Source organism: Ischnura elegans, chromosome 2 (assembly GCF_921293095.1).
Source record: "Ischnura elegans chromosome 2, ioIscEleg1.1, whole genome shotgun sequence".
Lineage (NCBI taxonomy): Eukaryota > Metazoa > Arthropoda > Insecta > Odonata > Coenagrionidae > Ischnura > Ischnura elegans.
In genome coordinates, this window is record NC_060247.1 from 32,212,294 (window position 1) to 32,284,382 (window position 72,089).

At 39.9% G+C, this 72,089-nt stretch overlaps 1 protein-coding gene and 1 non-coding gene across 2 annotated transcripts; one reads left to right on the plus strand and one right to left on the minus strand.

The window, feature by feature from the left end:
* Positions 1-15,363: 15,363 nt before the first annotated feature.
* LOC124174200 (loricrin-like) lies at positions 15,364-38,175 on the minus strand. The gene is made up of 2 exons (XM_046553298.1): positions 38,090-38,175; positions 15,364-15,775 (listed from the first exon to the last, which is right to left on the minus strand). The coding sequence occupies exons 1-2, from the start codon at positions 38,173-38,175 to the stop codon at positions 15,364-15,366; spliced, it is 498 nt and encodes a 165-aa protein (XP_046409254.1).
* A 698-nt stretch (positions 38,176-38,873) lies between these two features.
* On the plus strand, positions 38,874-38,945 carry Trnaa-ugc. The gene has a single exon. It is a non-coding gene; the product is annotated as a tRNA-Ala (tRNA).
* The last annotated feature ends 33,144 nt before the right edge of the window (positions 38,946-72,089 follow it).

Genomic DNA, 72,089 nt, shown 5'->3' on the forward strand with positions numbered 1-72,089 from the left:
TTTCTCATTTAATGCCCCAACAGCATACCTTTAATAAGACTAGCCTCCAAATAATATTCCTAGCTCACACAAAATTATCTGTGAAAAACCAATTTCACATAATTTCCTAATGGCTATCTTTCTAAAACATGGTGCATCCTTACAAAAAAGGATTGCCTAGTAATCACATAACAATCTTTTGGTGTATTTTCAAAGTTTTGGTGAGAATCAAGAATATCCTGCCTGGCCAATGTTTCGGAATATTATTAAGGCTCTATCAGGTCACATTATGAGTATAGACAAAATGAATAATTTAAGGAATTTGCTGATAGGAGGAGTTAAAAATATCAACAAAATTTACTGTGTTCATAATATATCTACACCATGAAAAAGCTTTTAGAACTAAGCGAAATTTGGAAATATTTTTGAAAATGTCTATTACATTATTTTTTGAGAGGTAAATTTATTAATAAAGTGTATTGTAGAACTTGCTGAGTACAAAGGGCTTTTTGTATCTACATTGTCCAAAATTTACGTAAAAGTTTAGTTTTTAGCGAGTAACATGCATAAAAAAATTGTAGTTTGCACTAATTCCATCTTTAACTCCTCAAGTTATCCCAACTTTGGGATAAACCAAAGCTTCGAAAATGTTACTTTTTTCTTGTTCCGTACTTCAGTTTTAGAAAGAAGCAACAAGTAAGTTTAATCCTATCCTAATATGTTTACTGGGCAAGTTTTTCGAAATTTTAATAAAAAACTTCAGGGAAGGATTCGGAATAAAGTTGTGGTAAACAAAAACGGAAACAAATAAATAACTATACCGATGTATTCTGCGGTTGTGCAGAGGCATTGAGCTGAGAGATGGAGACTGAGGGAGGGGGGGGGGGGGAGTGAGAGAGCGGGGAGGGGCATCTATCGCCTCCGCCGCTAGAGATGGGCCGCACGAGATCCTTGTGCGAGACCCCGGCCATAAAACATCTCAAGCGCCGAGTTCTCTTGCCCCTCATTTCAGTCCACTTTCCCACCTCTCCCTCTCACAGAACCGCCCTGCTCACATCTAATCTCGATTTACGACGGCCTAGGATAGTTTTATTTTCGTTTTTATCTCCTCGCGGTTTTTTCCTCCTCCCTCTCCCTCTCTTCCCGAGTCCTATTCTCCCGCCCGAGACCTCCCCCGCTTCCCTCCGAAAGGATCTCATATCCCCGGACGACTGCGATCCATCTCCAGACTCCTCGCGTCGCCTGCATGAGCTTGCTTGCAAGTGTGCATTTGCGTACGATCTGCCCTTGAACAGGGAACGAGAGCTTGGGGGGAATTCAACCTCGCTCGCCAGTGGCTTGCACGTTGCTCACAACAACTTAACTTGAGTTACCTTAAGCATGCGTTTGAAATATCTAACAGATAGTCTGGTTTTTCACAATTTAAAACAGCGTAACTCAACTTGAAACGGTCAATGATTGGGAAAAAACTCCTCGTCGAAAAAAAAAGTTCGCTAGAAATTTACCTGCAGCAAGCAAGACTGTTTTGCCTATCGAGAGAAATATAAAGTATCCGAGGTCCTATATAATTGATTTCAAGAATGCTTGATTATTGCTGTGGTTGAGGGAGTATGTCGTTAATTGGTTTTTAAAGGCAAATATGTACTCATGAAAAACCGGCCGATATCCAGGGATGCCAATGACTATTATTGTATTTAAAATGTTTTAGTTTTATATTTCAATTATTATGCAATCTATTTCCATTAAATTATGTAATTAGATTGTAAAAATGCTTTGATGCTGTTGACAAGTCTATTGTAAGACTTAGCTGGTGCATTGGGTGGTTTTTCGACTCATGAACCAGTAAGCCAAGTTACGTTTCTGTGGACGGAATTTTCCTCAATTCCCCATGGCACAACGAAAAAACAGTACTTAAGCCATGTAATCCTCCCCGACTAGACTACTCGTAACGCCTACTCCCCTGCGGCGATAGAGCCAGGATTCATTCGCCCGCGCATAACCGACCCTTATCCTCACGCCCCCGGACAAGGCGGTGTTGGTACAGGAGCGACACTGCGGCGAGAGATATTCGATTGCGATGCATACCTTTGCTAACATCGTGGTCGTCCCGGCGCTACAAGACTCCGTCCCGCGGCGCAACCGAGACTCGGGGGGAAAAATTCGGTTTGCTTCAGAGCAATCCATCAAAGCGCGCATGGGAACGCCGCGGTGGGATTGATTTCCTCGAATTAATTTGCCTCCGCTACCAAGGAATCGGCTTTAAGAGCTCGTGACGCTTAAGACTCTGACGGTAGACATGAAAGTTCCAGGCAATTCGTTCAGCGTACGTCGAGCCGGCAAAATATTAGGATAGATCTTGAGATTAAGCAATAATATATAGTGATGTCTGTCGTTTTTATAGGCACCACGGTGTCTTCATTTAAACTCTCAGCGGTGAATCATCGTCGCCTGAACATTCCAGGAAGGGTGAAGGGAAAAAAGGCTCGAGCACTCAAGGTTCTGATGGCTCTTAAGGAGTATGTCATGTATTTTACCTTTCGTTGACCCTTGTGGTCAGAGTGACGACTTGCTCTCGTCGTAGGTCATATCTGCCAAGGTGCTGTTGACGCGTTTAGGCTCGTCATCCATGTTGCACGTTCTTCCTCTCTACCCTGCTCTTTCTCCAATCTTCTGCCATTCATTCACACCTAAAGAGAATGAAATATAGTAAATTTTTGGAAAAGCATGCGTAAAATATTATAAAAAAGAGAGAAATTTATTACCCAGTTTTCATTGCTTAAACAAATTAAAAAGATGTACGTAAAAATGATCATTCCTTAGAAAATTGAATATCACTTTTGAAATGCCTTCGTCTACCTTTAAATTTTGAAATTATTAAAATTAAATTAGTTTTCGTTGAAATGTGACGGAGGTTTGTACAGAAATTTAATGAGTTCAAGAATAAAACTCATGAGCAGTGATATATCCCAATGAGCATAACATATCTTCAGAAATTATTCGTATATTATTTCAATTTTAAGGTAATGCACACATCACTTTGTATTAATATAAGAAATATTGTTCAAATTTTCGAACGCTGGTAAGTTGTTAACAAATAAGTACAAACTCAACATTCTGAACTGCGAAAAGTTGTCTGCAATATACCTTTTTAAGTCTTAGACTTTTTAAGACTTCGTAATTTAACCCGAAGGTTGATTTTGACAAGCTCACCCCGGACCAAGGCAAAGAATAGTGAGTATTATACACATTCGTGGTAGGAAGACGATTTATTTGCACTGAGCTTCCTCACACTTTTAAGATTTGGTTGATATGTCCAAAGGCTTCAACAGCGATTTGGACCGGAGTCGCAGGGGGGAGAGAGGCTACGGTTAAATGCAATAGGCTACCACACTCCCCGCATGAGACTTTGGGAGCACTAATTTCCTGAAAATTACAAGAGAGGGGTCGATGAACTTTCTCCATCAACACCTCTGCTACTAGAAACGATTAACAAAGCGGCAAAAGGAAAAGAGCCGGAAGATACAAGCAGCGAACCAATTCCTAAAGCCACCGATTGTTTCGTGAAGGACCTATCGAACGCATGGACCCTTTTTTTCCACGCGGAAGAGAGTAACGAACTTCCCCGCACCCTTCCTCTCCTCTTTAGTTTCCCACGCTCCTCATTTTTTTCATCATCCTATCTCCAACCCTACCGAATCCCTCCCTTCCCGCACTGCACGTCCCGATTTGGATACACATCAGCCCATCCCATCGGGCCTCCCACCTCAACGGGCCTCCGCTGAGTGATTCGTTCCCGGGGCCGCGACCGGACCCCCGGTGGACCACACACGGGGCCCGGCCCCCCGACTCCCACCTCTTACCACCCTCGGAAGCCTCGGAAAAAAAGTCACCACCACCTCCCGCTTGACAGAGAGAGCCCAACACTTCTCAACCCTTTCCTCTTGCGGGTGCTTTTAAAACGCTAACGAAGGTGGTGTGGATGGAAGGTGACCGTCTCTCCCTTCGACAAGCCTTTTGCATTCTTCCCCTATATCTCCCCGCTGGCCGCCACATCTCATCTGCCTCCTGCCCCACCCTCGTCCCTACCTCCTCATTACGTGCGCGCCGTGCCTTTGGCTTCGTCATCCCCCGCGCGCCCATGCGATGCAGCCGCCGACGACGCCGCCGGGGGAATATTTACCCGCAGATGTCTTCTTCTGCAGCTCCTTTGAGGCCCCGACGCGGTGGGGAGGAGGTTTCCTTGGGGCTGGGTGGGAACAACGGGGGTGGATTCAAGGAAACCTTCCGAGGGTAAGATGGTTCATCAAGGACATTACGCCCCCACACTACGATGTCCTCGCAATCACCCATATATTTTTTGCACAAACGTTTTGCAAGTACAAAGGATGTGAAAGAATAGAAACTTATACACGCAAGAGAAGATGGTTGTACATTCTTTGAGGCTCTATACGGCGGAAATTGTAAATTTTGTTTGAATATTTAGTATTTCTTCCATATTTTATCGCAATTTACCCATACCACTTTTTCTTAGTACCTATTATGTGGAAGAATAGAAATATACGCACGGATGAAATGATTATCATATATAATTTGAGGAATAATATGTTGGAAATTCTAAATGTCGCGTGAATATTTAGTCTAAGCTCCATATTTCATCACAATTCGCAATTGGCGCATATGTCTCTTTTTTTTAAGAACCGATGATGTGGAATAAAGAAATGTACGCGAGCGTGAAAATATTTTCTCTCGTTGTTTTGCGGCACAATATGGAAGAAATTCTAAATTTTACTTGAATAAGTGGTTGCAAATTTCTTTAGGTGCTAAAATTTCTTCTTTTTAATTTATTTCTACTGATTCAATTCCATGAATAATCCAAATTAGAATATTGAATTCAGGAAATAAAGGAATTACTTGGAAATTTTTAAATATTATGGTTGAATAATATGCAAATATTGGCTGCTAACAGAATTATCTACAACTTGCCCCTTCGCATCGTAACATCTTCCGAAAGCCTCAAATTTAGTAAAAGGGGGAATGTTGTTATTCACAAACGACACATAACGAATAAATGATAGAATCAAACTTTGGCAATAGTGGGCAATTCAACGTTGGCCTAAAACAATAAATTTTAAGCGTACCTAAAAGGTTTGTAATGTAGGTGGAAGGCACATAGGCATTGATGTTCTCGCAATTCACTCCGTATAATTTTTCCTAAAAACGTTATTCACTCCCAAGGATAAGGAGGAAAATAAAAGCATGCATCCAAAATGTGGCTGTATTCAAAGTGTGGCTGATTGAATCAGATTTATCTTTCAGCTTCTTCACATCAAGAGGTTTTGCGAAATCCTAATATATTCCGTCTATTTCAGTCTTCCTCAGCGGCGACACATATGGAGCCGAAAATTTGGCAAGAGCAGGTACTCAATATTGAGCTAATACTAATATTTTAAAAATCCAATTTATTCTTGCACTTATAGTTAATGAACGGACTTTGTTATTTAAAAAGTTAAATAATTAAGGTAAATACTTTATGTAACGAGTAACAATGTATGCAGACATCCACACAGGTGCAAAGATACGATTTTAAGTGATATTAGGCGAGTTAATGTTATAAATTTGCTGCCATATTAGGTGAACTATTAGTTCACTATTAATGAAGTCAGTGGCTATCGAAGAAAATATGTTATGACAATAGCAAAAATTTCTTACTGCACCACAAAAAGCTATTCTCTGGCACGGTTTAATTCTTCAAAACTGACTGTGAGAATTTAGCAGAGCTGGTTGGTGTTGATTTAAATACCGTGGCAGTTTTAAATCTTTAAAATGCAAATAAACAAAATTGTGATAAATATAATTATTCATTCATAAAGGACCGCACCAGCACGATATAAATTTAATAGTAAGGGCAATACGGGAAGAAAATCAATATTTTCCGTGCATTAATCAAATATCCTTAAATTGCTGAAAAATATATTTCATGGTCCTCAGAATGCTGTAGGAAAAATTATCAAAAATATTTATTTTATTCTTTAACAAATCCAAACTTCTATTTATCTATTGGTTGGACAAATAAAACCATTAAAATATAGCAATGCTATTTTCAGGACCAATTATTTTCGATGATACCGTAAGAAAGGGTCTATCAAAATATTACGCAAAACATACAATCAAAGTCGGATGTAATCCTATATATGATTCATTTTCCGAAATCACTTTCACTCACGCTCCAAACAGTAAAGTGTACTGAGCGAAAAGAAGAATAGAGTCGCAAAGAATTGCATGGACAAGAAAAGAAGAGGATATTTGGATAAGGATATTTGTGCGTATGAGGGCATAAATGTTTTCCTGGATGTAATAGTTGAATATGCGTGTGAGGGGACGCATCCCCATATGCTAGTGAGAGTAAGACTTGGATGTGCCATAATGTCGGATAAATGAAACGGGAACGCAGCGCTCGAGATGTGTTGCACGGTAGGGGTGGAAGGGATCAGGTGAGGAATGACTTCGTCAAGAAAGAATGTGGAGTGCAAGTTCTAGTAATGGGGAGGTATGCAAGAAATGTGCTTTGTCGGTTTGGACACGTTGCGAAAACGGAAAAGAGTAAAAGGAAATAGATTCATCAACCTGAAGCCATTCCAAATGGCATGGAGTGCAAAACCTCTGGGGAAATTGCTTCCGTAGGAAATTGTTCAAAGCTTCAATGCACGTTTAACTACGTATAGTATGAATTTTAGCTTTGCTGGGTTATTTAATGCAATTGCAGCCACTGACTATATGAGTTGTGAGATATTGCCTGCCCTTTCTACAATATATAAACAGTCGAGTCTATGTGTCAGAGAAAAACGACATTCATTAATAAGTTTATACATATGAGTTGACTTTCTGTCTATAATGCTAAAAAATGGCGAGTAAAAAATTGAACTTCATTCATATTATTTATGGCTCGTACTTTCCATGCTTAGAACACCAGCAGTAAAAAAAACGCGAAATAGTGGAGTGTCGTGGAGGAAATCAGATGATTAATACAATTCATAACAAGAATGTCGATCCTTAAACTCAATTAACTCAATTGATTTCAATCAGAATAGCAGACGACAAAAAGAGGTTAGTAAAAATAATAAACTAGTTACCTAAGAACCAGTACTTTCATCCTTGCATATTGACTGAATTACTGAATAAAAATACAAGCATAATGGAAAACTCATTTAAAATTCACGAATACTATTATCCACGAAAGATGGACATCCTGCCACCACTAAAATTGACTTTGTATCTGTTCACTTGCTCAATAAAATTTGATTTTATGACGACGAGGGGACCAATGTCTTCAAGCCGCCAAGTACGCATTAAATATTTGGTTTATCATTCTATTCTATTCTTTGAATTATTTTTTTTCATTTTCAACCGTTTTCAATTCCAGGGTAACAGTATAAATTCCTTTCCTTGGCCCTCCTCGCTCCATTACGAGAATAAAGGCTTGGATTGGATTCACTCCAATTTGAGAAAAAGACCCTCCGATCGTTTTCATAGTCTTGTTGCTTAATTTTTCAGAACCTAATTTTTTTAAACTTTCCGTCATTGAACACAATTTATGGAACAATTTGAAAAGAAACACACCCGCTATTTCATGCGATGCTCACGACAATCATTGTCCTACTTTAATAAAAAAACGGACAACGCTACAAACTCAGGAGATATTTTTGAAACTGAATTATACTAAAAGTTCATTCAAAATGTTTGCTTCATTATTACCAGAGTACCTCAATTCTCTTTAAGTAATCCTCTTTACAACAATATTTCTGGAACGTATTCATATGGAACAATGTTCCATTATCTTTGATACTTAAATATCTAATGTGGCGGTGTAATAGCGTCTGTGAAGGAAACTCAAAGGCCGCGGGTTCGTATTCAACATGGGTAGAATTTCCATCCACTAGGACTTCTACATAAATTACATAAATAAATATTTGATAGATAAATAAGGATTATAGCGGCTTGTCAGAAAGACAACTTTTTTATTCAATCTACATAGGGTAGGCCGGGGCACGTTTATATACGCGAATTTTTTACAATGAATTTTCTAATTTTTATAGTTTAATTTCGGAAATTTTAGGCACAGTGGTTTTATATAACAGTTAATAAATTTAAAGGTTTCATTATTCAGTTATTGGCCAATTTGTATTTTTAGCCGTAAAAAAAAGTTTTTAGGCCCAAATCTACCGCGAGAACTTACCCCGTTCCCGGAATTTTACACAACGCTAGACCGATGCTTGACTGACTCTCAAAATCTCGGGAGAATGGTCCCTAGGGTGCAGCATTAATATGTCATGACTTATGACGCGCCGACTATTACTTAGCTCTGAAAAAATTCACTGCCTAAGCGTGCGTTATGCATAAATGTGCCTCGTTCTACTCTACACATTCGGGTTTATTCTCTTGATTCAAGCACCTTGTGAAATACAACATTTTTTTTATCAGGCGCAAAAACAAATAAATCGGATGGTTTACCATCTCGCCAACATACCACTTATTCACCGAGGGAAAAACATTCAAGAGCACGTAAGCACATAAAACACAAACACTCAACTTGACCTTGTGATTTGTTAATCGTCATCGCGAATGCAACACGTACCTACTAGAAATTGAATTCGTTTAAACTCACTTGGGATCATGGGAATCCTCGGAATGGGAAATTCCTTTACCTTAATAGCCAAACCTTCAGCCCTAAATTGTGTAAAGGTAAGCCAGGTACATCCTAGAAGTTTAAAAATCCAAATGGACTTTGTCTTCGTTTGCTACACAGTCAATAGATTGGAGTGAATGCCCAGTACCAACGATTTGGTTCTGAATTAAGAAGTTTAGGTCATCCACATCTTCGTTCTTAGCCGCAGAAATTGCTCGCTCACACATTTGTGATTTTTGTGGCTATCAGTCATGTTCGTGGACACTTTGTTGATGAGATCTTCTTTCAATTAAACGAAATTGGAAAAGTCTGAGGAAAAAAATCAATTCATCGATAGGATCACGGCCATTACCGAGTCCACAATTGCTTGGAGATTTGTTTGCACACACGGTAGTGACGCGTTTATTGATGACTCAACTCGAGCTGGTATTAGCTTGAACTGAATGATTTTCACCTTATTTTAATATTCTTAATATGCGTTAACAATTAATAAGCTCTTACTATTTTTACGATGCTCAGTCGTTAAATTGGTAAAAACAAAACAAATGATATTGTTTTGACCGATTTGACAGCTTATGTAGCGTTAAAAACTCCTAAAAATTTAACCCTAAGATCGATATTATTTTTTCCGTGAATTTTTACTATTTATTAATGTTTATTCTGTTATCCGGGGCTGAGATGAATCCAAAAAACAAAATATCAATACATTCCGTACAGCCGTTCTCGAGTTATGTGCCGTGGTAAGCCAGGCACATCCAAGTTCTTTAAAAAATTCAGATGGATAGTTGGTGACTTTTTTGCTACACAGTAAATAGATTTGAATGAATGCAATGTACCAACTATTTGATTCTGATTTACCTATGCTGCTGGTGGTTCTCAGGTATTGCTGTGTAGGAACCCGAGAACCACCACCAACATTGATAAAAGAAGCTGTGAAAATCTTCAGACGAAAATCTGATTTACCTAGTTTGAGTCATCCACATCTTCGTCCTTAGCCGCTCGCTCGCTCGCTCAATCAACCATTTGTGATTTTTGTGGTGATTAATCATGTTCGGGAACACTTTGTTGATGATCTCACCTTCCGATGAAACGAATTTGCAATAATTCCGATGAAATGAAATCAAACTGCTCGATTCGTCGACAGGAACATGGATATTACCGATAGCGATAGTCAAAAATTGCTTGGAGACTTGTTTACAAGCATGGTAGAGACGTGTCAAAACGAGCTGGGCTTACAATTAGCTCTAATTATTTAAAAAAAATATAATTACAATGTTTTTAAAATGTTTAACTATTAAAATGTTTTAAATACTTTTACGGAGCTCAGTCATTTATTGGTAAAAACAAAACAAGTTTTCTATTTTTGATCGACTTGACAGCTAATGCAGTGGTACCAACTCCTAAAAACATACCTCTAAGATGAAGATTCTTTTTTCCTTGAAATTTGGCTATTTTTTAATGCCTATTTTGTTATCCGGGGCCGAGATGAATCCAGAAAACTAAATATCATTAAAATCGGTACAGCCGTTTGCGAGTTATAAATGGTGTATAAACTAACACGATTTTTGACCTTATTTTACGCATATAGATTTCAAAACTACCTTCGTGGCGAAATGCATATTAATTGCCTTTAAAAATATCTCCTGGACCAGGAAAGGTAGCACGGACCTTCGACCGCCAAGATAACATCATAATTCTTAAATTTGGATCAGGGAAGGATTGAGGTATTGTTCATCACTTTTCCCCGGAGCCTTGGTAAAGAAATATTTTCGACGATAATTCTCAGTTCTAATGCACGTAGGTAGGCACCTGAATCATATATATATATATTTCAGTAACTAAATTTTTTTAAGGCACTGAAATAATAACTTCCATTAGATAGCCAATTTAAAACCTACCATCGTTTAAATTTTTTCACAAGTTACGGGGGATGTCCGCCCACTTCTCCAATCCATCACTGATTAACATGCCAATTTTACTGAGGCTCGTGGTAATAGATGCTAGGCTATAGGTCCAAGGTAGGTAACAAATGGCGCAACGGACTTTCAAGAAATCACAATCACTTGAGCAACTCATAAATTGCGCTAAAGCAACGAATTTTCTTTCCATGGAAATAAATGTGAATTTAACTGTCGCTCACTTGCCATGTCTGAACCATGCCATATTTACACGCGGATCCTGGTCCTCGGTACGGTTCCCGACCCGAAACCAACGGAGATGTGTGCGTTTGACCAACAAGTAAATTGTGCAAGAGGCACGGGTAATCGTAAATTAGCTAGTGAAAAATACGCCATTATTATTTATAAAAACACAACTAATGATCTACCGTCACGGCAAAGCAAATGAACCTCTTGCACTTACTACGCGAATCCTGTGCACCGACTCGCTGGTGACGCCCGCGCCGTGTCACGGCCCCTTACGAGTAAAAAAAATTGTTTCCTATTTTTATCCTTCTTTCTCTTCTTTCTAAGTCTATCCCCTCCACAGCCTGCTTGCACGAGGAACATTAATGGCGAAGCAAAGACGTGAGGAAGATATGTTGAGCAGCGAGGCTGTGGGACACTTTTATTGCGGCAACCAGCCTTGCTCGCGAGCGCGCCGTCGTCCGCTAATCCCGGCCAATGAATGCATCCCCATGCGTCGGACATAATTCCCTAAAAAAAAACCTTCCCTTCCACACCCTCGTCGACAAAACCTTCGCGTTGCCTTCCCTCGGATTCTCCGCTCTGCGCTTTACAAGTGCATCTCTTCCCGAACCACGCACGCCCCAGAGATCTCAGCTCGTGTCCGTTTTCTTCTCACCTCTGTTCACCATTTTCGAGTAAATAATGTTCCCTCGGTGTTCTCGTAATGCTCCGAGAGCTTTTTGCTGCACGTGTCTCTCACTCCATCTCGTGGGTAGAAAAGTGCAGTCTTGCATTATAACCCAATACTCCCATGCCCAAGACCGCTGACTATCGATTTCAATATATTTGAAAAAAAAACAGACATCTTGTAACTTCTCTTGAAAAATTTTATTTACCGGTGGGAGACCGGGGACAGCATCAGAGAAGTCATGATTGTAAGCTTTCGAAATGTGGTGTTACCGGATAATGATGAAGATAAAATAGATCGATCGAATAAGTATTGAGGAAGTGCTGAGAAGAGTGGGAGAAAAGAGAAGCCTTCTAAAAAAGTTACCGTTAAAGTTAGGGACAACTTAGTTGGCCACATTATGTGGCATGATAGCCTCATGAAAACAATCGTAGAGGGACATGCGGAAGGGTAAGAAGGGCAAGGGACGGCCCCGAATGAGTTGCATTGGGCACATAATAAAGGATGAAAAATAAATGACATACGTCGATAAGGAAAGGCTAGCAGATAGGAGAGAGGAATGGCGAGCTGCGTCAAACCAATCTTAGGATTCTTTTAAGTTCCTTACGGGCAACGCTGCGTTGAAAACATTCAGCCAAAAGATGAAAGAAGCTGCGAAAATCTTCAAACAGTCCTGAGATATTTGACTTTTGATCATGACTAGTGATGATGACTTACGGGAATGATTACTTATTTCGACGTTTTCATTTACGATTGAAAATGATGTAGAGGTCTCGAAGAGCGTAGTGTTATAAAATAAAGATTTTTCATGGGAACTTTTCTACAACATGGGAACAACATGGGAACTACAAGATTTCTTTTATTTATGATGAATCGGTTCCACCATTTATCACTATAAAATATCAGTTTCATATCTATTTTTGATTTGCGAAAATTTTAGTCTCAGGCAGATTGACAGGACGTCCTTTGCGATAGCTATTTCTATGCATGTAAACTCATCTCTGGTACCATGCTTCTCCGACGGTTCTCCGTGATTAACGGTTCCATAAGCCGCAAAATGTTTCATGAATCACTATCTTCGCCGGTGTAGAGCTGTGGCGAGATCCGTGGGCGGGCAACCGATACATTTCTATTCCTCAGCTCTCCGCGCCATTTGAACCTCGCGATCCGATGATCTACGCGCGCAAGATGTCTTTTTTTAAATTCCTGCGCGCAGAATGCTGTACCATTGGTAGGAAATTTACGCGAGTGGCGAGTTAGCATGCGTACTCATCCGTTATAATTGAAGAAGTTTTGAAGTCCAGTTCATTGCGCAATACTGTGTAAACATGGCAGTAAATTAATTAAAATTAATGGAGTGCGCGCACACAGTCAGGCTTACAGGTGCTGGCAACTGGTGAAACTAGAATAAAAAAATAGAAAAGGTATGTATCCAGATATTCAGTTCGAATATCAAATATGGGAAACTAAATATTGCAAATAAAATTTTAGCTGCAACATCCTACATATTTCCAATGACAATGCTAATCAATTATAAGACTATGAAGTTCAACCGATTCAGTCGTGATGCAGTGGAAGTTCGAGAGGCATCAGTTTTGTAACAGATGGAGGCTCTGTGAGCCGAAACGCATCTTACGCGTTACGTAATTGTGGAAAAAAACAACTACCGTTTAGGTCAAGCTATCTGCAATGACCAAAACTAATGACTGCAATATAATATTCAACAAATAGGTTGTAAATATTATGTCATCCTACCTATGTGGTGAGATAAGCATTCTATGCATAATATATTTGGAAAATGTCGTTTTTTGTGAGATAGAAACTTGACTACCAACAATTCCATTCACTAATGACGTCAACCTTTGTCATTAAAAACTATTTGTAATGAATTTTATCAAGCATCTATCGTCTGATTCCCGTTTTGTTATCCGTATTTTAACGCGAATTGTAGGAAGAGATTCACACTATGTAAAACTTCGAGTGACAATTATTATTATGCTCACACGGCAGGTCTGCTAATAATTTCACCACTTGAAATAAACTTACAGCTACACACAGCAAGTATTTCATTCTAGGAATACATACTTTACCAAGCGTAGTCAATAAAGTTTGTAAGTTTGATGCCGTGCATTTTGTTCAGAGAAAAAGCCTTAGTCTTCAAATACGAAATTTATATATATGTTGAGTTTTTGTGTCAGCTTTAAGAACGCGCCTTTGCCTCGTATCTAATCCGCTGTTCACACCTGTATGCTCCGTTAAAGCACATTACGTGCCGAAAGGAATGAAACGGTACGCTGGTCATGAAGGTCCAACAAATTTTATTTCTTTCTTTTTGGCTTGAGCGGCGACATTGTTTTGTACTCAGAAAAAAAACTTACGACCTCTTCGCCCTAAAGCCATTAGCCGGAGCAGTAAAAAGGCGGAAGCTTAGCATTCAAAGTTTCATTATATTTTACTCCTCATAGAAGCAAAGGCGGCCGAATGGTGGCTTTTTGATCCTAAAATAACTCTTCTGCACCGAAGAAAATGCAATGAGGCACGGATAATTATCCAATTAAGAAAAGGTCTTGGTAACCTCAAGGCCATAACGTCAATGGTATGTCCACTTCCTTCCCAAGTTCAACGCCACACGAAGCATGTCACGCAAGAGTGTAGCTTAAGTCTTGATTTCTCCTAATATTCTTTTGTTCCCTGTGCCTGGTTAGATTTTGTGCAGAAAAAGAGATTCAACCATGAAATTATTAAAATAAAAATAATATTCAGGAGCTAATCTAAAAAAAGCAGAAGCTAATCTCTTATTAAGTCTTGAAAATTATTTTTTAAGCATTCAAATACAGCATCAACAAAAATAAATCCGATGGAGAAAATTCAGTAACTGTAAACTATTGGCTATATGAAGTAATTTAGCATTTATATTTTAACGAAATTAGTCTGTTCAATTCCTCTTCAGTTCATCAGTTGATTTAATTAAATTTCTCTTGATGCCATCATATTGTAAAATTCTGTTGGTAGTTTTTTTAAATTTTGGTTGTTTGATTGCTAGAGTTAAAGTTGGTAGTTTGATTGATAGAGAAACGTTTTGATGTTTCAATCATCCAAGCGCTCTGTGAATTTTCCCCTAAATTACAACTTTGCTCATGTTGGTATGCGCTGGAGGATTTTCCTATTTTGTACGGGTAGGTATATCATTTTAGTCCAGCTGTGTTTCGACATTATGCCAAATGCTCAATTAAAAGTTCCATCGTTGCCAACGTTTCGTCGAGCGCGTTGCTCATCGTCTTCAGTCTATACTGATGCAGGGATAGAGCAACCAGGCTTTTCCGTATACGACTGCTAAGGGGTCAAGCCTGATGTGTTTGGTGGATGCGCCAAGTGATTGGGTTCCATGATTGGCAGAAGTGGAACACTTGGTCTCAGTAAAATATTTTATATTTGTCAGCCAGGTAATTATTCACCTATCTCGAAAATTCCAAAATATACATTGAATTAGTCGGCTGGATGTTTCAAACCTCCAAAGAGCCTAATGAAGTAAATAATCAAAAGTTTTAACCTAAATAATGACGTAAGTAAGATGTTCTGGCCTTAAAAATCCTAATTTTAACATTTCCAAAATTGTTCCGGAAATTGTCCACTGAAAATATACAAAAGGGAGTCATACTTGCTTCAAGTTTCCAAGCACCGCCATCTAATGGTCTGACAAAATGATGTTTGAGATCAGTTCAATGGGATTTCGCAGAGGTTCATTTTCCCGCGGGAGAGGCTAGCACAGGAATTTTCCAGTTGAGCCGAATGTACGGCGGGATCCATCTCCAAAGCTCTAAATATTATCTGACCACGAAGCAATAAATTCTTACGGGAACCATTCCCCGAAAGGCTTCGAAGGAACATCAGTCCCGCGAGAGACGAGCGGGGGAGCACGTTGAGGCATCAATGCCTGGAGGAGTTAAACAGTTATCACCTCCACCCCCGAGACCATTTCGTCGAAAATAATCTAAGCCCGTCTCAGTGATAGCCTTCCCTCCCCTCTTCAACCATCCGCACTTCTCCTCCTCACCTCGTTTCCCCCCTCCCCACCCACCCCCGCCGCCGCTTCGAGAGATGATGCGACCGAATTCCACCGGACCATCGGCCGTGGAAAGGAGTCCGTCCGACGCCCCCCCGTTCTCTCCCCCTCCCGCCCCCTCGAGTCCACCCACGCCGGACCCCTCTTCGACTCCCCCTCGCTCCCGTCTTTCATCCAGGTACCACAGCGCAAAGCTTCGATCACAATAACTTCTTGACTTGGCGATACTTGACTCACTGTGACCAAGACAAACACGGCAAATAAATATCCCAACTATGACAGCTCAGAAAGCTCATTAGCCCCTTCCATTTAGATTAATTTTCTGAATATCGTACTCCTATTCTCCGTTTACTTATTCTGTGGTACTCTTTTAAATGGTAGGTACTGAAATGATATTTTGTAATTTGTAATCAACGTATAACCGTGAAATAAAATGTGATTATTAAGCACGGAGAACATAGCTATCGCGACTCGCATAAATTCATTTTAATCCTTTCAAAGCATCATGTTTCATAAAATAAGAATTATTAATTTATTCTATGTATGTTTTAACATCGTTAAGCTTTCAAAATAATTATATTTTTCCTCTAGATAGAGCTAAAATTATGGAAATCCGATGACGAGATACACTCGTCATTGCGCGGTTTGACATCGAAAGTTCGCGACGAGCTAGACTCGTGCTTACAGCGCAAGGGGTTAATTACCAAAAAAATACTTCCTACGACTTTCTGTAAGCATTGCTACTTTCACTGATATAGTCGTTAAGCAAAAAGTAGATATTTTGTCAAATAAAGCCCCGATAACGATAATTTAGCTTTGCGGTAATCCAACATTCATCGCTCACACTGCCCATTACGAATTTTAAAGAACTTCTAAACCTTTTTTTAATGCATACCCCAAGTGATTACGGAATAAAATTCTCTTTTCAATAAAAAAAAAACAAGCATGCCATTGACTAAAACGTCATCCATTACCGTTCTCTTCTCTGCATCGGGGGTATTTGAGTTATTAGTTTTTTACTTGGCATGAACGGCAGTACCCTTATTTCATCTCAAATAAAGCGGTATCGCCAATCGTTACTAAAGCATACCAATACCAACTATGCAAGTGGACAAGTACGCATAACTAGAGCCATAGAGTAAGTATATCCTTACTCTATGCTAGAACTTAAGAATCAACAATATTACCTTAAATGGAAATATGAAAGTGTTGTTTTAATGGATGGAGAACTTGCAATATGAAGATGGTACTGAAAGAGGATTGAAATGGCTGGGACGTAAAATAGGATGAGAAGGGATAAAAAAATAAATATTCATTAAAAGAGGTAATTTTAAGCCTAAATAGATGTAGTGTAAAAGGTAGTAGAGGAGTGAAAAAAGAATAGGTGGATATAAACTTTTATTAATCACAGGAATTGTCAAAATCTACGCCAACAATCATTGGTTGTGACTTGGAGGCTTTAGCATACTGATAATATTTCCCATTGGGTATCGTTATTTGTGCTCAGTGGAATAAAACATGAATAAAAATTAGGAACTTTACAGAAAATGTAAAATTTTTCCTCTAATTGCATGAAAATAAAAAAACGGAAAATTAGGGATGATTGAGTGCTCACTTACTAGTTAAAATGTGTAACAATTCAAATATGGAAAAATCTCACAAATACGGTGGGTATTAGTAGGTATTGAACTAAACTTAAAAAAGGGTAACAAATTTAAGAGGATAAATGGTAAAAAAATATCATTTAATTCCCTCTGAATATCCTAACTACATCCCTCTTGTCTTTTCTCCTGCCTCCGTCTACGTCTTGCCCACGTCTTTCGCAACTCTAGCGTATCCACAAATACTCCGCTTACCCTTTCATCCCCATGATTGAAATTTCCGTTCATCACCTGTTCTAGACGCGAGGGTTTTTTCCTCTTCGTCTCAACCATCTCTCCCTCCCACTTCCATCGGTCACACACGAGCGAGTCAATCAGAATCGAGGGAAATTAGTCGTGAGAGTAATAGTGGGGATTAGAGTCGGTTTCCGATTTCTAATCGCTGGAAAATTTAGCGGAATTCTTCAGAATTTCAAAAGCAATCTATTATATAGTCTAGCCAATAAATGAAACGATACGATTATTGAGTGAATAACAGACTAATTGGAGCATATATATATTACTCGAATGAATAATAAATAATGACGAGGTATAATCGAGGGATTATACCCATAGAATCAGAGAATGAAAAAATAATTACTAACTAAACCTTCATCTTCGGCCTATTTACGCGTTAAATTATTGATCACGAATAGAAAAAAAAGTATTTCTACCTCTTCCAGGAAAACGCTTTTTCCTGAATGCATGAGAGCTGAAATCCACCCAACTTGCCTCTAAGGCCGCTATACACGGTTAATGATCTTGCGAATGATCATGCTCAATGATCATGGGAATGAAATCATTCGCCGTGTATAGCAGCCTTAAGGCTACTTCTACATCTCCCATTGACATGCCAGCATAATAGAGGAAATACACACCTCGTAAGCATTAATTCGCTCCCCTAATCGCACCTCACTGGTTTTTCATCCTATTTTTAAAATAATTGATACAAATTTTACAAATTTCATTAAAAAAACGCAGAAAAAATCTACCTATAGAATTAGCAGTAGGTACATTAATGTGGTCCTGCTAAGCGGAATTTATCTGTAGGTTCCATGTTTGCACGTTGAAATTCACGAGTCTCAAACTTTCCAATTTTTAAAAGATATTCTCCCAAACAATTTGTCAGAAATATTCATATTGCGAAACATAAATTATCATTTATTAATTCATGGATTTTCTCCCAATTTATATTCGTATAGGAAAGTAAATGAAAAGAGACACATAATATGTAATAATATTTTAGGAAAAGCGCCAAAATACTTATTCAATGCCGCATACAAGCAACCCCTATTAAATTAGATTAAAAAGCGAAATTAATCTATCGCATTACTTGGGTAAGAATATTGAATGAGGTGTAAACTATACAAAAAAAGAAAAATTATATAAAGGTATCATATTTTTGTGAAACCTAATGAGGAGAAACTCTAATGAGGTGGTGAAACTAATTAATTAATCGGCCATATCTTATGGCACGATGGTCGTATGAGGACAACTGTCAAGGGCAGGGGCGCAGCTAAGAATTACGCCTAGGAGGGTTTAGGTGCAACTAATATGTGGGCTGTGGGGGTATTGCATACCCGCCAGGGTAAGCGAGAGGTGCGGGGCCCCTCCTTCAGAAAAAGTTTAAGATAAATTGTTCAAACTGGCGAGTTTTACGGCTTTCAGAGGGATATTTGATTAATTCTAACACTATTGTAAAAGTAATACTAATTAAATTAAGCAAAACAATTAAAATTAAAAATTTCTCAGAGCTCTGGAAGGGGGGGGGTTTATCCCCAAAACTGCCCTCTCACTGCGCCACTTGTCAAGGGACAAGTGGATGGCAAGAACGAAAAAGGCAAATCTCGGATAAAATGAACGGAACAGGGAATGAAAAATCTGAATGAGAAGAAATACCAGGATATGAATAGATAATGCTGTTAGGAGAACTGAGCGGAGAGTTGTCAAACCAATCTAGGGATCGTTGACAGTTGATGATGATGATAATGTGAATATCATCCCATTGTGCCCCTCAACATTTTTAAAAAATACTATCTAAATTAAAACTTATATTTTTGCGTTATTAGTATTGAATATTTTACATCTTTTGTATAAATATCTACTACTTGCTAGCCTAACAATAATCTCCATAATGCCTTATTTTTGTCAAAATGCCTTTTATTAAGAGTAGAGCATTTCCTGTATTTTCTATTTTTTGCTCTCACAGGTTTTCCCTAGATCATAATAAAATATTCTATTCTATATGCTATACTTTCAATTTGAAAATCATGCACCGTCCTCGCGTAGTTTGCGGGACACAGTTCCTTGGGATCAACTCGGAGCGACCGTGCTTTCAGCGATGTGCAAGAGAGGGCGTGCGGGTGGTTATTGGTGTCGACGGATGTTCCGGGACCCGTTGAATGCTGCGGAGAGGAAGAGACGCATGCAGAGATGAAGCGGCCACTCTCGGCCGAACGAGTCTCCGTGGTTCCACAACCCCTTTGTGACTCCCACCACCACCATATCTCCACGGTCTTTCTTCTTCCTAGCATCGAAAATTTAGCGGATCTTCTCCGAACTTCGAAACGACCCAAGTCATCGGATGGGTTTAACGAATTGCCGGAATGCTTGTTCTAGGAAACGGTGCGTTCTAATGAAGAGAGGGGCTTGGCGGCTTGCAATAGTGGAGGGGATAGGAAAGTGGACGCCCAAATAACGATGAGAGGTCATTAACTTCATCAGCCCTATTATGCGCGGGTGGAAAACTGAGCGGTTAGGACATGGAGTGTGTATGCGGTTTACCTGAGGCTTAGGGGCAAACGAGTGACGTCAATATAATGAGTGAGAGGTTTGAAAACTTTATGGAACAGAAGTCAGCGATTTGTTGACTGCGACGAAATTTTATGTGGTAATGACAGAAAGGCGTGCGTTACTTCAGTGCTCAATATTTAGGGAATGCTGATTGAAAGAGAGAGTTGATTAAATTTAGAGTAAGTAGGTAATAATAATTCATTGATAAAATAGCCTGTGAAAACACTGTTCATTGTGTCTTTTAAGTAATCTCATTTACTGGAACGATAACTCTTTGGTGTCCATAGATTTCCGAAATTGTTCTAGAAATTATGGCGCTGGAAAAAATGCGTATCATTTCTTATTTTAGAACATTCACGAGGAGACGATTTAATTGTGGTTTCTGCAAATGATAGAAGAATTTGTTAACTCAACGCATTTAGATTGTGAAGTAATTTCATTTACAATTATTACTACGAAAATACAGGAGCATTCAGGATTCATGAAACCTCCGAAAAAAATGTACAGAACTCACTTGAAACAAAAATTAGCTACTATTAGCCAAAATCATTCACAGGATTGTGTTATTATCATGACATTTTTATACCTATTAGAAATGGCATTTCAAAATCATAAGCATTAATATATCAAATTTATTTTTTGATGAGAATAAATCAACCGATCCAAATATTTGAGTCTCGTGCATATAAGTAAGCACAGCAGGAGATATCAAACAGCAGATGCTATTCTCCTCACTCATATCAGCCTCAAATCTTCGAGTGAGAGCAGGTGGCGGCTCGTAAGCTCATACCTTTCTAGTTCCGCCCATCGCTTAGCACTGGATTTTAGCGGCTTACACCAGCAATACTTGCATGGCGTAAGGCTTGAAAGAGGCACTGGCTTGGCACCGACAAATCATCGCATGGGCATATTAGTGATATTTGCATTAGTAATATAATCATGCAAACTTCTAACTTCATCGTAGAACCTCAAATGAAACTTTAAATTACGACAGATGACAAAACTTTTCACGAAATTTCTAGGCTGCAAGCCGATATGCTATGCCAAATAACTGTCAGTAAACCAAAACAAATTACGCTGCTCATAAAGACATGCTTCCAGTAAAAATAACGAAACAAGTTGACCTCACTCTGTACTTACGTGTTCACCAACAGTATATACACTATCATTGCTTCATCACTTTCACATTGTAAGATACCTAATATCGCTGCCTACGCAAGAAACAAGAAAAAAATTAGGCTTAAATCGCATTACTGTAGGTCATATTATTTTATTTATATCAAACCTGCCCCACAAATGATTTGGATTATATAACCAATTTTGTATCATGCACCATCGATTCTAAAGATTCACAGTTAGCTGATAGGCCAAATACTTTACTGCATGAAAATCTCATAGTAGAGCTGATATTTTAACTTGAAAACACAAACTGATACAACCACTGTGAAAATTTGGAATTTAAACATGTCCATGCAAATTAAAACGTTTGTACTCTAACATCAACTGTTTCGAACACAACTCGGTTACACCGGTTACATATGTTAAGGTGAACACCAGGATTAGATATACTCGTAAATGCCAGGTAACGCATCGCCTCTTCAGCAATACAAATTTCCCCATGGGTTGAAGGATTTTACATTTACACGCTTGCGCTTGCCAGTTGAATAAAGCAACGTGTTTAGAGCAAAATAATGGTGAGTGTTTCCACAGAAATTGAGTCGTCCAATGTTATAAAATTCACTTTAATTCAAAAGTCGATGTGACTATGAGAACAGATATCATCGAAGGAAAAATATAGATTATTTTTTAGTGCTTTTCCTCTGTACTTATTAAAAACTCAAACCGTGAACCATGATAGAATATATGATTAAATGATATATAGTCAAATAATATTATATAAATCAACAACGGAAAAGGCATCTAAAGGCATCATGGTAACTAAGGAGAACTCAACGTAATTTTAATATAGTGTCCCAGTGAGAGCTTGCTGTTAGTTTTCACTGTCAAAGGAGGAATACATGACGTCCAGTGAGCGTTATTTTTTTATAAACATCTCAGCAGCTTGTTTTTCGTTAAGTATGTAATTTAATGTTTGATTATTTTTTTCGCATACGGTGAATCTCCGATTTTTGATGGGCTCGACCTACGATGGATTCGAACTGAGCCAATTTTGTGCGCTCTTTTTGAATTTTCAAATTTCGCCGATTTTACTTTATCTCAAGGAATATTTAATCAATAATGCTGTAATTCTACGCCTAATTGCTAAAGAAATCAATTTTTTATCATAGAAAAATTAACGTGCGCTGATGCTCTTTAAGCAGATTCCTCGTCCATAAATAATGCCGATTCAGCTTACGACGGAATTCGCTTTGCCATCGGACCTTCGAAACAGATTAATATCGCAAAGTAAGGGTCTACTGTATCGGCATTGGCACATCCTTGACCGGGAGCTTGGGACCTCACCGAAGTCTGATCCGGACCCCTGACTTCCCTTCACCAAACGCATGCGCAGAGCTCCCTTCAACTCTTTATCCCTGACGTTCACGTGTGTGAGTGTGCCGACGTGAATGCCCGCCTTCACGTCGGCGCGGTCTTGCCTCGTATCTCGGATAAAGATCGGCAGCTCCCCCTCCCCTCTCTTTACCGATCGTCCTTTGCGTGGCGCCGTCTTCCATCCACCCTCCTTCAAAACCATTTCCCCACCTTCATCACGCTGTTCCTCCGCAGAAGAGCGTTCCTACTGCAGTGTACACTACGAACCCTCCTCCATATTTATCTCTCGAGGGAGGAGGATGCAGCATACTCACGTAAGAATATGATTGTTGAGAGCAAATTAATGAAAAGACTTAAAGTAAGAAGTTACTTATGAAGTAGACTACTTAATTTGGGCTACCAAAGTTTTAACCTACTTCCTTCGGAGGAACCTTCTCTGAACTATTCTCACGAATAAACAATAAAATTTCTGTAGGCAGGAAAAGAATAGGATTTCTATATAGATTGAAAGGGATTAGGCCTTACAGTGAATTAAAGAAGGCAGTGCTGGAAGGAAAACGAGGCTTCCAGATCACTTCTTGAACACTCCATGGAATCCTACCTTAATCGGTAGAATACTATAATAAGGCCGCTTTACACGGTGAATTTTCATTCGAACGATGTGAGATTGTAACCTCCTAGGAGGGTCAATATAATGTCACGGCTTCGTTTGCGTTGGAATGTGTTCACCGAAGAAACAGAGATTTTGTCATTAATTGGGACCCTCACCCCAAACTTTTGCGTTCATTTCATTGAATATAGTTTAATAATTGTAAATTTAAAAGGGCACAGACGCAATCGAGGAGAAAAACGACGTTTTTTGATCTTTAGAAATCCGGAATGTTTTTTTTCCGAATGGCCTCTTTAGATAATTGATGTTTGTGAATTTACTTTATTTCAAAGAATACATTAATTATATAAGCTATCGCATGGGTTACGAATTTATCGGCATTACGAATGTCGAGTCGAGTCGAGTAGTTCGCGAAATTAATCGCGAAAGACAAAAGTTGTTCTTGCTAACATTAGTTCTAAGGTTGCACATTTTACACCTCCCACATTAAATTTGCATTGAAATAAATCAGTAGTTTGGTGGATACGCACGCCGAAAAAATCCATTTGCAGATAATTTATAAATTGAAAAATGGGAAAGTTGCCGCTCATTTTTTGTAAGTTGGTGAAATCATTAGAATTTTGGCCCCTGTACTTGATCAGGAAGAGCCATTCACCAAGAGGAGGAATTGCGCACAGGGATGTTAATAAAAAGGAACCACATGTAGACCGATGAGTATTTGGAGCCCGTGACAGGATAAACATGACTTCGTGACGTCATCAACACGCGAAAGGTTTATGCATGGTCAAAATATAGGCCGTCGATTTTTCGCAGCCTATAGCTCGAATGGCATGGAACGGATCGATAAACGGGAAAATGATGGTCTCTGTATTTTCCAAACTCTCTCAAACTTAACACAAATAAAATTTAAATAAAGATAAACGAGACTATTGCCATGGGAAACAACAATTTCTCTCACAATGTGCAGGGATTCGAGCCATGGATCTCAGAATTACCAGGCCACTGTGCTGGCCACAATGCTACCCAGGTACTTTCATTCACAAGGTAATTAAAGTGTTTTGGATAGCGTTTGCAAAAAATTAAGTATTAGCACGGAGGTAACTAAGGTCCTTGGTTCGATTCCGGGCCAGGAAATCACCCCCGGGGCATCCTTTATCTGGAAAAATATAACTACCGCGCAGCTAGGCCCATCACCCGATACATAAGTGTTCACATCCACATAATCAGCATCCCGTTCCTCATCTATCTTTCCGGAAGAATGAGCTCGCTTTAAGCCTTATTTTCCAACACATGGAGGCTTCCCTAGCTCGAATTGCTTTCATGGAATCTCTGGGCAAAGCATATCGAGTACGTCCACCTGTTATCCAAGGTGAGAACAGAGTCATCTACATATCGCCCTAACAACTACAGATGATTCTATAAAAATACGCAATAAAGTAAGCAGAATATCGTTGCAATTTCTGGATATGGTGTACTAGATTGCCGCACTCGTGGACAGAGCAAACTTCAGCAGAACCACGAGATTAGGAGAGACGGAAAAGTATTTCCACCATCGTTCTCATTGTAGGACACCGTATTTTCAACTTTATTTTTTATCGCAGATGGACTTCCATCACTAAAACAATATGAAAAAAACTGTACTAAGCTTATGCAACCGATTTTCGCCAACACGTACTAGAATTCATTCTGCCTCTATTCGCAACTCTCAAATTTTATCGAGTAAAATTTACAGAATGAACTACTGATCAGGGGCGCAGCTAGGAATCAAGGCTGGGGGGGGGGGGGGGGGGCGGTTTAGGCGCAAGTAAAGCTTACGGGTGTGGGGGTATTGCATACCCACCAGGGTAAGTGGAAGTTGCGGGGGCCGTCCTCCAGAAAATTTAAAGATTAATGGTTCAAAATGACTAGTTTTACCGCTTTATGAGAGATGTTTGATTAATACTAACACTATTATATAAGCAATACTAATCCATTAAGTAAAATGGATTAAACTTAAAAAATTCTCTGAGCTCTGGGGGGGGGTTTTTATCCCCCAAACCCCCCCCCCCCCCCTCGCTGCGCCACTGCTACTGATAGAGTTAAAAAAGTGATAAGAAACAATTGGGATATGTACGTAATGTAGACCCCATATCAAGCTCTTTTTGCCCCTTGAGCTGTGGTGGGGAAACGATGAAACTTGAAAATTCGATGCATGTGATCATCACCTCCGTACACTTTACAATATTTTTACTGACTTAAAGCTTTATGAATTTGCTCTTTTGGAAAATCTATAAATAATCAAATAATGTAGTATGGAATATAACGCCAAATAGATACTACCTTAAAGCTAAAATAATTGAATAAACTATTTGCCTATCTAACTACTGATATCAAAAATGAATTTTTTCCTATCTATTACGTTGAATTATAATGTTTCTACTTATTCTGTGTTATGTACTTGGGTAATAACAGAGTACCAAAATTCACTAAAAATGTGTTAGCATACATTTTTACACTCTAGCAGATGTAGGAATGTCGCAATTTCTCATCATATTACATGACAATGACAACTGCATGGTACATTAAAATGGTAGCAACTTTGCTTCACAGACGGGTTTAGCAATCTTTTTATCCGTACGAGGTGTATGCTGAAAATGCCGACGCAAATCGCTAATGCCTGCATTTTCACGAGATACTCTTATCAAATGAATAATATATTCAGCAGGCATAGGCAAAGTCGATTAAAAGATCGTGCACATACTTAAGCGAGTAAAAATGAGTAGTACACTTCTCCATTGTTACTCTCACCATCTAATTTTAAAATAATTAATCAAGGGCAAGTAGTTATAAGAGGCATCCATGCTGCATAAGGCCCGAAGAACAGGAGAAGGTTCGCCGATTTTTCATGAATTTTCCATTTTGTTGATTTATCTTACGTCTTCCCATCCTCCATTTTTCCTGTACAAGTACCACCCACCGCACCAAAATACGCCCGCTTTCAGGTGTATACTGTATGTAGATGCAGGAATGTCGGCCCGAAATCCCAATTTCCCTTGGACTGCGCCTTCCATTCGTTTGGCCTTCCTCACCGATACCGGAGCAATCTTTGAGCCTTCCACCGTCGCAGGCCGATTCGTCCCGTCACATTCGCCTTGCCTGTCTTCAGCATTCTCCCCCAACCCCCGACTCCCTTCCCTTTGTATTCCACCCCCACCTCTGCTCACATTTCCTCCTCCCCAACCCCTTCTCTCCAATTCCACCCCTTCCCCCCTCTTCCTTTCTCTCCCCCGACAAACTCCCCTTTTCACACTTTCCTTGATCCCTGGCCGCTGACCGATTCTATACGTATATGCTGCTCTTCCTTTCGGGCGTCCCTTTGAGGGGGCCGTGCCTCCTTCTTCGCCCCCCATCTCTCTGTCAGCCCTTTCGTTAATTCCGATTGGACGTAGGGCCGTGTTCCGGCCTTGTCCTCACCTTTTGTACGCGCTTTACTCACCTTGAAGTCTTTCGCCTCAGCGAGCAACACGCGTCTCACACCGAGCGGGAGTCTAAAAATACTTGGGATCGATTTTGGAAGCGTACCGCAAATCTTCGTCGAAGATGGTAATCTGATAATCGCATACAATAATATACAGAAATTAGAGCGAAGACATGCTCTTTCATTTATATTTAATCACCTATCAGCAAAGATTTTTTTTTAATTTTACGAAGTATGAAAACTATAGTTCGAATTTATTGCTCACAGTTTTTACTCCAATGTGTAATGTAGGATATTCTTCATAGCGAATGCACTCCATATTTTATGCTTTTTATCCCACGAAAAATATATTTACTGTGAAAAAGGAATACATTCTAGAGTAACCAAAAATAAGAACAAATGGCAGAGACTACATTATAATTACTTCGTTTGTAAATGTAGTGCAAGCAACCAATGTGTATTTACGTTACCATTGGATTGGAGGGAGGATGATACACCTCTTCGTACTCCACACTTATTGACACCCACTAGGGGTTTTTCCTGAGCAAGATGTCATTTTTATCTTCTTATACATGTAGTAATATTAACGCAGCGAGGTATGGAGATATTCTAAAATCAAACATAACCTTGCATGTCGAATTTCTACTACAAAAATACATCGAGAAATACCGTAATTAGAAGAGAAAACTAGAGATTTAATACTTTGATTTTTAAACTAATTTATTATTATTACACTTAAGATTATCGTCGGGGGATTAGTGGATGGCAAGAACGGCAAGGGAAGACCTCGAATAAAATATACGGAGCGGGTAAAGAAGGATGTGAATAGACAAGATGACAGGAGAATTGAGTGGATAGCTGCGTCATACCAATCTCAGTATTGCTGACCTGTGATAATAATGAAGAATTATTCTTCAAGAGTAAGAATACTTATAGTCTTTAATGTTTTTGGCAACTAACAATAAGTGGCAATTGTCCCAATTGGTGGATAAAATGGTTTAAATGATTGGGATCAATGAAAGAAATACACCATATGACCTACAGTTTAGATAAAATATAGCATCAGCACACTTAATATGTAAGTATGGAGAGTAGACGGTAAAAAAAAATACACCTTCTGCCCTGAGATATAACGAAAATGGCCATTGTGATATGAAAAGTAAGGCACGTTGGACGATGATGATGCAGCAACGGCTCCACACTGCGGGCTCTTGGAAGTAGCTCGCCGGAGGAAGGTTTCCTTATACACCAACACGGCATTAGTCACAACATTCGTGATGGGCCAGGAACCATCGATGAGACTGTGACTTAAAAAGAAGCCTTCCGACGGTAGCCACTAAAAAGAAGTGAGCGGTAAGCGCTCAAGAAAGGATCGAAATCGTTCTCTGCGGGGAAAGAGAAGGAAAACCCTTCCAATGCACTCAAATGCAAAGCGGGCGAGAGAGAGAGAAGAAAAAAAGTGACCGGCCTTCGGCCCGCGGATTGATCGGTCGACCGCTTTTCAATCGCAATCCCCTTTTCCCTCACTGTCTCTCTCGGAATGGGAATCCTTTTCTATCACCGGAGAGGCATCCGTCGCCTCGCTCGGAGCCAAGCCGGCGCTGGGGTGGCTCCGCCGCGGAGGAGCTACGCAAAGCGACGGCGCGGCGTGGGGGGGCTTCGCACAACCCCCGCATCCCGTGCGGCACTGAGCCGTCCGTCTGCGGACATCAGTCCGTCAGTCCTCCTCCCCATTTCATCCCCCTCTCAGACTCCCTATCGCAGTGCGGGAGGAGAGAAAGAGAGAGAGAGGAAAGGAGGGCGGAGAATGCATAGTCATTCCACGTTGGGCTTTTGCATCGCAATGGGGACCCTGGCCGCCGATCCACGGTATTTCTATGCAAGGTTGCCTACTGGAGCATAGAGCCTCCTTTAATTTCCTGCCACGCTACTTTCCATTATCTCGCCGTGGGCGATTTAATGCATCCGGTCGGGACCTCCTCGAGCCTTAATCCACCTCCTCCTCCTCACATGTCTCCTATCCCCTCTTTCTCCTAAAACCACCTTCTATTCCTTTTGACTCACAATCGCTCCCACGCCTCTACGGACCTCTGTCGATCAATGGGATCCCTGGCCGTGAATTTCTTCATTGGCACGGCGATTTCATTAATGTGGTCAGTACGAATTTTAAGTATGAAGAATGTTTCACTCATTGTTTTTTTTCTAAGAGAGGGAAGAAAATATTTACTAACCGTAGAGAAAAGGTCCCTTATAAATCATTTCATCTCAGAGAACGTCATATTTTTCAGTATTAGTTTTTTTCGGCGCGCAAATGAATGAAGGTATTCTGGTCCATAAGGCTTTCACCCACTCCCCTCTATTTTAATCTGACTACCGCATTACTATATTCAATCATTTTTATCAATAGAAACCAATATGTTTCACAAGATGGCCAAAAACGTCAACATACCCAAGCTTTAGCCATGAATTGCGACAGTATGAGTGAGATCATTCATGGATAGACTCGTAAATACAACAAAGGCGGATAAGTAATGATTACAGCTTTAATGGCTTGATTATTCCAAGCCATGTAAGTGTGACACAATGTCACCAATATTATTCTTGAATATATGAATAAATTATGCACCTATGTGATATTTTCGGCGTTATTGTTCACTTTCTCCATGGTCTTAGGGATTTTGGCAGGTTTCCGCGTGAAACCAAATGATCGGTTTAAAAAATTGCCCTTTACGCTAATTTAGACAGTTCTCTAAATCAATTCCCACCTGCAAAATAAGTCATATACTAATTTTGATGCTCCAAATTCAGAATAAAAGAGTAACTAACAGTGGGAGAAATTACACACTGCCTATTAGTGAAATGCTATTATGCCCAATTTTTTTAGTGTGCACTATTAAACACTACGAGCATCTTTAAAATAGACATTTCGGGTGAATACCACAAGGAAAAACACGCCCTCTACCACAATAAACGAAATAATGACCTTGGCGAGGTGGCTTAATGGACTTGAGTTGAAAGGGGAAGGTGAAAAAGGATTAAGGAGGACGCGGAGGAGAGAGTGTGATTGGGGAGTGGGTGCAGCTGTTGGAGGGACAGGCGGGAAGTAGTGGCTGTTGGGGGACAAATGAAGGCCCCCGATCTGAGCGACAGGGCGACAGACGCACAAAGGGATCAATTTCGGACCAAATTGAGAGAAGAGCGGGCCTTCGCCGCCTCTTATCTCACGGCCCTGAGTCGATGGGTGCATCGGGGAGGGGGAGGGAAGGGTGTTTGGTGACTGATCTGAAAATACCGAGAGAGAGAGAGAGGAGGAATTTCGACGAGGTCCCGAAAAGCTGGGAGGCTTGAAGGTGGCGAGGGAATCGATGTCTGCGGGAAATCCTCCTCAATAGAGTAGGGGCATTGAAACGCTTTCGATTGCGATGGGAGTGAAGGACGCGTAATCCCTGCGTTGTAAGTCAATCTCAAAATATATATGGCTGAAGTTCGCTTCATTTGTCACGCTGATAAAAATTTAAAGTAAAAAAATAGAGGGATAATTAAACACCATATTTCAGGGCTGCCCTGTATCTGCGTCACCATACAAATAATGATCCAAAGGGCTTGCAAGGAAGTAATTCTCTCTATTTATTACTCTGCCAGCAATGCTGCTAATTATCGTTAAAAACTCTTTAAGATATCTCTTTGTCTTTGATATAGATTTTTATTTATTCTGTAGACTTATATTTTTTATCCATATACGCATAGATTTCGGCAGGTGTAATTATTTGCGAATGAATGAAAATTTTTCCATCTCTAATAAAGATTATACATCTAACGGATAACCTGTGATAGGGTAGTGAGGTGCAAGAGCCCGCATGGAGCAAGATTTCTTTCCCAAAATATTCCTTTTAATACCGCAGTGATGCCAGTTGTCGCCAGTTAGTTTCATTTATGTGTACGAATGTAGCACATGGGTGCATTCATTGGAAGAATGCGAACGACAGAACGATAGTTGTTATTATTTTTCATTTTTACGCAACGTTTACCTAAATTGAAGAACCACATACTTTTTATCTGTGATTTGGGCGTTTATTTATCTTCTATGTTTGTTCAGCGTTCCTTTGCATGCATTCTTTGCTTCGAAAATTCGTGCAGCTCATCATTTGGTTTAGTCATGGCGTATTAGGTGTAGAAAGTGCCATTGGGGCAAGAGCCCTGGGGCAAGAGTTCGCATAGCACTCCTGCCCCACTACATATTGATTGAGCACCTCCAGAAACACTTTTTCTAACAAGTGATTCGGGATTCATCAATTCAAAAATTTGTTTTGACTGGCTGAAACTTAGGAAAATGCAAAACCCTCTGCTGATGATCCAGTCTTGCTCATTTTAGACAGACATACCTCCCATGTTCCCCTGCCTGCAATAAAATTATATAAGATTCACTTCATTCACGTAATTTCTTTACTTTCCCATTGCTCAAACAAAGTTCAGCTAGCAGATAAAATTATCTTTGGCCCTCTGAAATGATTTTACACGTCTGAGAGTGTTAAATGGATGACATCTAACCCCGGAGAGAAATCACCCGGTTCCAATTAGCAATGTTGTTTGGAAGGGCCTATGAGAAAGCAGTAACTGTCGGGAATGCAGCAAAGGAATTCTAGACTTATGGTATTTGCTTGATCCAGACGTGTTTAGTGAAGTTGATTTCCTACCTTCATTCGTCTCAGACAGGTTGGATCCGAATTATGGAGGAGATGAAATGGAAAAGGGACCTCCGGGGGGGTGAAGGAACATAGAAGGCGGAGAAGCTTTATTACCTTTAAATATTTCTCCCTTAACTCCTTTACCACCTTTATGTCCATTCAACCCTCTTCAACCTTCCAACTTGAGAATACTTTGCATCGCACTCATCGGGAGGCACATGACTCTCTTGAGAGCATCAAACTATATCTAAAAGAATTGCAAGCGCAAAAGCGACCTAAAAAATCAAAGTGGTCTGAAATTTTAACGAGTTCCTCCGATACGCAGAAACTAAATGTGAAGAAGTTTAAGAACAAGATTAAGCGTTGTGGTGCTAAGTGGCGGTTTGTGGACATCGTCTCACTTCACTGAAAAAACTATCACTGTGGAGATAGTGGAAAATTGTACTCAGGTCCACCAATTGCAGATTAGATACTGAGTTATGAATGTAAAACATGGAAGAAAGAACCTTGCACCACATATTCTGGAAAGGGAAAGTTCGCATGCGAAAATTATAATTAGGACTCTTGCCCCATGGGGGGAGGACACTTACCCCACGTGAGGGGCAAGATTCCTATTTGTTTTTCTCATACATTTTGATGAATATGTAAGAATTCTGTTTATTTTTGAGTCATTGATGGAGAAGTCGTTAAGAAAGATGGGTTAGTGGTTAGCCTAGTTCGCCTAAATCTAAACAAAAGTTGAACACCACCCAAGAGAATTATTACTGCCGTATAATTATAGTTATCCGTTCCTTTTAAGGGTCAAACATGTCAGGTATCTAAAAGAAAGCTTAACAATAATTAGCATCACAGTGAACAATGGCGAATGATCAAAATAATATTCCTTGTAAACCTATTGGATGATTATTTGTACGGTGACGGAGTTACAGCGCTGCCCTAAAATATAGTGCTTTTCATCACCCGCATTTTTTTGATATACATTTTTATCGGTGTGACATATCAAGGCACCTTCAGCCATATATTGCTTTTGAGATTGACTTGCAACAAAGTTTATCTTCGCATCTTTTAACCTATTTTCTTTATTTTTTGTGTTTTATTTGTTTCCAAACCACCGAAAACAGCTCTATATGGCCTTTTACATCGGGGTTATTAACATGTTAACAATTGAACGTTAACAAATAACCATGCCCTGGATAGGGGTGACTTACCAGGCGGGACTTGAACCCGCGATCTCCTGTTTAGCAGGCGAGGACTTTACCCCGCCACCACCGAGGCCGGCAAATAGAAGGCAAATCTTCGAAATCAATAGCGTACCAATGCTTCTACTTCATCTAGTGAAGTGTTTCAGCCTTAAAACCTTGCGACCTTTGTTTTACTTGAGTTCACCAAAGGCAGCAAAATATAAATTCAGGTAGTCCGTACGCCTTACATAAATTAACTCCTGATTATGTATTTCCTGTGAATATGTATATTCTGTGTATAGAACCAAAATAACCCGCAAATTTACCAGTGTATTGTGGTACTGATATTTTGGATTAATGAAAGGAGTATCGATGTAGTAGTAGCAATATAGACCTAATTTTTGAGCGAATTCTGGCATACATTTCAACTAACAGTACTAACCTAAATATCCGCTGATCTTTGTTCAATTCAAGTTTACCAAAAGCAGCATTGTATGCAGTCATAGAAGGAACAAAATTTGGCCAAAGTACTAAGATCAAATACGATTTAGGACGTGTAGTTTGACAATAGAGAGGAGAGGTCAAAGGTGGCTCGTGAGAACAGATATCCGAGAAATATCCATTTTGTTTGCGATCTGTTTGATGGATAAGGGGATAATAGAATAGCAGACCTTTAGTGATAAAATTGGTCGAGTGCTTGGAAATAAGAGGGATTGCCACCCTAGCCGCGCCCTCCTCGTGAATGCCCAAGGACCAAAGGGCCGAGGTACAGCGGGAAAGTTGTGAGGGCGGAGGCTGAGAGGCCATGAGACGCGTGCAGACGGACAAATAGAAGGGAAAGAGATAGATAGAATGGAAGGGTTGGAGGGAGCATAGACCACGTGATACCTAAACATGAACGGCCATTCAAATGCTCCACCGAAGTAAGTCCCAAAAAAACCATGGATCGATTTAAATAAAAGGAAAAATTAAAAGTAAATGATGGATGATTACCATCACCGTTGCACACCCGTAATTGTCTTTCATTAAAAATGAAAAACTCACGAAAATTTCGGCAATATACTGTGTATCCTAAAATTAGGAATGAAAAAGAACTAACAATAAGTAGAAAAGAGAAGTTAAAAAAGGTTAAAAAAGAAGTTAAAACTCATCCTAAATTCCTTTCATGTGAACTTAACGCCGTCCACAGGAAATCATGGCTTAAGATTGAGGAGGTCTTTACCATTATAGGCTTCTTATCCCAAGATTAGTGTTTACGCACGTCTCCATTAATTTTTCTAACAAGTTCATATTTTATCACTTAAAGAAGTCTTTGATTAATTTTCATTTCATTCTCTAGTAAGTATTTTACATCCTTCATCACTTGCTTTATATATGTATCTCATCCTTTGCCTTATCTGCCGTTCATCCTTTCCCATGTCTCTCCTCGATTGTTTCCAATACGTTTCTCATGTTTTGGCCGATTAAATGGTCCTGCTCTAAGACTTTCAAAACAATTCCAGCCTCTCCTATTCTCCTTAAAAGTTCCTCATCACCTATGCAATCTATCCAATTGATCTTCATCATCCTCCTGCAACACTACAATACGCAAGCTTCCAACCTTTATTTCTCATTTGCTCTCGTCGCCCATGCATCACTGCCATAAAGAAGACTATGCTACAATCACGAATATTACAATATGGCGTTCTCCAGCCGGCCTCCATATACCCTTATATTCATTTAGGATGCAAAGATCTTTTTCCATTTTTGCAGAATATAAATACAGCGTCATGGGTTTCGCTACTTGTGATGCCTTTCGAATAAACTCAGCCATTTCAGGCGTGATGTAATGGGAGTTCGACAAATTGAAATAAAAGATAGTTTCACTTTTCCGTAAGTGCTTTACCTCTGGCATAGTAAACATAAACAAGGTATTTACAGTCACGGAACTGTCGTATTATTTAAGAAACAGTATTTACTCAGGTTTATCGTAATCAATATCAGTTGTACCAGTGCCAGAAATTTCTTGCATGAGTTATTCTCAAGAGAAGCTTTTTTCAGCAGTTTAACTTACCTTAATTAGCATTTTAAAACTCCAAGGAGAGTGTGTGCTAGATTAGAGCTACTTAGCTACTTATAATGGTGTAACTCAATTTTGCATGGCCATTATTTGATAAAAACTCAACTTCCTTGAAATTTTAGAAGGTAGCAAGGTGATACTCATTAATCATTGTAAAAACGAATGTATTTTATAAAAATAGCGTGCATTGGTGGAGTATATACTTCTCGCATTGGTCTGGTTCATTATAAGACAAATTAAGGCTATGTTGTTGAGTTATGACTTACAACTTTGGAGCATTATTGTTGCTCAAATCGTAGTCATAGCTGGACAGGCAGTTAAGAGATGAGGAATAAATTAGTTGTAATTTAAAAATTCAACATCGCATGGAATGAAACAAAATGCTTGACTTATTTTTTAGGAGTTTAATTCGTATAATATTTATTTATTCACCAAAGCACGCATATGTGAAACAATGAAAATTATAAATAAATTGATCAAGTGAGCATGGTTACCTTTGCCATGTGACGTATACACAGATATTTACGACAAACCAACAGAGTTATCCAGCATGAAGAAAAATATGGCAATTACAAAGGACTTTTCAAGGTTGTAGCCAGAAATAACTTTAACTGGGGTTTATTGGAAGAAGGGGTGCACTGTGAAGGGATGTTTATTATAGGAGAAACACTTTTGACCTTATCTTCCAAACATTTCGTTGGGGTTTAAACCTCTATGTATGAAGGATACTGTCCACCTCTACCGAGATCTCATCTAGTTTACCTGTCACCAATTCAAATAGTGTTAAATGCCATTTCATTTGTAATCGATATTTTTTATTCACATCGCGCAATTTAATGGGTTTAATAAACTCATCTTGTGTCTTCCGGCAGCGTGATCCTAATTTCACGGAGGAAAGAGCTAAATTAAGGACTGTTTTCCGAAATTTATATTCGTGATGTGGTCCATCAAATTCATAGCTTTTCAATGATATTCCTCTCCAAAGTTCTATTTCAAAGTAATTATCGAAAATTAATGAATCGGTCTCACCTTATATTCTAGCTGTGCGAATTTTTAAAATTCGATGAAAATGCGTCCGCAGAGGCAACAAAAAATCATGCTTTAACGTGATTAACTGGTGCATCCTCTCACTATGCACTCTTCTTGGCAGTAATAGTAATATTTATTCATTTTACTTTACTTCCCCACGAACGTAACCACTGCTTAGTTCACATGCTCGGAGACGGGAACCACCCCTGCGCCTCGAGGAGGGTGTATTCGGAGTGGGGGAGGGAAGGGTGGGCGTGGGTGGAGGAGGAGGAGGAGGCGAATATCGTGTCGTGGAGGGAGGAGGCCGCGCATTTAACTCCACCCCACCCACCCTGGCCACATCATTCTTCCGCCCTCACGTCACGTCGATTGCGATCAAGTCAACCGTCCACGGCCGGAATATGAAGAAAAAAAAGGGGCGAAAAAACAATATCCTACGGCTAAGCTAAACAATGAACCGCGCGTCACGCTAACTTTTCGGTGGGCCATTTTCTTCGGAGGGAGGAGGAGTAGATGGGGAGATGAAAGAGCAACGGATTCTCAGGGAGCACCGTTCTCCGGAGACGCATGTGCCGGCCGTGAAAACGCCCTCGCCTGGCCGAAAGGGTTGAGGAGGAGGTGGTCCCGAATTTTTCGGAACTGCGCTTTCGAGCGCACCCCACACGAACCATTGCACTTGTCCGTGATGCTTAAGGCTGCACGCGGAACCGTGATGTAATCGCCCGGATGCGCGACCTTGTATTTAAAAAAATACCAGCCCTCCTCTTTCGTGTTTTCCTCGTATTTCCAGATCGTTTCGTTACGCGCCCATGTTGTCGGGTGATTTCCTGTGCGACAAAGTTGTACTCCGTGCTTCATTTATTTTTTCCTCTATCTCTTTTACAGTTAGCTTATTCTTAGCAGCGGAAATTGCTAATGTTTCTTTCAAGAAGTTTGCGAGATATCAGATTTCATTCATTTCTCATATCTACTTCATGTTGATTGAAGATTTTTCCCGATTCAATCACACATATACATTTATTTATTATTTGAAGCAAATATTATTATTGCAAAGAAGCCAGGAATGGACCTGCAATCCGTTCTCCTCTCAAATCGTCGCATCAGTTTTACCATCCTTCTCTCATTGATGCCTTATGCATCACAATCATCTCGATGCGCACCATGATAAAAATCACATCACCTTTTGCGTTTTCCCCATATTTTCCCGTAGGTTTCCTTATGTTTCATTAGTTTTATTTCTTTTTCAATTGCTGTCTTCTCAAACCGTCGTGTAAAGTTTATTGTCCTCTTTGCTTCGATGCATTACAGCTCACAGTTGCCTCGATACCCATAATATAAACCAGACTTCTCTCTCATTTTTTAATTGGATTTCGAGGATGATTTTGTTATTTTCCCATGTAATCTAGCGGATAACAATGCTACCCATGAAACTGGGTATTGTTTTATTATAGTTATTCACATAATATATTTTATTTTTTCGCTTAGTTGCGAAGATCTCCTTATTTTTGTAGAGGAAAAAATAATTTTCTTATGATTAAAAATAAAAATAATAATAATAATTTGCAGTTTGAATCACTGACGTCTTCATCTTCGTGGTACTCATTACATTACATCCGCAATCGCGGTAAAAATGCGCCGGGATAAAAATAAAGATTCTTTCTGACAATTCCAAGGATATTTCTCGTTGAACTCACGTAGTTAAGAGGATGATAACATTACCATTGGATCTTCATTAGTTCTCATTTTCATTTATGCGCGAATATTACTTAATCTTTTAAGTAAGAATTTATTTCTTCAAACAAAGCTGAGTAACTTATCTCACCCTGAGCTATTATGCTGACTATTCTTTTCTCATAGATACGCATATTTCAATTCAGGTTTTATTTTGCACATCTGTTAAAAATTAGCCTTAAATAAGGAAACTATAAGGTTAATAATTGCATAAATAAGTCACGCGAAAAAATGTCGAAACTATTTGCCAAAATTCAGGTTAAGGTATTTGGGGGACACTTAGTGTTGTGAAATACTCCAGATTCCAAAATGACGCTGGGGAAAAAGTAGAAAAAATTCTTTCCGAGCTATTATTATTAGCTGTCTTTGTATGCAATCAAGGTGTTTCAGCTTTTCGCCACTGCGGCGCCACTGTTCTCCGGTTTTCCACACATTCAAGATGCGCTTATTCCCACCTAATGCGGACTTCCCTCCTCCTTATATCCACTCTCCTATCCTCTCACCACTCGTCATATCCATCACGATATGATTGGCCGGGATCAACCCATTCCCGATGCTTTTGCGGCGCCTCACGGGGACCAACCACAACCTTCCTCTCTCATTCCCACCTTCTCACCACCTTCCCACCCCCTCCCCCGTCCCCCGACGCGTGCATAAAAACTCCTCTCCGAGCTACCCCCACCCCTTCCCTACCACTGTCTACCCCGCATCTCTCCGTCCTGCCTTAACTCCCTGGGCCAAAAGAAGCAACTGACATGGGATGTTACATTGGGACGACCGGTTGTCATGCTTCTCCAAGATAACGTTATGATAAGTCGGGAGTCTCCCCTCCACCGTTCCTCCATCCCCCTCCTCACCCACTCCACCCTTACCTTTGAGCGTGGCACGGTCCCCCACCCATTTCATCTCCCCCTCCACCTTCTCTTCCAGCCCCGCCGCTCCTATCCTCGCCTGACATCCAGTTCCGAGATGTCACCTCTTGCTTTAACCGTGAGCGCCACCTCGACTCGAGGAGTGCCCATCACTTCAACTCGCTAATCCTCCCGCTCTCTCTTCCCACTCTTCGTTTCCCTCCGACCGATCCATCCTCCACTTAACATCGGAACGAAATTAATCGTCATTAGGCGAGCCATTACGGAGCAATTTCCACGGGAGACGAGAGCTTTCGGGAGTGTGTGTGGAGATAGCTGTTTGTTTTTCGCCAAACGTTACGTCACACTTTTTGAGGGGGCTGAATATCAGTAGACCTCCTAGCGTGGCTGGCGAGATGTTTTTTCGTGATATTGATCTGGTTTGGCAGTCGACCATCCCCCGTTATCATCTATTGGACGTTGATCGGTGGTGTAAGCTGTCAGTAGGCAGTTGATAGTGGCAACGTGAGCCACCTTGACTTCTCGGACATATATATCTGCATACTACCCCGAAAGACGCCTCAATAGGTGTGTGGCGATGGGTGTTATTAAACCAGGTGTTTACATATAAAAGGGAAATGCCCAAATGAAATTACGCCGAGCACATTTGAAAGTCCTTTATCGTGGGGAGTAAAAACGAATTACGATACCGATCCGATTGGCAGAAAATCTCTCATAATGTATCGTTTCTGTTGGACCTGGAAGTACAGTACACTTCTAATAAGATACTACTTCTGAATAAGAGGGGGATGTAGCTCAGTGGTAGAGCGTTCGCTTTGCATGTGAAAGGTCCCGGGTTCGATCCCCGGCATCTCCATATTTTTTGGTCAACATAGATAAAAACATTTTTCCTCATTGAACCCAAATATAAGATTGTTAAAAATTGCATGCACTCATAACATTACAAATATAACTATCAAGAATTGGTACATAAATAACATGAGGGTAACGACGAGAACACTACGTAATTTGCTTGGAAATCATTGCAGGATAGGTTATGAGTTTTACTATTGTCTATCATAGTATATTACATTACGAGATAGGATTCCTTTATCACTAAGGGAATGAATTCCCTACTCCAACTTATTCTTTATGATTGATTAATAAATAATTTGGCAATGAGGTTACCAGTTGGGAGTAACATCTAAAATATAAACTTTATAGGCTTGGGATGAAACGGGAGGTTTTGTTTGCGGAAGACTGATATTTACCTTTCCGTTTATAAAATCGTAATAATTACGCATAAGTCAACACATTACTTTACCTAAAATCAAAACAAGGAAATTTTTAAACAACTGGCCAAATAAAACAAAACATCTGACGAGCAGTGATTTGAGGAGCAGTGCGATTCTGAAAATGCTAATTCATGGGCGTACTGCAATTCTTTATGCCCTCTCCTTTTGTTTGAATGGGAACGTGATCAAACAACCAGTAGGCGCAAACCCAACCAGTTCAGATTCATGAGCCACGACGACCGTTAACTTCACATCCATTAAACGCCCCGCTATCTTCGATTGAACAGGGCACAACGCCCAGATTTTGTCCGAACAGTGGACATTATTGTTCGTTTTAATGGCGGAGTCAGACACTTGCGTCCCTGTGTTTGATACCCACGCAAGGTAGAAGGAGCGTCATGGCAGAGACGCGCCACGAAAGCCTAAAGCACATAGAAGTCTGCCTTAGATGTAGTAATGGGTCGTTCGTGATCGATTCGTTCAAAATGATTGAATCACCGAGTAGATCAAATGACTCATGATTTATTACGCAAAATTACTATTATGGACATGTTTTCCTCTAAATTCGTATATTTCTCAAAACAATTCAGCGTATTTCAGAACAAGACTCAATCACAGGTGATGATCTATTTCAATTTAGCAGCTGACTACTGTTTCAATGGTGCGCATATTGTAATCAATTCCTGAAATCTCTCAACCATAATTCGCTAGAGTCATGAAATTCATTTCAATCGATAGGTCACCATCCGTCAATGATCGGTGTTGATTGGTTAAACGGTTTCAGTCTTCAGATACCATGATTGAATCAGGGATTTCAGCTAATCCCATCTCATTAATAAATATTTGAATGATCGAAATATCTGTTGAGGGGATCACCTAAATGACTTGAATCATTAAGATCAAATCATTGAAAAGAGCAACTTCGCCCATTTCTACTTAGCAGAATATATATTTAAAATATAATAAAACACGACAGCCTTAGCATTATAACGAGTACAAAACCTCTGAGTTACTCTTCTTTATTGAATAATCTTTAATTTCTATAGGTGCAGCAAAGTCGGTTTCGCTAGTGGTATCTCGCGTCGCCTTTATGACGACGCTGGGATTCCCCCATCCCATACCCTTCCATCCTTATCCTTACCCTTGTCGGGCTCTCACCCTTTTCCTACCTCTGCCCTTCCCCCCTTCTCTCGTCGGCGTAAAAGTGTCGACTTGGTTTCTGGACCACAGAGGTATTTCCCCGCGGGCCCACCCTGGATACCCCTTTTAAGTGCCTTAGCAGTTACTAAAAAAGGCATGTTACTACTGTGGTCTCGTTAGCCTGTTTTCATTTATCGTTCATCGTGCCAGAGATTGAAAAGTAAAGAGGCAGGTAACTTTTGGTTTTTCAATCTGATGCCGACTTCTCGACCTATCTGCCACGAAAAATGACTTAAATTTTTCGTAGATAAGTTTATGTCGTCACCGACTCATACGTAGTGTGTCGCCGCATCTCAGCCACCTGTGCATGGGCCTCTTGTGGTTTGTTGTCGCATGCAATCTTGCTAGTGATTCTCCCCTCAGCGACACTTCACTTAGTTTGCTTTTCAATTTTAATATGTGACAATTGATGAACATGGTAAATTTTTCCTTCGTTGCAAGTTTTCCTTCTTTTCCTTTTCCGGATTCTCTTACCATCTTGCGATTTTGGGGTCTGAGTTAACTGCTCCATTGAAGTTCAGTGTCTACTTGAAAGTGCCCCAGTAGTACAAAAAGATTTCACTAAGGAAACGTAGGACAAATGAGTCGGTGAAAAGGGATGTTATTATCTACTCTTTTCAATGAGGTAATGAAATTAAATTGTGGCTTGCGATCGAATGCTTGTAATTAATATAATAAATTGAGATAAAGAAATCTGTAGCTTTACGATTTGCCTACATGGTTAAAGAAAAGTTAGCGGCTAGCGATATATGTAAAATATATCCATTACCATCGATTTCTACTTCGTTCAAAGTTAAAATGCATTCACTTTGCTAACATACCGAATCAAGATCGAACAACTCCTCAATCGATTCGTACTTCTTTGCAGTGCTTCGTAGTCGCTGTCGATACATGCCGTGCATGACAGTCAACCGTATTAGCAGCCACATGTTAGACGTGCAAACAAGGTTGAAGAGTGAAAACAATCCAGCTTCCCGATTGGCCCATCCATACCGGTTTGGTCCACCTAGGGCTATAGTACTTATTATGGTTAAAGGCATTAGTTGTTGCCGAAGCCACAATTCAAATGGGTGAGCTACGTCTCACGGAGGACGCGCTGAGTGATTGCAAGGATTCGTATGCATATGAGGTGGGGTTGGGAGGAGGAGGGCGGAAGTTTGGATTCAGGCGGTGAGAATTCGAGAGGAAGGAAAAATGAGGTCGGGTGAGGGAGGAGCGGAAGTGATTGTTAGTTTGATGAGTCGGTGAAGTTGAGTGTTCTTAGGGGATCCAAGGGAAAAGAAGAATGCACCGAGGAGTTAAAGTAGAACCCATCCCTACAGTAAGAGGACAAACCCTCAGGTATACGGTATATCAGGCATATTATTAAGTGTATCATAAAAATTTCCAAAATGTGTTAACTTAATATACGTAAAAACCTCTTGGATTTTTACTAGTATTTGTTTGTTAAGTGGCGTGAATTGTTTAAGTATTTTTTACACTTTGAATACAACCAAGTGTACGATAAAATACGAGAAAAATATTATTGCAAAATTTCAGCATTAAATTCTAAAAGACTAATTTACAAAATCACTCCCCTATACATACTAAAAGAAATAGCTAATGATTCTTCACAGACTACATTTAGGGAAATACGTCAAAAAATAATGATTTACATTTTCAAAATTGATAATAAAATGTGAATTGAGGAATTAACTGAATTCTATTCTCCAAAAGTTGTAAAGTAAATGTTTGCACTTTTTACAAAAGAAAACTAGCATATTGCAAGGAGAAAAAGTTAATTATTAAAAAAAAGTACAGCATTAGTCATAGCAAAGGCGCTCAGCGCTTCACGAATCCCATCCCTCTTCGAAACCCTTCGACTTTAGGATCGATATACCTTGCGCTCATCGCCCTGAAAATTGTTCCTATTATTCTTTCCCTCGGCGCGCTGACCAAACACTCCCTCCCACGCGTGGACCAACCAGCGACGCCTGAATCTGCACCACCCACGCGTCAGGCGGCCACTCCCTCCAGCCTCGAATACTTCTTCTCATCCCTCAACTCCTCCGCCCGCTCACGAAACCTGCCGGGGTCTTACTTTGTCTGCCGCGTCAACCCACATTGTAATGGGCCTTTGTTCCACCCTCGAAAGAGCGCTTCCACGGTCGTTCCGGAAGGAATGAAATCATTATGGCTTGTTCCCTACGTCGACTTTAGGGTGCGATCCGACTGGTCCAGGGCCACCTAGAAGGGGACGCCACTCTCAGCGAGGCCATGACAAAAGGGGGGCCATAAGAAGAATGCCGAACAGCCAAATATCTACGAATTTACAGTCACTTTTCAGAATCACTCAAAAAAAGTAATTGCTTTGCTGAAGCTTTTCTACGCTTTGAAGCCCGTGGTACTTTCGTGTGCGGGTCTCGAGGAACCCAGGGCTTTTGTTGTTTTTTTTTTAAATCATTTCCTAATCCGTAAAAAATTACATTTAGAAAACGCTAAATGACAGTACCTTCCATACAAGAAGATCAGATAGCTTAATTATGAGGCTACTTAGTACGCGCCCCAGATAAACGCAGAGAATATTTTTCCACGGAATAAAATATGACAGTTCGAGCTCTACTTAGGCTCGGGTCAGTGGCAGAAAATATACATCCCGAGGTATACTCTGGCTTGGTCTTCAAATTGCTAAGTGTACACTCTTTCCACAACGCAGTACCAGTTCACTATCTTCAAGAGTAGGGGATACTAAAAATAACACTTCTTGAATTGCACGTAATTGATTATATCGGATAATATATACTCTTTAGCTTTCAACCGTGTTAGACTTGGCTCAATACCAACGTTTCCATAGCTGGTTCTGCTTTCGTCCTCAGGGAATGATTGCCATGACGATCGATCATTACAAAGAGTACTTAGTACAAGTAATAAGGTAACTTGGAAAGCAAGCTTAAAATTAATTAGAAGCTTCAAGGATGCTGATTTCTGAATTACTTCTATTTACTAAAACAGTGTTTATATTATCAACTTTGCTTTGGTGTAATTGAATTAGGACGTTGAAAAAATACCCTTACAAAGAATACTGTAGAGTTAAATTTCCGGGCAAATATAATCAGAGAGTCGATACTGCATTAGGCATAAACTTTTGAAGATTCATTGAAGCAAGTGTATGAGGCCATCCTCCAAACTAATAAGATGTGAATCGATTTCTAAAACCAGAGGGAGCATATTTTTTTGACTCACGATTCAAGTGAAATCGCATATGATAATTTGCAGTAACCAATGTTATCCTTACAGAAGCATACTTACATGATTAAGAATAATTTACGAAAAATTATTAAGCAATCATATTGACTTTTCAATTGCTTGTTAACGGGTGCGAAGATCTTTTACAAATCCACAGGAGAGAGTTTTTCGGGTGAGGTTGGAAGTAATTGCTGTTACCTTCTAGTAATTTACCGTTACCATTTAAAAATGTATGCAAGGAATTCAAAGCTCTTCAGACACATAAAAACGGATAATTAATGTTGTAATGAAGTAACTAAAAGGTATATTCTAAAATATATTGGATGAATTTCGCTTCAACGATTTTCATTACCATAAAATACCTTGGGCTCGATGAATTTGGAATTTCCAATGATAAATAAACAATTTAAACCGTAAGAAAATGCTCGAAGAGAAGGAAAGCTATATTTTATCACTGAGGCTTTCTCTTTAGTTGAGCATTAGAAATGGCACAATCATGCAATGGGATTACCCTACTATATAAATTGTAATGATCATGACTTCGCAAACAAATTTATCAACGTAGATCATGAATTGTGTTTAGGATACAAAGTCTTGTGAGAAATGTAATACAAGGTATACTTCAGCAATTAAAATTATATCAATTATGGTGAGAGTCTTCTATTCCACTCGCCAAATTGATTTATCTACCTTTATCACCTGAGATTTTCTGTAAATATGATTTTTAATATAGCTATCACAATATATGATCGAGCTTTGAGGTGAATGGTAAAGCAATAACTAATATATGTACACACGTAATACGAATTGTTTGGGAGACATTAATGTTACTCAACATAACATCTTGGAATGAAAAATAAAATGGGCATGATATGGTATGGAGAGGTTAAATCCGGAAAAGACATCGAGGCAGCTAAAAAACAACTCAAATCATATTCGAAATTATGTCCGCGGCGGTGGTGAGAATAAGAGATGAATAATAGATGGGTTCCAGCACGCGTTGAGTAAAAACAAAATACTCCAAAATCAATTTTTCGGTAATGTCTAAATGCTTTTTTTCGCTTATTTTGATGAATGCAAGAGAATACATCACCCTGCGTGAAATTTTTTTTTATCTAGATGTGGTTTTTTCGAAGGTAGTTATGAGATGAGGTAGCAAACTATTAGATATTATAATGAATCCTGACAAATGCGATGGTGGTTGGCGTAACATGGTGAAACTCCTTCATGATGCACAAAGGTTAAGAAAACACTTAGCTGTTTCACAAAATAAAATATATTGCGACCGGTTTCGATACAGCGTATCATCATCTGGCCTGATGATCTGATCCAGATGATGATACGCTGTATCGAAACCGGTCGCAATATATTTTATTTTGTGAAACAGCTAAGTGTTTTCTTAACCTTTGTGAATCCTGACAACGCAAGTAAATTCGCCAACATTCATAAATTCATTCAAAATTCAAAATTCATTACTCTGCAGGGTATACAAGGTATTGCTAGCAGCAATACTCAACAATTTAATTACTTCTGATTGCACTGGCCCCTAGTTCCAGGCATTACGGGAGGTAAACCGCCCTTAAGACGATCCCACGCACTTTGATCTAGGTTCCCACTCGGGAAGACATCATGAAAGGGACGGAAGTGGAGAGGCATAGAGAATTGGGGAAGAAGAGATGAGAAGGGAGGGGTCTCTCGGGCGGTAAAGAGAAATATCCGCGGTGGGAAAAAATGATCGGTGGGAGTGACGGGACGGGACGAGGGGTTTTCGTGTGTTTGGACCAGGGGGGGGGGGGAAAGGGGGAGGCGGTGGATGTTGCTTTGGGTGGGCCCCTAAAGAGCGGGTGGTGGGTTCGCTGGTTGGGGGCCCCGGCCGGGCGTGAGGGTGGGCCGCAATGGGGCCCCGCCGTGGAGTGAGTGGCATCCGAGTGAAGGGATGATGCATTGAGAGGCGCGAGAGAAAGCGGCCCGCGCGCGGCCCCTCCGCGTGGGAGGGCCTCGCCGAGTTGATGACGGCAAGACGGCGGATGAATGGGAAGGGAGCAGGGGGTGGGGCCCCTCACTCTCGTCCGTGGGCGCGGGCTGCGGTCGCGGCGGGTGGAGCGGCAGACGCAGTTTAATGCACTGTCAAATTAAAGAGCGGGAGGGTGAGGCTCTGGGAAAGTGAAACCTTTGAGAGGTTGAAGCTCAGACGGCCGTCAAAATTATTTCCCTGACGTATTGACATGGCGGCGCGTCCACTACAATGACTAAATTGATTTGTGAAACGAAATTATGTGGTGAAAAGTAAACTGGAATTGATAGTAAATATTAAAATAGCAGCTTTCTAATTTAAATTCGGCCTTAATCATTTCTGTACACGGAAGAAATTGGCAGCTAAAAGCATGGTCTCTGAAGAAAAAAATTAGCTTTTCCGGTAGAGTGAATTTTTCAAATCTCAGCCGGCAGCCAGTTAATTTGTTTTCCTTTCCATTTCAGTACCGTAGTGGCGCGTGCATTAGAAAGACAAGGGCTATATCTACTTGCTAAACGAAGGAATATGATGAAACATTTTATGCTAAGCTGGAATATTAAATGTATATAAATCGGAAGCTAAATCACGGACAATAAAAGTTTAAAATTTTCCTTACGAATGAATTCTGGCAATGCAGTGTCTGACGAAAGACTGCAGGGGAAAAACAAAGATGAGAATGTAAAATGATGAAGAGCAACTATCTTTGAATGCCTTCAGCTAATTTGTATTCTGAATTACAATTGAGACACCCGTTCTAAGAGATAGGAGCTTTCCAGGTTTTGCAAAACATAATGATATTACTGCGTATTTATTATACATAGGGAAGCAACATTCCCACCTCCCGCAATATTTTTATAACAAAATAATTAAAGGGAAATTTATGATCGAGACTGCAAGTGAATGTTAAATCAATTGCTAAAAGATGTACAAACGTTATATGAACTGTTTGGGAGACATAAATGTAACTCAACACACACTAAAACAGAAGACACGATGTCGATGATTTTGAAATATACTTCGACGGATCGCCCAATTTAAGAGAGAAAGTGAATTGACGTTCTGAAGGGGGATTTATTATCTGGCACGAGCTGCACAATTTATGTGGCATTAAACATTGTACACATCCCGAATACATCCCTTTAATGATGTTGTTACAAAAATATTGTGGGAGGTGGGAATGTTGTTCAAAGTTCCCTCTTGCTGGTACAATAGAAAATACCGAAACTCAATTTCCAAACTGCGGCGAAAGTGGCGCCACTTTATTCGTTGCAATACTTTTGAATCCGACTGTACATCTTTGCTGTACATAGTTTAAGTTTTAACAGCCTATCTCATACAAAAAGAGCTATAATCAATTTTATAAAAAAAGCGGAAAACAGAACTGAACCGTGACAAAAATGTCTTCGAAAATAAATATTGATGAAATGGTGGATATAAAAATATAAAATTTTACGTGATGCGTATTAGATACGGTCTTGTATAAATGTTAATTGACTCGTTCAAAACAATCGGCACGTATTCTCTGAAAAAAGGGAGGAAGCGTGTTGACTTCCCATGCCACTCGGCGACGCGGTGTTTCCAGAGAGCTAAAAGCTTTCTTCTCCAATTAGTAGCGATTCAATTTTCCAACAAGGACGAGTAACAAGGCGCATTCTCCTCAAATATCTATCTTATCTCCAAAGTCGACTCCGCATTCAGTCCTCCCTATTCCTTCCCCAAACCCTGTAAACCGAAGCCCTATTATGTTCCCTGTCTTTAGACTGCTCCCATACCCTTGTCTTCAGCCTTTTCCACTCGAGAGCGTCCTCGTCACTATTACTTCACTTATCTCACGCACACTCGCGCAGGCCGCTTTCTCACCAACGGCAACGGAGGGATTCACCACCAAACCCATTGTTGTCTCTGTCCTTTACGGGTTATCTTCCTCTGGCTAGACGTGCCTCTACCACTTACCACACCTGCCTCCCTCATCCCATCCTTCTGCCTATCCACTGACAATCCGTCGCTCTGCGAGGGTGAATGAAAGCCTCACAATGTAATCCAGTCCAATGGTGCAACATCCGATAACTTTGCGCACACATCCAATTGACAAGGAAGCCGATGTTTCCGTCCACACGGCACTTGGTAATCGGCTTGGATCACAATGAGGGCTTAGGAATTAAAATCGAACAAAACTTCTCGTTCATGGTCGATACAATAGAACCTCTAAGAAATGGCCTGGAATTGCTCTCTCTTTAACTGGACTGTAGGGGTATGAAAAATTAAGTTAATGGGTTGTTTACAAATAGAGCGCTGCATTAGGGATAAAATTTTTGCACCAGATTGCTACAAAATTTGTCGCTGAATTTCCCTAAGCATGGAAAAATTTGCATGAGAATTAAAAGAAATAAATATAATTTTAATCATCACCGTTGCGCACAAAATGGTAAAACTTATGATGATAATATTCGCAGAAAAGGTTTTGGGCGACTGTTTTGAGTATAACAATTAACATTCAATGTAGTTGCGTGATCAGCGCTTTGTGGCACAAGCACTCGTACAGAAATAACATAATCCATGGGAAAGTAATGCCCATGATATTTGTGTAAATATTACTCCCTATGACTCTGTGCAGCCAAAATACGACCCAAAAAGGTTTGTGAACTTCTATTATATTATCAATCCATATGACTGCTTCAGGGAAATATTTATTGAAGCATAGCAATATTTTTCGAGAGCTGTTCGCAATTTTCCCAAATATAATTTTATAAATAACTCATTACAATTCCAAGTTCATTAATCACAGGTAATCATATTTCTAATTCACATGTATTATGGCGACACTTTACATTAATCTTTATTCTCATTTCTACTGATCGTGGAGTGTTTTACGGTATTAATAAATTGTAGAGCATAGAAGGTGATAAAATATTTAGAGTAAGGAATCTTCAATTTAAATATATATATTACTAAGCTGGTATTAGTGTCTCTATAAAGGGTGTTTCGATTACTATTTTCGAAATATTCCAACAGCAAGTCCGGCTCCGGCTTAGGAATTCGATGGAAAAAATATTGCGAGGAAGTAGTAGTAGAAGTAGTAAATGGTATCCTGTCTATCGCTTCTAATTAATTTGAAGCAACGCTACCATGGGTGCAAGTTATTATAAATGGAATCCTATGCATAACCCATATTTTTATTTTTCTAAGGGGAATCACCCATGAGAGATTTTCGGGTAAAAATTGACGAAAGACGGCTAACACTTAAAATTCAAATATGAACGGTACGGGGGCACCAAAATTCGGCCTTAAAACATTGTTGGAGTTTTCTTGAAACATATAAATGTTGGAACCACCCAGCTAACGACTGGAACTATATTTGGGAAACTTTGGAAAAAAATTTAAGAAATAAATCGTATGTCAGGACTTCACAAAAATACACCTCTCTCATTAATTTTAATTAGTTAATCAGTATTTTTATTAACCGCAAATCATCCTCCAGTAAAAATTTTGGGAAGAAAGGATCATTAAAAAGTAATTAAGATAAATGCCAACTTTTACATCCGTAAGTAGTTAGTTATTCAGTCATTGTTGTATTTAATGGCAGTGGCGGACCTATGGGGGGGGGTCTAGGGCCCACTAAGCCCCCCCTTGTCCCTATCCTGGATCCGCCACTGATGACAACCATTGATTTCAGCTCTAATTAAAGGAAAAAATATTATTTCTTCTCGCATTTGGTAAATATTTTTTAATCGACCACTCTCATAATGTCATTCGACACATCTCCGAAAAGCATCGGCTTAAAGAATTAGGCAAGGATATGTAATGAAAATGAATTTAATTCTGACGACGCACAATCTTAGCTCCCACTGATCACTTTAAATCCTCTGCTTTCCTCTTTTCCTTTTACCTGATTACCAAGACTGAATGCCTCACTCGCTCCGATCCACTCTCATGAGAACGAAAGAGAGAGATAAAGAAATGGAAAAACATTCAAAGTCGATGTCCCCGAACACTCAGACGAAATGGAAGCCCCGTCTCGTCACAGCGCCCACCCACACCAACCCGTCCCGTGGCTGGCTTGACATTTTTTCCAACCCCCCCGCTCCGAAGTGTTACCAACCTCTTCCTCCCATTCAATACACCACGTCTTGACGTCCCTTCTCCGCCTAAGACTCTCTCCGCACTCTTCCCAGCCCTCTTCCTAATTCGGCACCACTTGGCATCCTAACCTATTATCACAATCCTCGGAACGAGCGTTTTACATTAGGGTCTCGCCCCTGCCCCACCCCAAGCACCTCAGTCTTTTTCTCACCCTTTCCTTTCGCTCTCGTATGCCCGCATTTTCACAGACGCTCTCCTTCCGACCAGCTTCTACAAGGGTTGAAAAGAAACAGGACGCGTGTTCACATGAATGCAGGCTGGCACAGCGGTACCTCACTTCCCGAAACAATTTAGTTCACAAATTAGTCCTATCGTTTGGCCATGGATGTGTCTCATCACTTAACGTATCTGCTATAACACATCTGCTTTGCTAAAATTTCGATGATATCCGAACCAAACATGGGGTGACTATAGTACAAGAGACGAAAAGGACATCGTCCCAAGAAAAATTTGGACTTGCTAATCTACATCTACATAACACCCTGCGAGCAATCTCTAGGGTTGTTGGCAGGGGGTGACAATTCACCAGCACGCAAAATGCAAGAGAATCCCCACATGCGCACCACACGGACATACAAATATTACACCTAATAACAAAAAATAGGTGTAAATTCATGCAAAATCAATACTAACTTCCGGTCAGTAATCCTTATGGTAAATAACCCGTACAAGGTTAGAAAAATTGATAAAGATAAGCATAAAATAAATTGACCTAGCGAATGATACCATAAATTTTGTTAATCGAGACACCTTTGCTAAACCTAAAAGTACGAGGAACGAATAGCATTTAAAATTTGTCTGCTTCGCAGTGTATTTCCTGTATTTTCTTCCCGTGATCGAGTCCACCGTAGTGCGACGTTAAACGAAGGATATTTTTCTTGCTGTCTGAGAAAAACTATTCTCCGAATTTACTTGGTAAATTAAACTTATAGTTTGCATGCAAGTTTTCTCGGGTTTCTCACCGGGTCAGGTCCTCCATGTCTCCTTCCAACGTTTCGATGGGCGAGTTGCTCATGGGGGAGATGGTGCGAAACCCGAGATAACTTTGCTGCAAATGTTCGCCGGGAAAAAAACATAAATTATAAACTTATACTTTGCTCTGCGCCCCTGTTTCCCATCCTAACTCGCCTAATATATTGTACACGCTGCACTTTTTTTTCGTAACAACTCATTATGAATCTTGCCGCCCTGCGCTGTACTCTCTCCGGTTTGCTGATTTCAGCTATCAGCTCAACTTTATTGGAGGCCATCACGCAAGGAGCATAATCGAAGTGAGCAGTTACTAGTGTCAGGTAGCACATCTCTTTCACTTTTCATGGCATTTATTGAGAATTATTTTTACAAATCCCAGTGTACGGTAAGCTTTTCAGCACACTTCATTTATGTGTTTACCCCACGAGAGATCCCAAATAATAGTGACATCTAAGTGTTTTAAGACCTCGGCATTCGATATTTGGGTTCGATTAGCAGTGTAACTATTTCTTGAAGAAATATCCTTTCACCAAAACTTCTAAATTCATCACCATGCACTTTTCAGGATTTAATTCTAACTCCCAAGTACTGCACCATTCATTTATGGTTGCGAAATCTATTTATACTAACAATCTAACGCAATGGCATTAAATGTCTCTGTACATCAGTTGCGGAAAGGCGGATTTTGCGAGTAAAAAGGCGGTAAGAGTATTATTAATGTAAAGAAGGAAAAAAGAGGACCGATTTCACTTCTTCGGGGTATGCTAGAGATAATTTGTATAGAGTCCGAGACAACTCCATCCAAAACAACCCTCAGCTCGCAATCCTTTTAGAAATTCTTGATCCAACGAATTACTTGCTTTTCTATACCCTATTTTTCCAGCTAATTGATCACCTTTGAATGCGGATCCAAATTGAATGCCTTTCTGAAGTCTAAAAATATAGCGTCCTTTTGAGCATGTCGGTCAACCGTGGCTAACATATCGCGAACAAAGAGAGCTTGGTTTACAAGACCTCCCTTTTCTAAACCCGTGCTATTCTTTTGCTATCAGATTTTGTCTATCTAGTTAGCCCATTCTGGAACTGATAATAATTTGTTCCGAGATTTCGCGAGAAATGGAAGTGATTGAGATAGGCCTGTGATTAACAGGCCTTTCCCATGAATATTGGCGCGACGTTCGCGGTTTTACAATATTTGGGGACAAACGATCCGTCACGAATTTTTCAAAAACTTTCATCAATTAAGGAGCCACCTATCTCCGATGCTGTTTCCTTACAGACGTGAGCTGGAATGAAATCAGTGCTTGGAGAGTTCTTTGCATTCATGAATTTAAGTTGTTTTTTCTAAACTAGTGCTGTAAATATTGATACACGACATTTGTTCTTAGTAACGTCCAGGAAAAAGTGTTGATTTGCCGTTCAAAGAGTCAAGACACTAAGAAAAAAGAAATTAAGCCATTAATACAATTCATCGAATATTATTTCGCTGAACCTCTTTTACTTATGAGTGGAAAGCGTTAGGGAGCAGACGTAATTGAATAAGAGAACACTTAATGTCCCCTACAGACGGATTTTTGAATTCAGATTAATAGAAATTCACTGTCACAATGCTTAAATATATTAACCTCTGTTTATATTCACTCTGTAAAATTTTACGGAAAACATAAAATCTCAAGTGTGAACTCTGTTTGAAATTATAAGTGACTGAAATGAAAGCCTATTCTGGAGTAAAAACTGATCAGCTTGTGACAGCACACATTAAGGTGAAATAAATACTTCACTTTCCCTCTTCAACTATTTGCACATGAAGATTATTTCCATTACATAACTCTTTCAAATACTTCTTCAATCTGTACAATTAGTCTTAATTTGCAATCAGATATCCGTTCTTGCTCTTAATGACATTTCACTTTGCGCTCTGCTACTTGAAGCGGTTTCTCACTGTCCAGTAGATAGCTTCTACTTTCTCGTGGGACAGGTTGTTCTGCATATCTTCGCAAATATTCTTCATTCACATTTATCTTGCTTTTCACTCTTTGTGAATTATTTATCTCACTGTTTTCTTGTAGTTAAATTGCCCCTCTTCAGTTATAGCATTATTGTACTCCCTTCTTTCTTCAGTGATTTCTAGTACATATATCACTTTTGATCCATGGAGTTTTATTGATAGCTTTTCTTCTGCCAAGAATTTCTTTTGCCGCCCCTTACACTATTCCACTATTAATGTTATCCTAGCATTCTTCCACCGCTCTTTAGGTAACATCATATTTCATTTTACTCTTTACTACTTCTTTAAATGCTAGATGATGTTGAGCTTCCTTCAAATTTTCTATCGGCCATACGTTCTTCACAGTTCTCTTTAGTTTCTTGAATGTAAGGTGGCATTTTATCACCACAAGACTATACCCGCTATCGATACCTGTCTCAGGGCCGTATTCTTAGTCGACCCTACATATCCGTCCCTACATAACAAAAGGCCCCTTCATGCGTTTCTCAGTCGACCCTACATAAGTGGTGGGGGGTAATTCCGTCGTCAAGTTCTCTGAGATAACGTAGATGATGGTGCAGTGCTAATTTTACACTATGGTGGTGTAATAGAACTAACTATGAAACTAAGAAAAGACGACCGAAAATTTATGACCTAGCATATTGTTTTTGTAGGGTGTAGGACTAGTTCAGCTACCCTACATGAAGTAGGGCCCGTTTAGTTCCAAAAACGGCCATATGTAGGGCTTGAATTGGCGTATGTAGGGCGAGATCGGTTTATGTAGGGGCTGATGACGTATCCAGGGTCGGTTGGCCCAACAGGGTCGACTAAGAATACGGCCCTAAGGGTAGCGTTAGAAGTATTTTACCTGATTTCTAAGTCTCTGCTCCATTCAGATAAAGTATACTTGAAATCTTATCACGTCTCTAGACATTTCCAAGTCTTCCTTCTTTGACTATGATTTTTAACTGTGTTTGCAACTACTAGCCTGAGTCACTAGTAGAATTGGAGTAATCTTTCTCGCCTTTTATTTCATTTACCCTTTTCCTTGGACTACAGCCTCGTCGCAGCGAAAAAGCTTGCGCGTTCCTATGACCCCTGGAGCTGCACTGGCGGGATTACTTCTAACTTATTCCCGGTAGGGCCACCCATTCCCGATAGGTTGAAGGGTAGGAGCCAGACGAAAGGTAGTCCACGTGATGGTATCACGTAAAAAACACTGTTGGCAAGGAAGTGGGAAACCCTACCAACTACATCTTCCCTGAAAACATGGAGTACAACCAAATGAGCCTGGGAAATTAATCGCACGGGACCCGTCCGCAAAGGACGAGTGTCGTTCACGGCAGCGAGGTCGACTTATCGTCACCATCACCATCAGCAGCAATGAAGAAAGAAGAAGAGAAGACCAAGAAGATGTAAAAGAAGAAGTCGGCTATAAATGTAGGGACGTTGAATGTGAGGACAATGATGAGGGCGGGAAAGTTAGAAAATATCAAAAGGGAAATGGATAAAGGGAGGATAAATGTCTCAGTATTATGCGAGGCGAGGTGGAGGGACTTTTGGAGTGATGGTTATAGGGTTATATATAGTGGTGGAGAGGAAAGTCAGCGAGGGGTAGCTTTAGTATTAAACGGGGAGATGGATAAGCGTGTGGTAGGTATAGATATGTAAGCGATAGGATGCTGGTGGTAGAACTTGAGGCACGACCCACCAACCTAGTGGCCATTCAAGTTTATATGTCCACTAGTAATCATAAGGAGGAAGAAGTAGATGAGGTGTATGAACAGATCGAAGAAATAATTAGAGAAACTCCCGGTAAATAAATCTGGTAGTGATGGTGGACTTGAACTCCGCAGTCGGGGAAGGGAGGGATGGACACGAAATAGGAGATTTTGGTCTAGGAATACGGAACGACAGGAGAGAGAAAGCAGCATAATTTTGTAGGAGAAGCAAATTATTCATCACAAACACGTGGTTCAACCATCACAAAGGGTGAAGGTACACATGGAATAGTCCAGGGGATATGGAAATATATCATATAGATTACATTAAGACAAAGGTTTAGGAATTTTGTGAAAAAACTCGCGCGGCTTCCCTGCAGCGGATGCGGATTCAGACCACAACCTAGTGCTCATGAAATGCAACGTAAGATTCAAAAGACTTATGAAAGTCAGGAAGGCTAGGAAATGGAATGTAGAAGCTCTGAAGGGGACTATGAGGTAAGAATATCAGGAGACAGTGGAAAATGGTATCCGATAGATTGAAAATTATCATATTGCAGATGAAGGGTGGGATAGCATTAAAACCGGAATATTGAAAGCGGCGGATAAGCCAATTGGCTACGTTGACAGCAGAAGGATAAAAAGCTATGGATTACGGTGGAAATTGTGAAAAAAATGGAGGAGAGAAGGAAGTGGAAGAACGTGGAGACACAGCAGGGCAAAAGAATGTATAGGGAACTAAATAGTCGATTACTGCGTGAATCTAAGACGGCAAAGGAGGCTTGGTGGAAAAGACAGTGTGAGGAAATGGAAAAGTTCCAAAAGGAAGGAGAAGTTGTACGCATAAGTTAAGTCACTATCGGGTGGCAAAAGAGGAAAAGCCATTTCTAAAATTAATTCTGAAGATGGAAGGATGCTAACCGAGCGAGAAGAGGAACAGAGTAGATGGAAGAAATGCGTGGAAGATCTGCATGAGGGAAGAAACAGGCCGGATAGATTGATTTTAGAGGTGGAAAGTGCAGTATAGGAGGATCATATTGGGCCGGGGATCATAGATTCGGAAATCGAGAGAGCACTTCGTGGTATGAAGGCTAGGAAAGCTGTGGGCTTTGACAATATCCCGTGTGAGCTTCTGAAGAAACTAGGGAGGGATAGTAAAAAAAGGTTTTTCGAACCAGTACGCAGGATGTATGAGGAAGGATGATGGCCGGAGGATTTCGTGTAGACGGTTTTAATTACGCAACCGAAAAAGAAGAACGCTGTGGAATGCGGAGATTATAGGACGATTAACCTAATATCGCACGCGGCGAAAAAGGAACTTAGGATATTGAACAGACGAATGAAGGCGAGATCAAACGAGTATTTAAGCGAAGATCAGTTTGGTTTTAGAAACGGGAAGCCAACTCGTGATGCAATATGGTGGAATCTGAATATGACCAGGATGTGTAAGCCTGTTTCGTGGATTTTGAAAAAGCGTTCGATGGAGTGAACTGGGTAAAGTAAATGGAAATTCTCAAGAAAATAGGTGTAGATAGGAGGGATAGGTGACTGATTCGTAATCTGTATATGGCCCAGACTGCGCAAGTGAGGGTAGCGGACGGAAAATCTGGGTGGGCAAGCATTGGCCGAGGTGTGAGGCAAGGCTGTCCTCTATCGCCGCTGATTTTTAACGTGTACGCTGAGGAGATGGTAAGGGAAGTGTGGGATGAGTTAGAAGCTGGAATAAAAGTGGGAGGAATGATGTTCAAATCAGTGAGATTCGCGGATGATCAGGCGTTGATTAGCCAGTCAGCGAGGGGACTGCACGCTCTAGTGGATGCGTTAGACGAGCAGTGCGAAGAGTATGGGATGAGGATTAATCACAAGAAGACCGAGGTCACGCGGTTTTGTAAAGCATTGCGAGCGAGGAATTTGCGACTCAAGAGAAAAGTAGGTGGGGAAAAACTTGAGCAGGTAGAGCAATTCAACTATTTGGGGAGCACATTAGAGGAAAACGGATACAGTAGCAAGGGCATCAGGAAGTGAATTGCACCAGCAAAGGAGGCGTTCGTGAACAGGAAGGAGCTTCTGAGATGATAGTTATGCGACAGTTTAAAGAAAAGGTTAGTGAAGAGTCTGATCTGGAGTGTAGCTCTCTACGGCGCGGAAACGTGGAAATTGAGGAACAAAGACGAGAGAAGATTGGAGGCATTCAAAGTGTGGGTACGGAAAAGAATGGAGAATGTGAAATGGACGGAGAGGAGGAGAAACGACGAATTTTGGGTGAGGTGAGGCAACTTTTAGATGAGATACGGAGGAGACAGAAAGTTTGGATGGAGCTGGTGCTTTGCGGTGAGGGGATGTTGAAAATGGTGTTAGAGGGTAGAACGTTAGGGAAACGAGGGAGGGGAAGGAAAAGAATGGAATTATTAGATGGATGTAAAAAGAGCAGGCATTACACTGAATTGAAGAAGACAGCGCTGGAGCGAAAGGGAGGCTCCCAGATCACTTATTTAGTGGTCCATGGAAACCAACCTTAATCGGTAGAATGCTATAATAATAATAATAATTTCATTTACCTAATCCACATTCTCCGGTCATTCTTCCGTCTTAACCTTCTCTGACCACAGCGTTCCAATCTCATAAAAGGATAATATTATTCTTCCCTTCTTACGAGGTAGGTTACTTACGCGACATTTTCGTAGGCGTCTTTCACCTCTTCATTTTCATATTACGTCGTAAGCATGTAAACCTGTAATTATATGTGTATCTACCGTATTTGTCTCGGTATTAGCCATTATTGATCTTTCCATACACTGCGGAAATCTTTTTCTCGAAACTAAGCACTCTTCCTCATCATCATCCTATCTTCAGCATTACCGGTTAGAAATAATATGCGGATAATACCATGACTTCCATTCCAAATAATCTTCCTCTTCCGGCTACTTCATTTCGCTTAATTACAAGCACGTTCAATCTTCGCATTTTCACTTTCAATTTCTCTTACCTTACCCACAGATCCTAAACGTTCTAACATTCAACGTTTCTATCCTCATAACTTTATCACAGTTGGCCGACGTACCCTCTCGAGTGGTCCCCGAATTTTTCAGGTTCAGTTTACATCTGGAATATTTTACTCGAGAGAATGCCATAATGTCTTTAAAATAATGAGTGTAGCAGCTGCAACTCCTCGGTATAATAATGCGGTCGTTTCCCCTTGCCTTCCACATCGCAGCACTACAGCCGTTATAGCAAATGTTACCACGCCTGCTGTGATTTGAGTGTCACTGTACCACTGTTGTCTCCTCCTTCACTCCTATAAAGAAGACCTTATATTATCTACCTTGGGCAACAGGAATCATTGTTGTTGGTGGTCTCCAGTCCCAAGTTATGGTATCTTCACTGGCTTAAAGTATCATTTAGATGACCCTCTTACCCAGGGATGGACTATGTCACCTCAAAATGTCGTCGGTTTTTGTCCATGGCTGCTTATTCGACAATTAAACTCGCGTATATCGCAGTCAACCTCAATATCTAGCCTAGATGACCTATCATCCCCAAGCCGGTGAACGCACTCTGTGGCTTTTTGCTTAGCCGCGAGTTCTTTAGAATACAACGGTGCAAAATTTTCATTATATACTTGGTCATTTAGATTAGATAATAAAATTTCGAAGGGGATTGAAGAGAAATAGAACATTTATACCCATATTATACAAAAATATCCAATATACACTCATTTAAATGATATCGTATTCATACCTTTATATTTCTAATAAAATAGGCCCACTAAAGGAAACGGAAGTGATATATTTAATTTGACCTAAAACCTAAGAGTAAATACTTATTCTTTTAATGGTTTACAAATAAAACTACATATCCCGCTCAAGGAAAATAACTAACCCAGCGAAAACCGAGTCTTGAGTATTATAGTACAAAATATATCATAGGGAGACATTGACATAATAAATGTCCCTACGTTCCAATAAATTTTTTACTCCGACATAAAATTTGAGTTTTTGGCAGGAGGGACATAAAACGCAAGCAATAGCGATAAGGTATAGAAAAATATAATTGGAAACGAGAATGGCCCGCCTCCACCATAATATCCCACTTCTTTTACACAAACTATTTGCATCCTCGGCATCTTTTTAACGGCTATAAACCCGTTTCAAAATATAAATATCACCACGTCCACTTTGGTCCCATATCCCTTGCGAGATTTCATCAGAGGCAAGACTGTCAAAGTCAGAGAGTTAGTTGGGCCGAGCCGCTCTTAATCAGTCCCCCGGCACCTCCGCCCTCTGATGCCCGCCACCTTCATCCTCCGACCCCGGAATTCTTTGCGCCCATTCAGAGATCTCCCCAACTCACACCCTCATCCTCTCCCCGGGCCGACTAAAAAATTCCCAACGCCGCGAAGCCAAGCCTTTGGCCCGGCCGAACGCCGTAACCGTGAGATTGAGGATTGGAGTGCCCCCTCACTCTTGCCCACGGTCGCATATTCTTTTGGGACATGGTTTTTATGAAGCCTTCTCCCCCTCCCCGCTTCCTTCTTTAGCGACGCCAAGTGTCCGGGTGGGGAAACCACGGCTGAGGACTCGAAGGAGAGTATTCTTGAGGGACGGGTGAAGAGGGAGGAGGGGGCAGGATGAATGCCGGCGCAAAAGTGCCATAATAAAACTGAATGGACGAGGAAATAAGCATATAAATAAAAATGAAATAAAAACGCGTCGTCTCGAGATAAGCTGATAAGATGGGGGAGAAAGGGTTTGGAGTATTACCGGTAAAAACTTTGGAGGGGGGAGGAAAGAAATGGGAACAGGGGGTAGGAAGGGAGCAGTTTTCCTCACTTTTTCATGCTACGCCCATCGTACTTCGAGTAGAGTTCATCCCTCATGAAAACTGCTTCCCCATTGCGCCCACAAGGTGCTCCGAGCCGCCCCACGCAGCGGTTTTAATCATATGACTTTGGGATGGGTTTGAAAATATTTCGCGTAACATATCTCCTAAAAAACACAGGGAAACGTCATACATGGTGTATATTTACCATAGTCCCTCCACGAGAGAGGGAGTTAATTCATAAAGAAAACAATAACTGCGACAGGAGAGTATTCCGTGACCTTAGACATTAGTTCTCTTCATCTTCATTATGCATCAAGAGAATGAAAGGAAGGGCCGACGGATCCCTTAGCTATTCTACTGGGATGATCGGGTGCAGGATGGGTGGAGTCTTTGAAAAAGATCTAGGCACCGAAAAAATGATCGCATCAATTGTTTCCGGTGCGCCGTTTATGTTGATAGAATGATCAAAGATGTTCCTATTCTAAACGCACGTTGAAATCTCCAAGCGATGAATTCTCCATGCTACCCTCTCACGTTCAATTTTATACTCGAGCCGTGAAGAGGGCACATCACCTCGTCAAAAATTGTCGTTGCAGACCCTCAAGATTCATTATATCGTTTAATGACCTTGGCCACGGTTAACAAAACATTTTAATCAATGGTATTATTACGAGACATTTTTCATTTTAGCAATGAAGTTGAGGAAAATGAACTAAAAAGTAACGTTTTTCCCCAGTCTTAAGACATATTTGAAGTCTGTTTTGATCCGAAAAATGAAGATACCATGTCATACTTGCAAATGATATTACTTCATCGTCTAATAAAAACAACATGCAGTATTTCGTAAATAATATAAAACTGAATTACTCAAATTGCCAACGGGTATTTCGAAAATTTTCACTGAAAAGTGCCGGGCGTTATCATTAAAAATGAACATTTGCATATTACATCCTATATTTTATTTTTAAAGTAAATTTGAAGTTAAATATAATTTACATACAAAAATAGAGGGCAAAAGAATCGCTGCAATACTTTTCGAGCGTTACCTTTTCCTTTAAGGTTGTATGACCTCTTAAGACCTCTATACTATAAACAGGAATTGGTCACATCAGAAACTTTTTATCGATACCGCTTAGCTGGTTTTATTTAACATGCCTCATCTGCGTTGGGAGCTCTGTCTGCTTCCAAGTGTATATGTAGAAGCATCAGTCTCCTATTGAGCATATACCCAAAGTAGGATATCGTATACCCTGCGCAGAAGTAGTATCCAAATCCCAGCCTCAGGGATGATCATTTTCGAGGACCTTCAATTTTTTCCATCATTAAACAACGGGAAAACTGTATAAAAATTATTTGCCCTAAACCCATTTACGTAGCTGTCCTCATAATCATCTCCTCATTTAATTTACGTGGAATATAAAAAACAATGAATTCATTTGGTAAGGTTTCATTTCTATACGCAACTGGATTTTAAGCGCTTTACTTAGGTATTAGATCAGTTTTTTATTTATTCTATCAATTGAACGTGATTAACGTATTTGCGGTAGATCAAAGCAAAAAAAGTGCTTCACGTATTCCTCGCGCCGCTTTTAGGGATAGAAGGAAAGGCTAATAACCAATCTATTCACAAGAAATATATCAGCGGCTAGAAAATTCTACTAGAGACGTAAATTTATGCCTGATAAACGACTGAAATCATAATAGCAGGCTACCGGACGCATTTAGTGAATTAAAATACATTTTGGACACCGATATAAGGAAAAAATTTGCACACGTTACATGATTTTCGTAATTTTAATTTTTAAATGCTTTCTGCGGAACTCCATTAGAGGCCTAAATTGTAGAGTAAAAGCTAAATATGATGGTACCTTTACTCACACTTCATTGATAGTAGGTATTACCTTTAACTTCTTATCATATTTTTATGATTCCTCGATAAAGCTGGTGATATTATCAGCATGAGGCACTGAGTAGATTCATATTTGAATAACCTATTTGAATTTGAATAATTTATGCCAACATTACCTAAATTAAACAGAGAATGATCCCTATTTTTGCTAAAGACATGTAGTCAACCGTTGAAGATCACGGTGAGAGACGCCACCTTAAAATAAAGGGTAATCTTTGCTAAGGTTGCAAAAATGAAAGATAGTATTAATAGGGTCTTAGCCTATAAGCGTTAGTATATATAGAGTCTTAGAATAGTGCCTAGCGTCTTTAAAAACTCAAAAAATCAACAGAAAAGGAAGTAATTATTGCATAGATGAAAACGTTTTTACCCATTTTCACTCTCAGAAGAGAAAAATGTACAGCAATCGTAAATTATCCTTTTAAACAACATGTGTGACACTTTTTTCACCCGAGTGCTAATCGCATTTGGATAACCTCTGAATACTAAGTAACATATCATTTAAGTGAGTTTCAAACATTGAAAGTATGCCGAGCGCATAAAAAGCGACCCAAGTTCATGTGCTAATCCTCATGGCTGAGTCTTTAAGAAACTCGATGCGGCTCTTTGGGGTGACAAAAGGACGACAGCCCTGCCAGCCATGGATGCTGTTAAGCAGAAATATGCACCTCGTAAATCAACCCCAAGTTGAAAGTCTTACTCATGCAGTGTGTTCGATTCTGAAGCAAGTAGGATGAGGGCAGTGAGAGCAAGCCGAGGAAAATTTACCAGGGGCGCCACCCTTTTTACCGGCTATGATCCACTCTGCAAAAAGAGCTTTCGTTCTCGCTGATGCGTGCTCGTGGCCAAAGAACGAACCGTTAAATTGAGCTAGTTCACTGAAGTGAAATGGTCATAGCAGATATAAGTTCTAAAAAGTAATATATTTAAGAAAACTTGCATTCAACTGTCTCAATTGCCTCCATTAATAAGCCAAAAACCTGTACATTTAGACGGAATAAAACCCAAAAATATAGTTCTCGAATATGACATTTGGAAAGGCTTTATACAAGTCAAAATTTAATTAATACTTAAATGTGAGATAAATAGTTGCAATATGTGACGATACCAGGCAGTTAAAGAAGGAGATTAAGCCGAAAAGCTTAACTCAGCTGCGACTAATAAATAAACTTTTGGCGTGAAAACGTAACTTAGTTTTTTATAAATCATGATTAATTCAAGACAAATGCTAACAACAAATTTTAAATTATAGAGGAATTTTGGGACTTAAAATCCACGTTATCATTTAAAAAATCCATATGGTTGAAATAAAAATCACGAAAATAAATTGAGCAGAGTTATATCTATGAAGTATTTGCTTGAAAAAAAGTCAATCGTGCATCATTGAATGGTTTACAATGAACTTGAGTTCCAAGTTTGGAAGATAAAGGAAATACCTTTTAACTTTGCAAACTTTAAAGAAGGAATGTGCAAAAACAATCTAAACGAATGCCTGGTTATTATATCGTTCCATTTAAAATTTCTATGCGCTATGGCATTTACTTAATTTTAATTTATGGGTGATTCAATTCCCGATGAGAAATCTGACTTCACATTAAAATGCACGAGGAAAGATTTTTCAATTTGAAAAACCTTTTCACTAAATAAGCTTTCACTGTAAAAATACTTTATGTTTTGATTATCTTTCCTCAAGAGACACATTAATGAGCGAATAGTGACTAATCCAAAGCACCATTAAAAATGCGAAAATAATTTCAATCATGTACCTGACCATAAATTTACTTTTTTCGGTGATCCCCTATGGTTAAATAAAATACGAAAGGATTTCGAGATGACAAAGTTAAAATAATCTATTTATATTCCTTCTTTTTGCCTCTTCTAGTTTTCACATTCTACTTTGACTGCAAGAAAAAATTATCGCGGGGGGTACGGGTTGGTGTAGTGGCTAGAGTGTTGGCTTCCCACCCGGCGGGGTCGGGTTCAAATCCCGGCAGTGGCAGAGAATTTTCAGAGACTGCCCGATCCCTGCTTGAGTGTTGTGTGGAGGACATTTCAAGCGCAACACTCCGTCCGTCGGATGGGACGTCAAGCCGTGGTCCCCTTGGCGCCTTTCGTTAAGAGCAGGCTAATGCCGACGCCGGGTTTCTCTCCACCCTTCCTTCCATACCCTACCCTCATGGCACAAATGACCTCAGCTGTCGGTCACCTCCTCCAAATACCATACCAACCATACAAAAAATTATCGTTTCTTCAATAACAAACAACGACTCTATGAGGTGAAGGAGAAAACACGCTTTATGGCATAAAATTTATTCATCCATGCGATATTGAGTAATTGAGGAAATAAATCTCCTTCCTGGGGGAAGGCATATCTTCTAAAAATATTACTTGCTTTGCCTCATTGGTTTTTTACTCACGACACTAATCAGAGTCTAGCAATAGGTTTTTTCTCATGAGAATCTTTAACAAATGAGACCATTAGCATTAATAGCGCGTTATGTTTGGCAGGAATATTTATCTGATCATCCAAAGACATGAATGGCGGAAGTGGGATACCATATGACCTCATCAAGCCCCGCAATAACGTCAAGTAATTCAAATCTGTTCATCACTATTGACTCCATTCGATTGGAATAAGAGAAACTTGGAAGGGAGATTTATATATAAAAGATGAGAAGCGTAGCACTGTCTTAATAACATTCGGAAAAATATGGAAGAAATACCGCATTACGGCTAATGTGCTCAAGGGGCTTGCTCAACAATTTTCATCTACTGTCGATTATGATATATTTTGAATGATAGACACAGTCGTATTTGTCTGTTTTTCGATTCGTCGCCTACTTCTCGCACTACATGCGGTGTAAAATCGACAGCATCAACCCTTTCGCTGCTAACAAGTCGTAAGTTAATGAAGTCAAATACTAATGCTGAGTGAGTAATCGCTTCTCAGCAACTCGCTTGGTTCGCTGTTGTTCATAATCTTGTGAAGGATTCATTCCTTCCTTCAATCAGTGCTCGTGCTTGAACGAGTCAATGAGTCGAAACTCTAAATGACGTCACCAACTCATGAAAAGTGGGCGGCAACTTTCGCGTTATTTAAATTTAAAATAAGAACGATAGTTGAATAAATAAATTTTATTTTCTTCGCAACATATCTTTCCCTTTCATTTTCCGAATTCTTAAAGGAATTAATCTTTAGGGTTTCCAGGTTTTACAAAACTATACGAGTGCTGCACACAATCTCCTGGGTTGTGGTGCGTTGAGGTGAGAGCGTTTATATCTTCATAGCAACTACCCTTCGCGTTGTCAAATGTTTTCGACAGCCCATTAATGTCTATTACTGCATCTTAGCAATAAATGATTATTAAGTGTAGGGATGAGGTTCATTTAACAATATTGAGAACTTTTTTTTACAAAGTTTAGTATCACCACGAAAATGCCCCAGTTATTTACTCTTGACGACTGGGAAACTATGAAAAGGATATAGTATTTTTCATAGCAAGGGTAATCTTTTTTATTTTTTCATTAGTCAGCGAATTCATTTTCCTGTGCAACAGAAATTGAACTTACGGGTGAGAACATCTAAAATATTTCTTAAACGTGCAGGTACCGCAAAACGACAGCCAGAGGAACGAAAGGAAAATTCAGAATAGTCAGCAAAAATTTATGAACAGCAAACTGGGGGGAGCGTGCCAGGAATATAATGTGTTTCCACCGACGGATCACAATTATTTCCTCGAGAAAGAGTCGTTCGGGAGTGCGTGCGTGAATCACCGACTCACTCCGGCACGCCTCGCCCCTTCGAATTCTCCCCACCCTTATTCTCTCCTCCCACACGGTATGACACGGGACCACACCTCTGGCACGCAAACGAAGCCATCCCGGTGCCATAACTCTCGCCCCGCGACGCCACCGTGACACCATCCCCACGGGTGGAGAGAACAAGAGACGCTCGGGTCTCGTCATCTTCTCCTCAAACGCCTCGCGCGCTCTAAATCTCTTTTCTCGCCCTTCCCTCTTCATGCACGAGACTCTCTCTCTCTTGCGTTCTATAGTAATTTAAAATGCCAGCGTTAATGTAATGGTAAATAGCCACCACCTTCAGCAAGTGGAGCAGTTTAGCTATTTGGTGTAGCAGCACGTTAGAGGAAAATTGTCACAGCTGTGAGGGTGTGATAGAATGGGATGGCTTGCCATTTTTAAAATTTTTGATTATGATAGTATTTGAAAAATGAATAGACCCGTATTTTTCCGATTTTATTTCCTTGACCCATTGTCTAATAAGTGATGTATTTATGACGAAAAATTAACGGCCTTTCCGCTGATACGTGGAAAACGTCACCAGCTCATACCGAGCGGATCACCACCTTTCAGCTTCTCCTCGGCCTAGTGCATGGGTCTCGTGTGGTTCCGTAGTTCATGGGCTATACTGAGCGATTCCCTCTCTCAGTGAAAGGGTTTCCCTGAACGAGTTAATGAATCAAGACTCATATGACGCCACCAACTCATATATGTGAGGCACATTCCGCGTTTTCCTATTTCAAAGTTACGATAGGATGGCTGGATTGGGAAGATATTTCGTCATAACTTATCTTTTCCTCCCATCTGTCGAATTCTCATTGCGAATAGTGAATTGCGATTTTGAATCTGAAAAACGACGAATTTATGAACGGCGTTCATGAATAGTAAAAAGGTAATGAGAAGATCATTATGTAAGAAAATAGTAGTGTAAAGTCTGATAAAGAGAATAGCGCTGAAACGATGCGGAAAGTTGAGCTCTTAGGAAAGACAACGAGTAAAGACTGGAGGCGTTCATGATGTGGGGATAATGGAGGAGAGGAAATGAGAAGAATGGTGAAGAAGAAAGGAAGAAGAATGGTGAAGGACGAGGTGGGCGAGGAAAGGAAACTTTTTGATGGGATAAGGATATGATAAAGGCTTGTATTCCGCTAGAGCGACTACTGAGTGGGGAGGGGATGTTAAAATCCATGCTAGAATGCTTGCCAAGCGAGGTAGAGGGAGGAAAAAATACAAGTTACAGAGTATATACTCGTGTAATGGAAGTAAAGGCCTAATTGGGGATCGTTAAATTCGCGAAATGCCGATCGGTTTGTCTGGGCGGGCTGGTTTAATGCTGGGATTTATGCTAGGACATGGAAAAATGCCTAGTAAATGAAGAGAAAGGAGAAGAAAATGTTACAGCAGAGGTGCCATAGTTAATGATCGAGTCTTTATCGCTGGGCACAAGGTAGAGAGGAAAGGCGTATCACGCGAACGCCATATAAGTATTGGTACATGACTAGAAATGATCATCATCATAAGACAAAAATCTTAAGAATGGTTTTTTATAGCTCTCTATTCCATTGCCCAAGCCGTTAGCCTCAACATAGTGACTTATGTAACAAATATTTCTTCGTTTTCGAACTATTTCTTATCCTTTACTTTTTGAAGAACGTAGTGGTTAGTACAACCATACTTTCACTGCAATCGTGATAACATTTGCTTTAATGAATATGGCACTGCAATGCAGAAGGCAAGAGGAAACCACCACATTATTATCCCAAAGTGTGCAGATACTCCACCCATTATTTTAATGAAAGATATCATGCAGGTATTTTGGCCTTTAATATGGCCGGTGCGACCTTAAAATGAATATAAAGGAGCGTTCAAGGCGGCCGCACGGTAATCAAAACCTGAGACCAGCATTGAAAACTCCTCAAAATGAGGACCCTCTCCACTTCTTCACTCATTAACTTTTTGGTTGCACCCTTGACACAGTTCCACCAATACGAAACGATTATGGTATTTGGTTTCGTTCCTGGGCGTTAGTTTTGGTCGACGCGCATTATCACTCGCTATACGTTCAGCCCTGCGCCCAGTTCCTCGGGTTATGCTCCTTTAGTTGTCAGAATAAATATTTACTAGAGTGCTCAAGACGGCTCCGCATAGGTCAAAAGCCAAGGTATGCATTGAAGTCTCCAAATTTGGTATTAGTATGGGAAATTGATATAGTAAATGAGTAATAAGATTGATACCAATGGCATTCTAATACTTATTCTTCTAGTAAGTACTATCTTCAATGCAAGAAAAATTTCCTGTTGAAACCATCAACATGTAATCCAAAATTATCGTTGAAATAGAAAATAGAAAGTGCGAAGCCCATCATGTGATTACGATTAATTATATTACAATCTTTTTCGCTCTCGCGCAAGCCAAATTTCCTTTTCTTCATACTTACTCTCAGGTAGCAACTCAGAGTGATGGCAATAGGTTATTAAAAAACGGAAATTGGAATAGAAATAAACATTAGGTTGAAGGAATTCCCCCACCCCCTATCCCATTAGTTATTTCATGAACATGTGACCTACTTCAACATTCTTGTGGAGATAGGGAAGTGAGAAGACCTCCACGTTTATCGAATCAATATATCAGAGATTATTGTGATATGCCCTGGTATGCGCCTTACAATCTCAGTCCATGACTGACATACATAAACATAAATCAACAAGCCCTCCTAGGCAACAATATAAAAGATAATGACACAATTCGTGGTCGCCACCATCCTTGAAATGGAATAAAATATAATGGAGAAAAATGCAGGAAATCGACTGGTTTTATGGCTGCGGTGGCGCCTTTGAAACCAATGATCAAGATAGCTGGGATAAATATTTCTATGAGTTTATTAGACAGGTGTGACTGCAGTATCAAAGGTGAATAATGTAATGGGAGAGCGAAGAAATCATGTCTTCGAGTAGGTACTTACCATCGCGGCATCAGCCAAAACTGTCTTCCCACGACGCTGCCTTTGTTTTATATGACTGATGATCCTAATTTTTCCCATTCCTCCATTTTAAACTTCTCCCGCAGATGAGGGGCAGGCGACTCAACTCTGTAACGCAGACTGTGATCAGTATTTACCTCCACCGGATGCTCAACCCTCGAATGCCTGCAATATCAATTGCATGAATTTTTACAAGTTAATTTGAAACTTACAGGAGATCATTTGGACTCAAACAAAAGACAGTTTGATTTTACATTAAAAGTTTAATTTTCAATATAATTTTTGCATCTAATTAACCTCATAGGCCCACTTACAAAACCAATGTCAAGGGAAGGACGCAAAATAAGGAATTCCGCTGTATCTCATGGTAGACTCACCAGGAGCTAAGTAGTCGCGATTGGATATTGTAGACCTTTACTTTCAGTTCAACGATAGTCATCGAGTAATGTTTTATTTCATTTAGTTTGTATTGTGAGGATTTGGAAGGAATCTGATTATTTTATTTTCAATAATTATTAAATTGGGTGCGTGTTTGCCCAGTTGCTTGAGAGCGGAACTGGTTTCCCAGAGTCAGTTCTTCGGATAGCCTCAAGAAATTGAATTTTCAATTTGATTTTCAGACTTTAAGAACTGAGTCAGCAAAGATATTAATTTTAGACGAAAACTCAGATGTCCAGGGAAAGCAACTTACATCACAGCCTTAATTTTTGAGTTACACGCGTCATTGGTTCCCAGTGTGAGGTTTTACTTCATATCTAATCTTCAGGTTGAAACACTAAGCAATAAATCAAAATAATGTTTTATCCTTGCTCATTAGGTCTTTTGTTATTATTGAGAGAGAAAACGTGGCTTAATTATTTTTTACAGGTAATTAATTCTATTTCTCTCGAAAAATAACTACCTTTGGTTTCCCAATTGTAGAGAGTGGTGCATCAATAGCGGAGCGAAATTCATTTTTTCTCGGACCTACCGAAACTGTCGTAATTCTGGAGAATTCATCGAGCCTATTACCCTTATTCCCATAGTCCACTCAAAATCCAGCCTCTCTTGAGTATGCTGGGTAAGGGCAAGGTAGTCCATGACTTATAGCCCCGGCCTCTGGAGTGTAACCCCGTGAGGTCGAAAAACGTTCAATTCCAGTGTCTTTGGCTGTTATTATGTGATACAAAATATTTGTCTCCATCCATGGGTCAATGGAAAGTAAAAAGCTCAGGAATTCAAGCGCTGCGTTGGAAGTGGTTTCTGACGAGAAACGACCTGACTACAATGTGATGAACTGAGTTGGTCGAAAAAATAATGATAATATTTTCATGGCCTTTTTTGGATTTAGTCAGCTAACTGTGACTGTTGAAGCAGGTGGTTCGGTATGTCAACTTTGAAAAGTAACGGTTACCAGTCGACCTTGAATTGTTGCCTTGTTCAGAGCAGCGATAGACGGAGACGCTAGCTGTGTGCAAGGTCACGGTCGCGACAGCAGCGAACGATTGAACCCACTTCAACATCCACACAGAAACTAAAAGATCAATTTTAAAATGAGAATGCTTAGACAAGACTGGAAAACTGTATGCAATTTCTAACTGAAATAATGGAAAGCAAGATTTTATCCATTTCATTCATTTCTCCGAGGATAAATTTTTAAAAGATCTTCTGTACCACTATGTCACTAGTATCACAAAAATCCACGTGATATTGAGTACTTGACACAAATACATGCTACGCAAACGAGTTATCGAAGTTATTTATCCCGTGCGAGTTTCAATGATTTTTCAGGTTCATAATATTACTGGCAATTTACTTTTAAGTCATGCGGTACTATTAATGATGTTTTCATCGATATCAATACAATAATATCGATGAAAAGGTAATATTATTACGACATTTATTCGGGGAATACCTTCTAACCAGCTGTGGGGACACGAGTAGTGTGTCATCGTTGGTGGTCGTTCTTGTCATAATTTACGTATGCACATAAAGGGTATAATTCACTAAGAATATCTATCGCACTCTTTACTCTTCTACACTCATAATTTATCAATAAGTATCTGGCCTATAATGGCTAACAAACTCTTAGTATCTACCATTGACATTTCACCATAAATATTTTTTAGTAAAGCCTTTACTCACTTTGGAACTGAACAAGATCAAAGTCATGGTATTAAAATTGAGAGGGAATATTTAATATTTTCAGGTTGATAGGCATTGATAAACATTGTTGATGAAACCATACAAACTCTATGCGACAAAATCAATTTTTCCTGCCCATTCATTCTCAATTTTGGCTTCAAATTGGTTGGTTATCACCGCGTGGCACGCTATGTTATGGTGAGAGATAGCCTAAGCAAGGAAACTAAGATAGAATTAGACTTCATTTCACCCATATTTTCCGTGCGGATTAGAAATACACATGAACTTGGAGACGTTTATGGCTGATTTCCATCATAGTGAATCAGTGCCAGTGTGATAGGAACCCAATTTATTTTGGAAAAAATATCGGCGTAAAAAAGTTATTTATTTATCTCGGCTATTCAATTACCACACACATTCTTAACAGAAAGATAAAACGATACGGCAAAAAGATTGGCTCGACGAAATTGATTGCAAAACGTTGGACATTGATGGGAAGGTATATCTGTTTCTCAAATTGCTGCAGTTATGGTCATGGGCAAGCACTGAAATGTGCTTTTAAAGAGAAAGAAAGGTCGCGATTATACCCGTGATGCTCATTTAAAGAACATGGACTGCTAAGTGAATGGGGATTTGAAATACCTTAGCCCCTACCTTCACGACGATCTTAATGGTGATTTCCATGCAATGGTCATCTTGGATGGTGGGCTTACAGGTCATATGGCCCACACAATGGCCGAGATATTAGCGGAATGGGCCGCATGAACGACAGCGAGGGGTTAAAATGTATAAATGCCTTCCATTCCGAAGGTTTCCTCGTCGGTGAGTGCATGCGCCGTGAGATCGCCACTATCGCTCATTTGAATAAATAAAAATACAGGTTGGGAACGGCCGGTCTGGCTTCATTTGACTCGCAAATCTTCATCACGCACCTGTCCAAGGGTCGTAACGAGAAACACTTCCATCGTATTCATGCGCTTTTTTTCATTTTCATCCATCTCCGGAGATTTCTGGGGCCACGCTCTTTCCCTCCAAACCGCCTCACCGAAAACGAACTTCCCTCGCCGATGGAATATCTTTTCCTCCGTTGACTCATTACGTTCCCTCTCCATGGATTTAACTCTTCGACTGGATGCAGATAACGTGTCCATAAAAATCACATTAGAGGAGTTTGCGAAGATGCTCAGTATACATTCATGTTATTATGCAAAGAAATAAATAATATTATTGCAAACAGAATTAAAATCTCTTGAGTTTTCTCGATCATTGCAATTATCCTGGACTGAGTCTGAACGTGTACCTCTAACCCCTGCCTTCAAAAGGTCTTCCAATACGTTTGCTTCCAAAGATCTCAAGAAAGAAGAATGCACCAAAAGCCAATGACTTTGAATGGCTTATGTACGGAGTTTATTCTGACATATTAAATGAATAGTAATTTTAGCGCGAGGAGTACGAGTACATATCTCATTCAAGTATTACGAGATTTCTAGCTGTAATGCATCGGTTACTTCCTACTCCATTAAAAAAATTATAACTATTTTGGTAGAATCCATAACAAAATTTGGTGGAATAGAGAATTTATTTAAAGGTTCATTCTATTCTAAGTTATGCAGAAAAAAATTCAATAAAAAGAGATACCTGGGAGAATGTTTTCTCAAAAACGCACTTCACTACGTTTTCCATTATACAGTTTCCATATTAATTTTCCATTTCAACAGAATTTTCTCATGATGTACTAGAAATAATTTACCTCGCAATGCCTCAAAGAGTGAATAATCACCGTGAAAAATATTTATTTAAGTAAAGATACTTAGATACTAAAAGCGTAGGGT

Bases quoted from the DNA above. Each gene is read 5' to 3' on its own strand.
- LOC124174200 (XM_046553298.1), bottom strand. From the start codon at position 38,175: ATGTCAGGCGAGGATAGGAGCGGCGGGGCTGGAAGAGAAGGTGGAGGG. The intron at 15,776-38,089 runs GTAAGGGTGGAG...TCTTGGTCACAG, and splicing joins GGACCGTGCCACGCTCAAAG to TGAGTCAAGTATCGCCAAGT.